This window comes from Magnolia sinica, chromosome 3 (genome assembly GCF_029962835.1).
Source record: "Magnolia sinica isolate HGM2019 chromosome 3, MsV1, whole genome shotgun sequence".
Classification (NCBI taxonomy): Eukaryota; Viridiplantae; Streptophyta; class Magnoliopsida; order Magnoliales; family Magnoliaceae; genus Magnolia; species Magnolia sinica.
The window spans coordinates 105,981,601-106,053,689 of NC_080575.1; the positions used below are offsets into that span (position 1 = coordinate 105,981,601).

At 39.7% G+C, this 72,089-nt stretch overlaps 4 protein-coding genes, 1 long non-coding RNA gene and 1 other non-coding gene across 7 annotated transcripts; 5 read left to right on the forward strand and 1 right to left on the reverse strand.

Annotated features, from left to right (window-relative positions):
* The first annotated feature begins 11,686 nt into the window (after window positions 1–11,686).
* On the forward strand, window positions 11,687–15,864 carry LOC131239034 (MDIS1-interacting receptor like kinase 2-like). The gene is made up of 2 exons (XM_058236595.1): window positions 11,687–14,063; window positions 15,417–15,864. Exon 1 carries the CDS (start codon window positions 11,687–11,689, stop codon window positions 13,343–13,345), a length of 1,659 nt encoding a protein of 552 aa, XP_058092578.1. The 3' UTR covers window positions 13,346–14,063; window positions 15,417–15,864.
* Window positions 13,500–15,775, forward strand: LOC131239035 (MDIS1-interacting receptor like kinase 2-like). The gene is made up of 3 exons (XM_058236596.1): window positions 13,500–13,575; window positions 13,770–14,063; window positions 15,417–15,775. Exons 1-3 carry the CDS (start codon window positions 13,500–13,502, stop codon window positions 15,773–15,775), a joined length of 729 nt encoding a protein of 242 aa, XP_058092579.1.
* Window positions 15,865–16,831: 967 nt separating the features above from the next.
* On the forward strand, window positions 16,832–18,120 carry LOC131240567 (uncharacterized). Of its 2 annotated transcripts, none has more exons than XR_009168810.1 (3): window positions 16,832–17,150; window positions 17,257–17,395; window positions 17,561–18,120. It is a non-coding gene; the product is annotated as an uncharacterized LOC131240567 (long non-coding RNA). The 2 variants fall into 2 exon arrangements; XR_009168809.1 differs by having other exon boundaries at window positions 16,842–17,150; window positions 17,257–17,391; window positions 17,697–18,120.
* Window positions 18,121–21,754: 3,634 nt separating this feature from the next.
* LOC131240564 (probable leucine-rich repeat receptor-like protein kinase At1g35710) lies at window positions 21,755–34,185 on the forward strand. The gene is made up of 2 exons (XM_058238853.1): window positions 21,755–22,625; window positions 32,663–34,185. The coding sequence occupies exon 2, from the start codon at window positions 32,698–32,700 to the stop codon at window positions 34,183–34,185; it is 1,488 nt and encodes a 495-aa protein (XP_058094836.1). The 5' UTR covers window positions 21,755–22,625; window positions 32,663–32,697.
* A 167-nt stretch (window positions 34,186–34,352) lies between these two features.
* On the forward strand, window positions 34,353–38,697 carry LOC131239036 (MDIS1-interacting receptor like kinase 2-like). Its single transcript, XM_058236597.1, has 3 exons — window positions 34,353–34,637; window positions 34,960–35,815; window positions 37,192–38,697. The coding sequence occupies exons 1-3, from the start codon at window positions 34,353–34,355 to the stop codon at window positions 37,560–37,562; spliced, it is 1,512 nt and encodes a 503-aa protein (XP_058092580.1). The 3' UTR covers window positions 37,563–38,697.
* A 15,122-nt stretch (window positions 38,698–53,819) lies between these two features.
* On the reverse strand, window positions 53,820–53,926 carry LOC131241633 (small nucleolar RNA R71). The gene has a single exon (XR_009169193.1). It is a non-coding gene; the product is annotated as a small nucleolar RNA R71 (small nucleolar RNA).
* Window positions 53,927–72,089: the final 18,163 nt, after the last annotated feature.

Below are 72,089 nucleotides of genomic sequence, written 5' to 3' on the forward strand. Positions count from 1 at the left end.
TTGTTACGTCAGTAGGCAATCATGCGTCCATTACTATCCACCGACTTATACGGTGTGTTTGATTTTATATTCGTTATAACTTTTTCACGCGTTTCAAATTTCAAATGCATTTTCGTCCGCAAAATCAGTTCAAAAAATCTGACTTACATTTATGGATTCCATTGTAATGTGCATGACATATCCACACCGTCCATCTATTTTATCAGAAGATTTTAAGGCCTAAGTCTAAAATGGAGACAAATGCAATGCTCAAGTGCCCATACCACACAGGAAACAATGGCATTAAATGTCTACCATTGAAAGTTATTTTGTTTATTAGGCCTACATTAATATTTATTTGTCATCTAATCTATTCACGAAGTCATAAAAACATTGATAAGAGATAAACACAAATATCAGCTTCATTCAAAACATTTGAAGGCTATATAATTTTTTACAGGGCAGGCATCCAATTTCTACTGTTTCCTGTGGTGTGGTCCACTGGAGCTTTGGATCTACCTCATTTCTAGGTTCACGGCCTGAATGAGGCTGACACATAGGATGAAAGGTGCCCATACATCATATACATCACAGTGGGCCCTGTATTCATTTTGCAGTCACTACTGTTTTAACAGTCAACGTCAACGCAAGAAACAATGCACTAATTACAGATGATTCGAAGTAATTATTGCATAAGACAGATGCAATAATCACGGATGAACAGCTAAAAGTTAAGCAGTCAACGTCACCGCAAGAAAGGATGCACAAATTACGGATGATTCGAAATAATTATTGCATTGCAGGATGAAAATATATCATGTGACCTAATGCACTAATTACGGATGATTCGAAGTAATTATTTAATTGCGAGATGAAAAAATATCGTGTGACGTGACAAGTGGTACTGGACTGGGTGATGGGCTTTGTCCAGTCTGCGTGCTTCTAACAGTCTAGTAATCTAACAACTTTTAAATATGTTTTGTATAGCTGGCAGTTATACAAAATTAGGTAGTAGACGCACACTACCTCTGGCAGTGTAGTGACGTGGTGAGAAGACCGGTGGGTTGTTGTTAGAGATGAACATGGACCGTCTTTTTAAGTTTTCAGTAGGCACGAGGCATGGACTGAGCCCCAGCTTGGAGAGCGAGCGGCCCTGCCAACTACCTCTTGCTATATTTCTACACACTACTGCTGAGGGGAACTAGATAGGTTGCACCGTACATTAACAATACTTGTCCTATCGATGTGGGTTAGGTTTTGCCAGGGTAACGTGTTAGTGGGTGTTGCCTGCCCACCTTGACATATTTGTTGTAGATCCACACGGTCCATTGGTTTTTCGACATTTTTTGACATGATCTTGAAAATGAAATAGATCAAAATTTCAAGTGGACCACGTCACAAGAAATAGTGGTTATTGAACTCCCACAGTTAAAGACGCCCAAAGCCTAGTGTAACTATTTACTAATAAAAGGAGATAGACTTTTCTATAACAATAAAATTTGCCCCAAAACTATCCGGTCCCGAGGCCACTCCTTGAATTATCGATCCTCCAAACAAAATTAGAAACTTGACTGTAAAAGTAAAACCCAAAACACATCTAATTTCGGGCTCACTTGTTAGAATCTTGCAACGGATGCCCCATATAAGTGTCATGCTAATTGAAAAGATGGTATGTCACCAAAAGTTGTAGTGATCTATTCAACATGGAGTATTGAAGATGAGTGTCATTGTCCAGTGGGCTTGAGTTCTGCCACTGTTACTGAAAGTGCTTTCTTCTTTCCCTTAATCATTTCTAGTAAAGTCACAAAGACTTTTTATCCGTTTCCCATAGAAGGGAGTAAAATGTTGAAGTAATATCTCATACCCTAAGCCCTAGCTACACGGCTTAGATGAAGATTCCTAGCCTGATTTTGGCATCGGAGGTATTAGATGAAGATTCCTAGCCTGATTTTAGCATCGGAGGGTTACCTGCTCTAGCTAGGGTCTCCTTTGTCCTTCTCTTATGTAGGCTTACAGGGCTTGGCGCGAGTGTTTGGAGCTCAGCAAGAGCGAGCCAGATTTTTGCATCAACACATACCATGATCCATTTCAATTCCGTACTACAGGAAGCTTAATTTTAAACTAAATTTTAACCTACTTTGGGAATCAAAGTGTAAATTTGAGTGAGATGGAACCCAAGTGGAGTGGACCAATTTGAAAATTGTAAGAAGCAATAAAGCATCATTTTTCCTCTTTGTTTTTGGATTACAAGTAATGGGCAATAATCCACTAAATCAACGTTTGAATTGTAAAATTCTCACAATTTTGAAAATTTACCAATAATTTTTTATAGATATATATATATATATATATATATCATTTCCGCCAACAAGCTAATATGGTACGGCACAGGCCCGAAAAGAATTCCTATTGGCATTAGGTATTAAAAGATTGAATTGTCATGCATTATTATTCTACATTGAATGGCAACTCGATGGACGATGTGGATCTCCTTCATGCGAAGTCAATACTTTAAAACAATCATATCTTGCAAAAAGGGATGAGTTTTTTGATATATTATATATAATTTTGGGGAGGAGAACTACTTAACCCAACCAACCCCGCTACACCGCATTGCCCACGCCGGATTTACGAGATTCCATCAGTTGGTCAAAAATCTCATTTAATTTCATTTTTACTATAAATAATAAGTTTTAATTGGAGTATAACTTTTGATCCTCTAAGTGTTCAGGCTAATACATATCAAATGGTGTTCAAGCTGAACACGGGTCGTAGAGCCAGACAGCCAAATTACACTTGGCGACTGTTGGTACGAGCCGTGTACCGCCCCAAGAAAAACCAAAAAAATTTCTAAAATTCTGGTAGGCCATGGGTCTCATTGGGCTTGTGGTCCATCGTGGATATCAGGCTCAGGTGGTGCCCAAAAATGGGCGAATCGTGCCGTTTAGTCAGCACTTGAAAAATGTGAGTTATTAGGCCTAAAGAAGGAAGATCTGAAAATTTAATTAATTGGCCCTATTCCTTGAGTTAGAAAATCTGGGCATTTTAGCCATCAGATCTCTTCTAAATTTACACCAAAGGCTAGGAACATTTTCCTACCCTCACCCACGAAATCTGACTGTTGATCGAAAGTTGGTAACCGTTGATCACAAATCGGACCGCTGTGGCAAAACCCGTGTCCGTTTGCCATCAAATTCCACCTGGCCCTTCATAAGGCGTGTGCACCGCGATGCACCAAATTAGAGAGTTCAAAAGAGAAGAGAAGACGGCCGAGTCTCGGTCAGTTAAGTCAGTGAGGGGTTGAGTCTAGAGATCCATCTGGACATTTCATCAGATAGGAGAAGAAAGATAGAAAAAGGAGAGAAATGTGTGTGTGTGAGAGAGAGAGAGAGAGAGAGAGAGAGAGAGAGAGAGAGGGAGAGGAGTGAAAGTGGTGCTTGGGGACTGAAATTTCCCGCACCCACGTCCCTATATTGCCAAGAATTCCGGCCCAATCGCCATAGAATCGAGTTACGCCTAATCTAAGGTGAGAATCAAACTTCAATCCACTCTTTCTTAGGGCCTGTTTGATTTTCCAGATGCAGGGTAAATACCCCATTATTACAATTTCACCTATTTGAAAATGTCGGGGTATTCCTGCTTTGAAAAACGGTCCAAAATGACTGCATACATTTATGGGCCCCACCGTCATGTATATGACATATCAACATTGTACATCCATTTTACCCTAACATTTTGAGGCATGAGCCAAAAAATGAGAAAAATACAACATTCAAGTGTCCCACACCAAAGTAAACAGTGGCCCCAAGAAGTTTATAACGGTAAGTGTTTGATTACATTTTTACTGTGGTGTGGTCCATTTGGACTTTGAATTTGCCTCATTTTTTGGCTTATGTCCTGAATTCAGTTAGCATGATGGATGGACAGTGTGGATAATCCACATACATCATGGTGGGCCCCCCTAATATTTGGCAGCCTCCTCAATTTTTGTGTTGAAAAAAGCAAGAGTCAAATCAACATAGGTAACAATGAAGGTAATTACCAAGGAAATAATTATTGCCAATTTCCACTGCATTTACATTTACCCAAGTAAATCAAACATGCCCTTAGCGATCAGCCACATGCATGCATCTTACTGCCGCTTTCTTACAACGCATGGCCCTGACACGTCAAGTTTACGGACCCGGCGACGTTAGGACGCTTGCGAAGGCTTCCGGTCAACAATAGGTACGGATCATTACTCGTAGATGCCCGCTCTTCGTGCCTAGCGTAGTTTTTAGTAAATGTGTTTGATGAAACTTCCCTGCATGTTGTTGAAATTGAATTGGTTGAGCTGATTTGTGAAATTTAGGGTTTTCTCCAAATGGAAAAGGGGTTTAGGTCCAAACAATCCCAAATATATGAAATGTTATGTTGCAGGTTGAATTAAGGTGTATGCACTTAGTTTATCGAATAAATGCTGAATTTGCTAATTGATTTCGGTTGTATGTGAAACATGCTAGGCATAGGAGTAGTGCATTGTAGTTGAATTGCTGAATCTCTGAATTAATTGCGCTAAATTTCTGATGTATTGCTGAATTTCCTGTTTTATGTTGCCATATGTGAATTCGTGTTGACACGCCTAGGTACATGGCCGCCTCTTTGGTAGAAATCGATGAAATATGTGAACATGACTTTCTCATTTCGTGGAAATTATTGGGTTGTTGTCTATGTACTTGGAATGTTAAACTTTATTCCACATTGGTAGAGTTACTCTGGAAGTACTGAACTTATACTACCTATTTATGAAATTGTCATTTCATGGATTGGTCGATTAACCGTAATTATTTTGGGAAACTCTTTTGTTGGTTCAGCCCGCGAGCAAATCTAGCCCGATCAATTAAGCAGTAAATTGACGGCTGTAGTTGGACTACACGAGACACCGTTCTCAGGCCGTTCGGTTTAATGTGCGACTTATGGGGGCATATTGGCTCACAATTGGCCATCCTTATATGTTAACCATGATTGCATGCCCATGTAGGAATCCGAGATACCCCAAGACCTTTGCGCCTACTGTTAATTATAAGATTCGGCCCATAAGACTCATGAGTCGGGGACAGTGGTATGGGATACTGTGCTCATGCTATCGGCCTACGTTGGGGTGACAAGCCTCCCTGTAGTGACCAATGAGCACCAAGACTCGTGAGCCGAGGAGGGTGGTATGAGACACTATGCCCGTGCTGTCGGCCTATGCTGGGGTGTCAACCTCCCCATAGTGACCGCAAGTAGGACTTGGAAGTCCTAATTGATTTCGTATGAGCCTAGAGCTATGAGATTGATGAACCCATGAGAGCTAAAGACCGCGAGAGCCATACGGCCACGGCCCTGAGCCGCATGATCAGGTTAGGGCAATGTTTCTACTGAGGGTATTCCGGTTTCTCCAACCTGCTGGATGAATGAACGTAATTAATTAACTCGGCTAACATGTTCATAACATTGCATTACTTATTTTGGTAATTTGGCAGTTGAGGTCGCACTGAGGGAGTGTTGGTCATTGCAATCGTTAGATGTTGTTGCTCGAAGGAGTGTTGATGGTAAGAGGCTGCATCATTTCACAAACCATGTATTTCATTAACAATAGTATTTAGGAATTTATGATGTATGTTAATTTCTAAATCTATTCTATGCATGATTATTTGTGCGATCTATTGCTAATGGTACCACTGAGTTAGCTACTCACTCTCACTCTGAGACAGTGTTCTAAAATACCAACCTGAATTTGGCATCAATGCAGGAACCTTGGAGCGAGATGTGTTAGAAGATGTCGGTCTGGACGACCACGAGGAACGGACGTATTTCCAAACGTTTAACAGACTCTACTAGCTCGATGGATGATCTCGGGTCTGGACCAGGGCCCAACCCTTTCCATGGAGTGATGAGAGGGTGTGACTAGGTCCCTAATGGATATTTTATTTCTTTAGATTATGGGGTTTACGTTGGTTTATGACTTTATTAGTAGCACTTGGATTTATGGATGGTTTATACTTAAATCTTTGATGACCAGTTGCTTTATGTTTGATTTAATCCTCTTTGATTTCATGATACCCACATTTACATGCATATGAAACCCTACACGTGACACTCAAAAATTCGAGAGTTGAGTTCCTACTCGGCCCTCGAATTTTAGGGTGTTACAACGAGCTATTTTAGCAACGCCGGGTTGTGCATGCCAAATTTGTGAAATACCATCAGATCGACTGTTGAAATCCTGTTTTAATTTCGTTTCTTACTATTTATAGTAAGTTTTAGTTTGAGTAACTCTTCATCTGTTGGGCTTTAGAGTTGCACCCAACATGAAAAGTACTTAGAATAATTAAGGGAACATCATGATTCGGCCAAGTAAGACACTATTTTTGGGCGAAAACCATGCACACTAGTAGAGATTATGACTGCCTATAAATAGTAAGTTTACTATTTATAATAAATTGCGATTTCTAGGAGTTTCAGTTATAGTATGATTCCAAAACTTCTCCCTATGGTTCGTTGCCTTATTTAAAGAGTTGTAAACTCGTTTTTCATCATCAATAAAATTATCTTGAATATTTTAGAATTATTTCTATTTTCTTTTCCTCATGGATTCAAGGTGTCTTTGTGAGAAATCTATAGAAGTTCCGTGAATTTGAAACAATTATCCCCCTGAGGAAGATGGTGCTCAACTTCACGTCCTTCCAACCAGCCTATTCCCTCAAGTGGGGCTGTGTAGCATGTAGCCTTTTGTTTCAAATTTAGGTACGAGGGGTTTATGATAGGCAGGCGTGGGATGTTCTCTGTGCTGGCCCTGATTTTTAGGGTGTCCATGTCCAAAGGGACACCCTGATGGACAGGCTGAATGCCATATACATATGGCAGTTGGCCCCACGTGCAACTTTTCTAGAATAAGCTCCTGGCACAACAAGGACTTGAAGAGGAACTGCCCCCCAACTTCCAAGGCAGATTGCAAGGAATAAGAATGAGACTAAGTGCAGTCACGGATACACCCACCACTTGGATGTGTGACCTCTAATCAAAAGGTTGGATGGCAAATAAATATTACAGGGAGCCTTAGGAAGTTTTTAATGGTGGCCGTTCAATCACAATTGTCATCCGTAGTGTGGTTTACCAGAGTTTCGGATCTACCTTATTTTTAGGCCCATACCCTAGAACCAGCTGGCAAAATACATAGATGGTGTGCAAAAAACACATATATCATAGTGGGCTTACAGAGCTTTTCTAGCAGCAGACAGTACCACACAACCTGAGTTAGCACAGGATGGTTTGTGGGCCCATATGTTGAATTGGTTTGCTTTTGCTTGTCGGGTCTGGTCCAAGTTATTATTTTACAAGAGCAGGTCACTCAAAACCATCCGGGTTGAATGGTATGGCTTTAGAACGAGAAAACATGGACAATTTAGTCGGTTCTAGCCTAAAAGGATGTATTATATGGCCCCAATTGTGATAATGGGCGGCTCCCGTCCTATATCACTGGTTTGAACCTTAAGCTCAGTGTTGCAACCTTGCATTCTTGATCACCTCTATAATGAAATAAAAAAAATAAAAAAATAAATACACATTTTCAACTGGTGGAAGAGGGTGGGATTTGTTTCTGGTCAAGTTGGCCTGGGTCTGACTTATCTACCAAGCAGGCTAACAATTCAAACTCTTACCCATGTTGTAGCTCATGACCCATGATCCAATCCTCACCTATTTACTAATTAGTCTTAGAACTTAAGCATGCTTCCCACTCATAAACAGAGTATTACGCCCAAGTGCCACTCTTTGATTCAATTACTTAAAGTAGCCCGTTAGTGACTTTTCCTTTTTAGGACTGAACCATTCCTAGAAGTGGTTTTAGATGGATAGGTGAGAAGCCATAGGTTGGCCCATCAATACTATATATGACATTAGAAGCATTTGGACAGTTCTGCTCCTATAATTAGTTTCAGGGGTTTCAATATACAAAGGATATAAGAAAACTTTTTAATTAAAGGTAGGGGCATTTTAGAAACTTAAAAATATGTTAAAATCTAGACCAAATCCATCCATTCTCGGGCCCCATTACTTGGAAATTTGCAAAACCCAACAAAAAAAACGAGACCTGACTTTAGAAGTTATTAAATTGATTGTCCATCCGATCCTGGATAGGAAAAAGGTGCAGTACATATTGATTACAACAGGAGAGATCCTATCACTCGTTTGGACTAAACATGGTGTGGGTTCCACCAGGGAGAGGATGAGAGAGATGTGAAAGAGAGGAAGAGAGTATGAAAATGACTTAAAGCTCAGAATTCTACTTCAGGTTTTTAAAAATGATGAAAAGAAGTCATGATGCATGCATAATACCTTATGATTTTAATCCTAATGTGTGTTCCAAATGGTTAAGCATAATGCATCATTTTTAAAATTTAGAATTAGGTACATAACAAGCTATCTAAGTGGGCATAGAATTCTTGAAATGGAGACGGGATATACCCCTACCCACTAGGGTGGTCAGACAGCAACTTGATGGTTTATTATTTTCTATTGTTAACATCAAAAAGTAAACTTATCTTGGATGGAACAAAATTACTAAATGTATGGAAGAAGTAAAAGTAAAGTGGAGAAAATTATGGGTCTGCTAATCAGATAAGCCATTATCAGTACCATCAGGCAATTGATGGTTTGGCTCAACATTATGTGTGGTCCATGTTGAGAAATTAACATTGGAAGAATGAAAACTAGCTATTTAGGTGCAACATGCATGTATTGCCTAACCTGCAATGGAAATGTATATTTATAGCTAGGATAAATTACTTGCTAATTAAGTCAGACAGGGCTGGGCTAAGCAGGATGGATCAGGGTCATATGACTTGAGCCCAAGCTGGATTGACTTGTCTGGGTCAGTTGCACTGGGTCGACCCGGACTGAGTCGAGTCTGATCCAGATGAGCTGCCGTCAGCACAGAAAATACAGAAAATATGGGTGACTCGGCTTGACCAGCCAATTCACTCCCAAGTCAACTGAGTTGCGACTTGACTTAGAATCAAGCAAGTCAGCCAGAGTTGTCCCTTTAAACCATGATTGCAATATGTGGTTTCTGGCCTATGTTTCAGAAATCCCACGTATTTAGAAAATCATGTGCATCACTTTTCTTCAATTTGATGCAGTGAGTGTTAACTCTCTTTGTTTGAAACAATCCCTTGGATCGGATGTCTAAGATCATGTGATGGGTATTTATTTATTTTTTTTTTTTGAACCATAAAGAGCACGAAAAATTAGATAGACGGTTCTGATTGATTCTTCATCTAACAGCATGTACTGTGGAGAGATGAATCTACTGTATTCCCATGTCACTAGCTCTACCGTGTCAGCTTGCTAGCATAAGATAGCATTCGCATTCCCCACTCGTCTTTTTTGATAGACAGCTGATATCATCCATGTTAGTGAACATAGACATTATATGTGTGCCATAAATGTGGGATCGTGGAAATCTTGTTACAAACTGCATGCGGATGGACTAAAGCCCAGAATGGAAGTCTCGATCATGGCACATGCAGTCTATATGTATGTGTGTATCCGAAATGTGCATGTTATCCACTTTTACAATCTCAATTATGATCTGATTCCCAGACCCGTTCTCATTAAATCATTGGCTGTATTTCAATGTTATCTGCAACTTGCAGGGCTTAGATTTAGATGGTTATATTCGTTCAATGCCACCCATTAAATGTGGTGTCCACTTTGGTGTGCATCCACCATCCAATCCACTCACCTGACATTCCACACCAAGATTAATAATTGATTCTCCAAGAATTAAGGAATTCTGATAGTCATGTTGGCCAAACCATGTGAATTTAAAATTTTTAGGAATGATTTTACACTGTTCCATGTAGTGAAAAACCCTCTTCCCTATGGTGCGGCTGATGTAAGTCTTTGATTTTCCTATTGTGTGGATCTGATGCATGTTTGTCCCATAGTGATTAGTTAGCTAGCACATGTCATCCCTTCCATGTGCTTATGCAATTCATGCCATTGCAGTCCTAATTTCTCTCTTCCTTCCTCTCTCCGTGTCATTGCACGCCACATCTCCTAACCTGCTTAATAGTTTCAGGCTAAAAAAGAAGCACAACACAGTATGCATGACCTGAGGCCGAGTAGTGGCCATCCAGCCCATGGGCTGACAGAGTCAAAGAACATTGCCAGCTCTAATTCAATGGTCTCTTTCAATGTAGGCCATGCAAAATAAAATTTTCTAATAGACTAGGATTGACAAACCCATACAAACCAGCTTAAAATCTAGACCAAATACATTCATTGATGGCCCCACTACTTGAAAATTTGCAAAACCTAACAAAATGGAGACTTGACTCCAAGTCACTAGAGTTGATTTTCTTAACCTTCCCGTCCTTGTTTGGTAATAAGAGAGGTGCAATGATTACAATTGAGGAGATCTAATCACTGGTTTGGACTGCACATGGTGTGGGGTCCGATGAGCCAGATGGGAGATGAGAGAAATGTGATATAGGGAGATAGTGCATGAAAATGACTTAACCTTACAATCCAGGTGAGCAGGCAACCTGCATTTCTCGTTCTACTTACGGGTTGAGGTTGTGTAGGGGATCTGGTAAAATTGAGATTGAGGAGTGGGCCGTTGCCATCCTACGGACCAGAATCCTCTCCAATGCCTGTGGTAGACAGAGCATGGAACTACCAAGCTCTGTGAGTCAACAGTGACATGTTTGTGACATTTACTCCATTCATCAATTGTGCCACCTCATGTTACAACCTGAGGCAACCGATTAGTAGCCAGTAGCGGCGTCATGGTGGGACCAAGAGAGCACCGACCAGTAGCCAGTAGCGGCGTCAGTAGCCAATCCGCGTCCTTGGCATGCAATACGCATCCATGCAGAGGTGAGAAAGGTTCAACTAGGGCTGTCAATGGGCCGCGTAAACATGATGGGCGTTTGGGCTTGTCCCATTTGGGTCGGGCTTGGGGTAGTGTATTCGGCCCGACGGTCAAGTCGGGCTTAAATTAAGAGCCCAATTATAAATCACATCGGTCTCGGGCTTAGCTCTCCACATCCCATAAACGTGGCCCGGCCCAAAAAATCTTTTCTAAACCTACTTTTCTCCCTTTTCTTTCATTCTCTCCTTCTCTCTCTACACATGAGACACACCAAAATACCATTTATCTGCAGAGATATTCAGGGTTTGGCCTCGGGCGGACTCAGGACGGGCTTTAGGTAATTGTCCTGGGCCGGACTCGAGCTAGACTATTTCAGCCCGCATGGGCCCAAGCTAGATTTGGGCTTAGGTTCATAATTACACGCCAGGTTTGGACAGAGCTCGGCCCGGACCTAATCCGGCCCATTGAAAACCCTAGGTCCAACGGATCTAATTTCAGCTATTATTCCTTATCTAGGTTAGGTTCCACAAATTGGAGCGTTTAGATCGTGTGCGCACGCATTTATACGGGAATTCATATTTTTCAGCGCATGCATCAGTTTAACTCTTTTCTTTTTTCTTTTCTTTTCTTTTCTTTCCCTTTTTCGTAAGAGTAAGACAAGCTGTTCTTGTCCAGAGTAGCATCAACGTCCTATAAATACCCATCGATCGTAAGTCAGTAACAGACCATAAGCAACAACAGCCATGGCCATACAGAAATCTCTCTCTCTTGCTTTTCTTCTTTTATTATTAGAATTTCTTTCTTCCAATGCCTTTACAACAGCAGCAGCATCCACACTTGGAGAAGCAGAGGCTCTCATGGAATGGAAAGCCAGCCTCTTGTCACCACAAGCTCTCCATTCATGGTCACTTCCATCTGCTAATGCTAGTGCCAACACAATCTCTCCATGCAAATGGTATGGGATCTCCTGCAGGCCTTGGAAGCGTAATAGAGATAAGCTTACCCAGTGCAGGCTTACAAGGTAAGCTTCATAACTTGAGTTTCTCGTCATTTCCAAACCTCCTCCGTCTCAATCTCAGTGACAACACACTCACTGGAACCATCCCAGCTGATATCGGCACTCTTTTCAGACTCGTCTCCCTCAATATCTCCATGAATAATCTCTCTGGAGTTCTACCTCTTTCAATGGCTAACCTTTCTCACCTTTCAGAGCTTGACATCTGGTCTAATGAAATAACTGGGCCTATTCCTCCATCTTTAGGTAACTTGACCAGGCTGACAGTCCTCTACCTCTCTAACAATCAAATTTCTGGTTCAATTCCTGCACAATTAGGAAATCTCAAGAATTTGGTTGAGTTGTCATTGCAGAATAATAGTCTGACAGGTCCAATCACTCCTGCTTTAGGTAATTTGAGAAACCTTACACTTTTGTACCTCTACAGCAATCAAATTTCTGGTTCAATTCCTCTAGAAATTGGGAATTTGGTAAATCTCAATAAGCTTGAGCTTGAGAGTAACCTTCTAACAGGTTCTATCCCTTCCACTTTAGGAAACTTGACCAAGCTTAAACTCTTCAATGCATTTGACAACCATTTAACTGGTGAGATCCCAAAAAGCTTCAGAAATTGCACTAGTTTAACCAGAGTTCGACTCGAAGGAAATCAGCTCGTTGCAAATGTATCAGAAGCCTTTGGTGTATACCCACATCTCTATTTCATGGATGTCAGCAACAACATGTTGTTTGGTGAGCTCTCACCGAACTGGGGAGAATGCAAAAACTTGACGAGGCTACAGTTATCTGGGAACATGATCACTGGTAGAATTCCTCGGGAGATTGGGCAGCTGAAGCAGCTACGAGTACTTGGTCTTTCTTCGAACCATCTAGAAGGAGAGATTCCAAAGGAATTTGAGAGGCTAACTTCTTTGTTCAACTTGAGTTTAAATGATAACCAACTTTCTGGTCAGGTACCAAAAGAGATTGGAAAACTCTCCAATTTGGAGGTTCTTGACTTGTCAATGAATCGCCTAAGTGGTCCAATACCACCTCAATTAGGGGATTGCTCCAAACTCCGATATCTGAAATTGAGCGAAAATGATTTCAATGGAAGCATTCCATTTCAAATTGGTAACCTGGTATACTTACAGGATTTACTAGATCTCAGTCATAACTTGCTCAATGGAGAGATATCACCACAACTTGTGAAATTGCATGTGCTGGAAAAGTTAAACCTCTCCCACAACATGTTGTCGGGCTCCATTCCACCTTCTTTTGAAGCAATGTTCAGCTTGCAATCTATTGATTTTTCATACAATGCTTTGGAAGGTCCTCTTCCCAACAGCAAAAACTTTCAAAAGGCTCCTGCAATTGCATTCATAAAAAACAAAGGTTTATGTGGTGAAGTGCAAGGTTTGAGACCCTGCACCGCCCCTTCAATAAGGCATGGTGATGCAAGGAAAGGTCGCTAAGTTGTCATCTTCATTGTTCTTCCTCTCTTGGCAGCCTTGTTTCTTTTATTTATAGTCGTCGGCGTTTCTTCCATTTATTCCCAAAGACGAAGAAATAAAGAGAAGGTGGTTCTTGAAAGGAGCAGCAGAAATCCATTTTCAATATGGAATTATGATGGGATTGATGTATTTGAACAGATCGTGGAAGCGACAGAGGGTTTCGACGACAAATGCCTCATCGGAATTGGAGGGTATGGAAAAGTTTACAAAGCAAATCTACCATCAGGCCAAGTTGTAGCTGTGAAGAAACTTCACCCACTTGAAGGTGGGGATCAATCCGATCAAAGAAGTTTTAGAAATGAGATTTGAGCATTAACAGAAATCCGTCACCGCAACATTGTGAAACTTTATGGTTTTTGTTCTCATGCTCAATTCTCATTTCTAGTCTATGAGTACATGGAAAGGGGAAGCTTGGCTAGCATCCTAAGCAATGACAGAGGAGCTGTAGAGTTGGACTGGACTCTAAGGGTGAATGTTATTAAAGGTGTGGCCCATGCATTATCTTACATGCACCATGATTGCACCCAACCAATTGTCCATCGAGACCTATCAAGCAACAACATTCTGCTGAATTCGGAACTTGAGGCCTGTGTCTCTGACTTTGGCGCTGCAAGATTGTTGATACCTGATTCGTCCAATTGGACTACGCTTGCCGGCACTTACGGATACATCGCTCCAGGTTAGCTGTTAATTCATTCTCCACACTTTAAAAGTTTTATTAGCAACTGGTCTTTATGTTTTCTTAAGCTTTCCCTTTTATTTTATTTTATTTTTTGTTGGCAATTACATACTAAGGATTGTGCATAAGTTAACATGCTGTTGTCAAATATTGCAATCTAGGGCAACTGGAAGATTCCTTAATCCAACAGTTGTAAGAGGCCTTGTAAAGAAACATACATGGGTTTGTATTTTTACAATGCCCAAAGTCAAAACTAATATAATAATGCAAATGAAGATAAACCTAAGAATGTATTTTCTTTGCTACACTTGTGGTCGATCATTTTACATTATGCATGATAGAGATAATGTGGTTGCATGGTAAGACTAACCATAGTTCAAGTTACCCAACTAACTTATGCATATTTTATCAGCTATTAAATTTGTGATGCTGACCATTTTTCTTAACTGTACATTTGTTGGCCACCAATTAGATGGATAGAATCCTCCAATAACTATAATTTTTGGAACCTATTCCATCTACAATATGGGCCATGCTTTTAGATGGTCTGGATATATTTACATGGATATTCCAAGTGCATAATAGATGTGTTGTCACTGTTTGAGAAATGATTGAAAAACTCGTTGCTTCTGGCCCATACGAGTAAATGCGAAAATGATGCGCAAGGAAATAAATGTGGAAGTGATGCATACGGAAATATGGCATGCTTCAATGCTCGGCCAAGAGATCCCAGAGGATGGTTGGGTTTCCTCCATTGCACAAGGGTTCGACAGCTCTATGGTCCAAACCGTTGATGTGATGTCCCACATAGTGAATGCCCCACACACAAAAAAAGTAGTTACAAGATCGAAAATCCTTGAAACAATGCCCATAGTACCCAATCCTAGCCGATGAAATGTGCAAATACAATGATACCTACATACACATCAATGACTTGGTTTACACGTGCCAACTTCTCATGCGTTTAGGATTCCCAAGGCACACATAAAGGTAATCCCAAACATGCAGATGACCCAACACAATGATTAATCTGGTTCTTTTATTGAGCAGGCCACTACCATGTGAAAACAATGGATAGTTTTAGAAAAAATTGCCAAAAGTACACAATATATACGAAACAATGGATCATCCAAAACTTTGGCCAATTCTCTGCACCTCTCAGATGTGCTGAGTATGTCTTATTTGGCATATGCGCAGTTTATAGAGATGTCTTGAGGTTAACAAGCACAAAAACTTGGAAGATATGAAATCTAGATTAAGAAATAGAGGTAGGTTTGATATATAATTAAGAGTTTAGCTATTAACGTTTAAGAATGAGAAATGATCATGACTTAACCATCTTCCTTGTTGCAGAGCTTGCATATACAATGAGGGTAACTGAAAAATGCGACGTATATAGCTTTGGCATTGTGGCACTTGAAGCGATGATGGGGAGGCATCCTGGGGAGCTCATCTCCTCTCTGACACCACCAAGTAGACAAGATACACTGCTAAAGTATATGTTGGACCAACGTCTCCCAGACCCCATAGCTGTGGTTGCACACGAAGTCATATTTGTGGTGTCCATGGCACTTTCATGCATTCGGCCGGATCCAAACTCTCGGCCAACCATGCACCACGTGGCTCAAGAGTTGTCTATTGGTGGGTCTTCCTTTTCTCTAGGGCCATTCCACACACTTACATTACATCAACTCATGGATCTTAAGGTATAGTTGGGTGGATGAAAATCATCAAGGTTGAAGGTGTGTAGTGGCAAGAACATTATTAGTGTGTTTATTGTATGAAAATCATCGTATGTGGAGAAGGTATTTTTTTTGCTATGATATGTATGTAATTTTAGAATGTGGAATTGGTGTTTATCTAAAATCTAGATTTTCAATTGAAGCTTCTCTTTCTTTGTGGTTCCCACTTGAATGTTTGTATATCGTTTTTATTGTATCAATAAAGTTACAGGTGGTGTGCTCCTACCTTTCTCCTAAAAAATAGTAGATTTCTAAGACTGTTGATCAAAACCCAAATGTTATAAAGGTATGTTGAAAGAATAAAAATGTTTCATTGTATGTGTGATGGTTATCTTCTAACTGAATGTCTTCTAAACCAAAGAATTTACCTTTTAGGAGATGTTATACCTTTTTGAAATAATAGTTTTCTACTAATGTATTATTAGGAAAAGAATGGGTATATTTATTAGCGAGAGAAGGTACCAATTGTGGTTTTGTTAATTGAAAAGGAAAAGAAGAAAAGAGAGAAAAAAGAGCAACGACTTCACACTCTGGCAATGTGACTCAAGATAATTATACTATACCTCAAGTCAAAGTGTCTACTAAATCTACTCCATGAATAATTGGTAGGATTTGAGAGCTGATGCGGCCTGCTTTCTTCACCCATTATGTAAAGTAATAAGGACACATGAGTCACTCAGGAATAACATAATTTCACAACAAAGCTGGACCACATTCCTAATATTTAAATTAAGGTGACCTGCATAAGCTCCATGAGCCCATTTCTACTTTGAATCCAGCTTGAAAATACTAGCTTGGCCCATGGGCAAAGCTTGGGCCTTTCAGTTTTTGGTTTGGGCCTGGGCTCAAGTCATTTTAGACTCACCTAATTTCATTTGCTCCTATAAGTATCTCATTCTAGTCATCCCCTAGACAACAACCCATTCTCCATGAATGCATACAGCTAGTTTCGCTTCTTTGGACATCTATTTCATTGTGTATGTGTTCACCACTTGATCAACAAATAGATTAAAAACATTTAAATGCAAAATAGTGATTTTATCAAATTTGGGCTGGGCAGGATCGAGTTCGGGCCTAACCAATTTCGGGCTCAGATTTTGGTTACTCTGCTGGGTTGGTATGGGCCATGGGTCATAAGTATAGGCCCGGCCCAAACCTGGCCAAGACAAACCAAGTTTGAGTCGAAAGTGGGCTTGGCCCGAAGCCCAATAGAGCTTTGGACACCAAAATATAAACGGCCAAAGAGAGCATCAGAGTGGTTGGGTTGGAGAAAGGTTGCAGGTTTCTCATCTCCCATTCCAAAGGGGCGACCGAGAAGAACACAGTTTCATCGAAGCCTAATATGGTAATTTCGCTAATCTCTAACTCTAATCTCATCATCTTCCATTTCCTCATGTAAGGAAAAAGAAAAGAAAGAAAGAAAATAACGAATTTCCATTTTAATTTATAAGGGGAAAGGGATGGGAGCTTTGGGAAGAGAAGGAAGAAGACACATACTCTTTGCGTGCGGTGCGGGCTCCGTAGCTTTCATCTTCAGAAGAGCCGATGCGCTTCTTGCGCTTATCCCGCTAGCCGTATTCGCAAGTGTACGTAATCTATCCTACTCGCTTTTTTAATATTTCTCCAATTTTGGAAGCTCAATTCGGTTTTTATGCATTAGTTGGGTTTGGATACTCTGCTTAATCATTCTTTGATGATTAATTTTTTTTTTTTTTCATGCGTTTTCGTGCTATCTCTACACTCGATGTGGATTAGAGATTTGTGAGCTATAAATAGACGGTTAAGAAGTGAATTACAACAACGGTTCACATTCTGACTAAGGCAAGTTCCAAGCCTAATAGTGGGGGATCATCTAATCGAGGAGTTTTTATTTTTATTTTTTATTTTTAAGGGGTGCATGGTCCATTGACTGTGGGCTGCAACACACCAATGGTCTATAGATCGCTGAACAATTGGGACAATCTTTTTAGAAATGAAAGTTTCTGTATACTGTGGAAAGATTTGTGTCTGTATTTCACGTTATGCTTCTAGTTTTTATTTTTTATTTTTCCTTTTCTTTTCATGTGTTTGAATGGAAGGATGACTACTAAAATGGGGATATGAATTAACCTGAAATCATCAGGAAATTGAAACCCTAGTTTCCTCTTTTCTCCATTGTTTCTTTTGGATTCCAATTTTACAAGGATTCCATGTTTTGTCACCTCATGTTATCTTCTTTGCCTTAGAAGTCATCAACGTCTCTTTTTTGGGAGAGATGAATCTGCAAAGTTTTTCAAGGAAAATCTGAGAAATGGAAATCAGTTTGCAAAACTATCTTTTTTTTTTTTGGCAAATGGAGAAAAAGCGGGTTTCCACGAAAAGCAATTTCATTTCCAAGGTTAAAATGTTCCCAATAACCCCCTAAGTTATGTGTTTTTTTTTTTTTTTTTGATGTCTCCTATTATGCCACTTTCTTATGGGAGAAGTTAAACCTGTGTGCAGCACACTAATTTCCTTATCAGGTGTAATAACACTAATTGGAGAGGTCATACCAGTCCTTGATCTGGACTGTTCATCTCATGGACCCACCATGGATGGATCATATCCTAAAATTTGCTAGACGAGATGAATCTATTGTTAGACAGGAAACGTGTCTTGTTTCCATGTATAGATAATTGATTCTGATTTTATCTTTTTCATTGTATAGTTGATTCTTGTTTTATCTTTTTCCTTATATAGATGTTGTATATCTCTATATATTCAACCTCTTAAGGTTGTCTGAAATACAGAAAACCAAAGGAGAATCATTTTCTCTTTGCTTTCATCTATACCTTTCCAATTGAACTATTTCGTAAGGAGTGCTGTCCATTTCCACCATTTTTTTTTTCTACCACTCATTTGTAGGTGGGCAGTTGGACAGCTAAGATTGTCCAACCAGTAATATTTTTGTTACGTTGCCAATCCATTTGGGACCACCTGCATCCAGGTTTTTTGGTAGCTAACAGCCTAACAGATAATAGTAGAGAATGATTTGATGATGATAATGTGAAGAAGAGATGAGAATATTGAGAGAGAAGAAGAAGAAGAAGGAGAGTTTGGGAGAGATGTTGTGTTAGGCTTGCTTTCCCTAACACATAATATTTTATTATAATAAAGCATATAGTACACCGCAGGAGAAGAGGGAAGTGTGCACATGCACTTACACTAAATGGACTAAAAGGGGCCACTAACCACATACACAATACATAGCATTCTTCTGATACCATGTTGAACAACCATTTACTCTAAAAGCTTAAGCTCTTAGAGTGTGGTGTATCAATGTATATCAAGGGACTTTATCACTTCCCCCCTCATTTGTAACTAGATGCATCATCTTTCATTTCGCTACTCAAATCATGGGTTTAGGGCCTGCAAGATGTTGCAAATTCTATGAACTTTCAGTTGTCGCTTTCGTCTTTTTGTTAGCATTACATACTTTTTATATACCTGATGCATTTACAAGTTATAACTGATGCTGCTGTTAAACATCAATCTGATGTTCACGTGTTGCCTGGTTATTAACTTCCTAATAGATGTTTTGACTCCCTGACCTATTCTGGCCTAGGAATCTGCTATAGATAAAATTATTTAGTAACAACTAGCAATATTATCCTTCTAGCATGTTTGGCTTACAATTGTAGGTTGTGTTTCAGCTTTGACTGGTGAACTTGCATGTTCTTAATAAAATGGTTGACTTGTGTTTTTAGTGAACTGACCCGTTTCACCGAGGAGTTTCAGTCCCAGCCAAAACCCATCCTGTTTCAGTGATGAGTTCTGATCCCAACGAATCCGACAGTCTGGTCCATTCCAGGTAAGTAAACACCGGTCATTGCTGAGGCTAATCAAACTGGGAGCTCCTCATTGATCAAGTTAGTTTAATGTGATATTTTTTCTTCCTCTTATGGTTTCTGGATGAATTTGATTATTTTTCACTTTAGCCATACAATGATGTAAATGAATCAGCTAGTTAGAACATTGGATCAGTGAGATAATTGATCATCTGAATCAACTTTCCATGAAACTACCTTCCAAAATTGATAATAATATTAATAAAACTAAACTAAACTAAACGAGGTTTGAAACTTGAGTCAGGCCTGCTGCTACCATAAATATCCTGAAATGACAGCTTTGTAACTATTTCAGTTAGGATTAGCATCCCAAATTTGCCAATCTTCACCATCCTGAGAGATGTTCTGAACACAAAATCCTGACCCTTGGCCACTTAAAATGGAGGGTATTAAGAATATAATTTAGTTGCCTTGGATAATTGAAAAGCCCGATCAGTCGTTGCGCATCTATGTCAATCCTCTTATGTGCCTTGGATAAATTAAGAAAAGAAGAAGAAGAAGAAGAAGAAGAAGAAGAAGCAGTAGCAGCAGAACCCTGGAAAGTCCTTTCAGAAGGCCTCGCAGAGGCATTCATAAGAAACAAAGGCTTATGTGGTGAAGTGCAAGGTTTGAGACCCTACAATGCTCCTTCAACAGGCGATGGTGATGCAAGAAAAGTCCCTCAAGTTGTCATCTTCATTGTTCTTCCTCTCTTGGTGGTCTTATTTTTTTTTATTTATAATCATCAACTTTTCTTCCATTTATTATCAAATAAGAAGAAAAATAAAAAGAGGGGTTCTTGAAAGGAGTAGTAGAAATCCATTTTCAATGTGGAATTATGATGGGATTACTATGTTTGAAGACATCGTGGAAGCGATGGAGGGTTTTGACGACAAATACTGCAATGGAACTGGAGGGTATGGAAAAGTTTACAAAGCAAATCTACCGTCGGGCCAGGAAGTAGCTGTGAAGAAACTTCATCCCTTCAAAGGTGCAGATCAAATTGATAAAATAAGTTTTACAAATGAGATTCGAGCATTAACAGAAATCTGCCATCGCAACATTGTGAAGCTTTATGGTTTTTTTTTTCCCATGCTTAATTCTCATTTCTAGTTTATGATTACATGGAAAGGGAAAGCTTAGCTAACATCCTAAGCAACGATGAATTAGCTGCACAGTTGGACTGGAATATAAGGGTGAAGGTTATTAAAGGTGTCGCCCATGCATTATCTTACATGTACCATGATTGCACTCGGCCAATTGTCCATCGAGACCTATGATGCAATAACGTTCAGTTGAATTCAGAATTTGAGGCCTGTGTCCCTGACTTTGGCACTGCCAGATTGTTGATACCCGATTCATCTAATTGGAGCACGCTTGCAGGCAGTTATGGATACATCGCTCCAGGTTAGTTGCTAATTCATTCTCCATGCTTTAATAGTTTTGTTAGCAGCTGGTCTTTTATTTTTCGTAAGATTTTCTATTTTTTGTTGGAAAATACATAGTAAAGTTTGTGCATGAGTTATCATTTTGTTGTCAAATGTGGCACTCTAGGCAAACTGGAAGGTTCCTTAATCCAACAGTCGTAAGAGGCCTTGCAAAGAAACATAAAAGGGATTGTATTGTTGAAATCCCCAACTTTGTTTAACTAAAAAATTGTAAAGCATCTGTGAGTACTTAAAACTAATATATAAACCATGCAAATGAAGATACTGTTAAGAATGTTTTTCCTTTGCTGCACTTGATGTCCATCATTTTTTACATTATGCATGATGGAAGTAATGTGGCTGCATGGTAAGACTGACCAGGATTCATGTTACCCAACCAACTTAACCATATGTTATCAGCTATTAAATTTGTGGCGCTCTCCATTTTCCATAGCTGTCCATTTGTTGGCCACCAATTGGATGTATAGAATCCTCCAATAAGTGTAATTTTGGGATATGCTCGGGCCATATTTTCAGATGGTCTGGATAGATTTACATGGATACCAAGTATAGATGTATGAGTCATCACTATTTAATAAATGATTGAAAAAGTTCATTGCTTCTAGCCCATACGAGCAAATGTGAAATGATGCATAAGGGCTGGGTAACTCCGTTGCACAAGGGTTAGACGTCTCTATGATCCAAACTGTTGATGTGACGCCGCACACAGTGAATGCCCCACACAAACAAAAGAAGTTCCAAGATTGGAAATTCTTGAAACATGCCCATATCACCCAATCCTTGCCAATGAAATGTGTAGATACAACGATACCCATAGATGCATCGATACACTCTAGATTACACACGCCAACTTCTCATGTGTTTGGGATATATGAGGCATACATATAGGTAGGCCTAACCATGCAAATGACCCAACACAATGATTAATCTGGTCCTCTCATCAGGCAGGCCACCAACACATGAAAACAATGGATAGTTTTGGGAAAAAAATGCCAATTGTACACACTCAATGTATGCATGTGGCATGCCTTCTAGGTAGACCATCCTAACTTACTCGCAAGATCATCTAAGAGTTTAGCACATCTTATGCAACCCCCAGATGTGCCACGCACATGGCAATTGGCGTATGCACAATTTGTAGAGATGCCTTGGGGTTAACAAGCAAAATAACCTAGAAGATATGAAACCTAGATTAAGAAACCCCTGTGAGTTTGATATATGCTTAAGACTTTAGCTATTGATGATTAACAAAGAGAAAGAACATGACTAAACTCTCTTCCTTTTTGCAGAGCTTGCATATACGATGAGTGTGACTGAAAGATGCGACGTATATAGCTTGGGTGTCATGGTACTTGAAGTGATGATGGAAAGGCATCCTGGGGAGCTCATCTCCTCTTTGTCATCATCACCATCACCTCTACAAAGATCACACACATCCACAATTTATGCGGAGTGGCAGAGAGAGGGACTAGTTTGGGGTTAGTGGCCCTATACGAAACACATCAACCATTCAAACCCCAAACAGCGGTACAACCCATGGATCCGTGACCTGATCCTCACCAGTTTATTAATTGGGTTTAGAATTTAACATGTAGCCCCACTTGATAACAAATCATTAGGCCCAAGCACCACTCCTTCAACCCATTTACTTAAGGGCTTGTATTTCAAGCCCATTAATAACTTTGTAATATTTGGGAATTGGTACTTTTTGTTAACACTTACATGCATCCTAGAAACGGTTTGATATAGGAATGAGTCAGCCATAGCCTGATTTATTTACCTCAATAGCCTTTGTTTTCAGGCTGAAACCAAAGCATAGCCCAATAAGTACACCTGAGCCCAAGTTAGAAGCAAGCTCGGTGTTAGTTGGCTAATGGGTTGACTAGAGTTACAGGCCCATTGCCAGCCTAATTTATTGTTCTACTTAAGACTGGGCTGTGCAAAATAAATACTTAAGACTTTGACATGACAAGCTCAAACAAAACAGTAAAAATTGTGGGCTCATATAAAGTCCCAGGCCCAACTACTTAGAATTTGGCAACATTAATGAAAAAAGCGAACTTGACTCTAAAATCCCTGTCCAAACTCCAGATCCTATCAAGAGACTTGACTATAAAGTAGAAAATGCGCCCATGCCAATCCAGTCCCAAGGCCCATTGCTTGGAGCCCATTGCTTGGAACTCGTTGTTCTCAACAAAAGATGGGACTTGACTCTAATAGTAGAATCTGAGCCAAAGCTCATATGGTCCTAGGGCTCACTTTTTGAAATCTCAGTGCTCCCCGCAAAAGAGGAGATCCTAGAATCTCTCACTCTCACATTGATTGTCGTGCTACCCTAGTCTTGATCATACATTGGGCCACTTTAATGTTTGTGAGAAATTGACTGATACATCTATTTTTCCAGCTCATTTAGGTCGTGGGCCTAAAAATGTGGCAGATCAAAAACTGAAAGTGGGCTGAGGATGCCCCAAGATGTTTCAATGGTGAGAATTCCATCCCACCGTTTCTTATTGTGGGCCCACTGGAGATTGGTATCGTCCTCATTTTTAAGCCATGCATGAAATGAGCTTCCAAAATAGACGGACTTGGCAGCTTTGTCAAAAACATTGTGCGACTCTTACGGCTGTTTCATCGGCCCGGACATTTAATTCCCATACTTTCACAGTCGTTTTGCCTACTTGAACTTTAGATCGGCCTCATTTTTGGATCCATGCCTTAAACGAGGTGGAAAATAGATGGATAGATTTGTCACCAACCTCATTGTACGGTCAAGCAACCCCCACCCTCTATGCTTAAATGTCCACCGGACTCTGGCTCGACCATTGATTGACCTTGCCATCCTAACTCAAACTGTACTTGGGGCCTACCTTAATGTTCGTGAGAAGTCCATTCCGTCCATCCATTTTCCAGTCAATCTGGGGGAATGGACCCAAAAATGAGGCAGATCTGAAGTTCAAAACGGCCCCAAGATGTTTCAAGGGTGGACGTTCAATTTCACTATTTCCTGTCATGTGGGCTCACTTGAGCTTCGGTCTGCCTCATTTTTGGGCCATTCACTAAGAAAACAGATGGACTGAATAGATTTGTCATGATCCTCAACATGAATGTTTCAACAGTAGATATTCAATCTCCACTCTTTCCTGTAGGTTGGCTCAAGCTCATGTGGATGACATCCACCCCGTCAATCATGAATGTTTCAACAGTAGATATTCAATCTCCACTCTTTCCTGTAGGTTGGCTCAAGCTCATGTGGATGACATCCACCCCGTCAATCAGGTGTGCTGCTCTTTATTTGGACTCGGGCCAAAAATCAGGCTGATTCAACCGTCGGTAGACACCATGGGAAATAGCTGAGATAAGAAGTCTCATTATTATAATACTCCAAGTTATATGTGATGTCCACTTTTGTGCGTATGGACCATCCAATCCACTCATCTGACGTTTCGTACCAAGATTATTAAATTCTCTTAATACTCATGTTGGCCAAACCATGTGAATTTAAAGTTTTCAGGAATGATTTCACTGAATCTACAGGACTTACGGTGAGAATGTGACGGCCCAACTGATGGATGGGGCGGATATGATGCATGATTGTCCCACATAATGATTAGTTAGCTAGTGCAAGTCATCCCTTCCATGTGCTGACAGGGTCAAAGACTATTGCTGGCTCTAATTTCATATGCGTGGGCTATGCAAAATAAAACCTTGTGGTATACTAGGCTTGAAAAGCCCAAACAAACCAGCTTGCAATTAAAATCAAACCCATAAATTCATGCCCCACTCACCCAACAAAATGGACACTTGACTCTAAAAGTCACTCCATGAGCCCATTTCTACTCTGAATCCAGCTTTAAAATACTAGCTTGGCCCATGGGCAAAGCTTGGGCCTTTCAGATTTTGGTTTGGGCCTGGGCTCAAGTCATTTTCGACTCACCTAATTTCATTTGCTCCTATAAATATACCATTCTAGTCATCCGTTAGACAGCAACCCATTCTCCGGGAATGCGCACCACTGGTTTCACTTCTCTGGACATCTATTTCATTGTATATGTGTGCCCCACTTGATCAAAGGATATATTAACAACATGTAAGTGGAAAATAGTGATTTTACCAAATTTGGGCTGGGCAGGATCGAGTTCGGGCCTAGCTAGTTTTTCGAGCTCAGGTTTGAGTTACTCTGTTGGGGCTGGTGCTGGCCATGGGTAAACCAACACCAAATCAAAAGAATTAAACAGCAAATGAGTTCCCATATTACGAAATCAGTAATAGAAAAAATGATATTAACATTGTGCGAAAACTTTTTGCTGTAGTCATGATAGAAAACTTGATGGGATGGTTTCAACATCAAGCACTAAGACATTTATGGAAGTGAAGTATCAATTTTACTATAAATTTCAACTCAAACTGAAGAAATAGTTAGGCACCTCACATATCATTGTTTCCTGCCAAGTTTCAGTTTTTTGAGTGGATGTACGTTTGGTGTGGTGTTTAAGTCAAACAAGCAACATTAAGCGTGCCACTATTAACATAGTACAAAGCTGTACTATTCTATTGCAAAAAGAAAAAAGAAAAAAAAAAGAAAAAGAAAAGAAAGGGTGAGTCTACCAGTCAGGGTGGTTGTATATATCAATTCATAAAGATAAAAGGAAATTGAGAAAGATTTATAGAGAGAGAAAATCAGAGCAAAAAGAAAAAGAAAAAGGATTAAATGATCTCAAATGCCATTAACAAACAAAACAGGAAATTACAAATGTCATGGACTTAAAAAGCTAATTGCAAATAACTGAAGTACCGCAGGGAAGCATTGCTCAAAAAATCCCAAACCAACGAATCCAATCACAGGTGAAATGCCAAGAGGACTGAAAAACCTGTGAAGAGAACGAGAACTACAAAGAACTAGGAAGACTATTCAGAACATGAACAAATAAACCTCAGTGAATGAGGTGCTGCTACAGAGTACCGTGAAAATTCGATCAAGCATTCAAATGCATCCGAAAGCAGAATTTCTCTAGGAAGAAAAAAGAGGCCTGCACAAAAATGATGGCCTGCTTGTTTCAGCTCTTAGATAAAATGAGCAGAATAACAATTTTGGACCAGTTTGACAGAAAAGGGAATAATCCCCCGAATGCACAATTACAAAGAAGAAACATGGTCCTTTGTCGACTAGAGTCACCTCAAAACATTCATGTTGAAATGTTGAGGTTGCAGTTACGCAAATGTATCATCAAAACTACTAATACATGCTCTCGTTTCAGTTGATGGGCGTGGACAGAGAAGTTGCCAGTTCCCTTCTTTTAAATGTACATGGTCCTAGAAGCTAAAACATTAAAACATAAGGTGAAGAAAACAAAGTGGAATAAAATAACAACATGTTTCAGAAGCCTATAAATGTGTAAAGGTTGAGTAATACCTTTCCTTGGGAACTATAATCTACCTCAGAAGAATTTGCAAAAACAGTTTTGAGGTGAAGAGAAACACACGTTTCCTGATCAATGATATGGTAATCTGACCACTTTCTTGCATATGATGTTTGTAGTAGAGATTTGTGGTGAAATCAATGTGGATCGTATTTGCAAAAACCTCGCTCTTGCAGTTTCAATTGGCGAAATACCCTTCCTTCATCCTAGAATCACATGCTCATTAATGAAATGGTCCACAATAATTTGCAAAAACCTTGCTCTTGCAGTTTCAATTGGCGAAATACCATGGACCCCATTTGTACAGAAATCCATCATCTTACAAATTTCAGCCCGTGCATTGTACAAACAGTTTGGACTGCTGAACCATGGACCCCATTTGTACAGAAAACCCATCACTGTGCAAAATTCAGCCCCTGCATTGTATAATATCTCGTGTGAAATTACTTTCTGCCTATGTTAGCATGTAAAAAGTATTTCGATATTCACCTTGCTTCTTTCGATGATAATCCCGGCTTCTGTATTAAAGTTGGCTAGGAATCTAACATTCTGCACAAAGTGAATTCAGAGTAAGATCATGCCATACAAAATATTTTTCATGCACCATGTTAGGAAGATACAACACATGGAAATCAAAAGAAGAAAGAACAGAGAGCATGAAACTTCTGCATATCAGTGAACTATCAGTTCTGTTGTAAATTATTGTTTGAACTGATTGAGTGTTTGTGGTAGTGCTAAAACAAGACCTAAAATTCTCACTTTTCTGCTAGAACCTATGGTTTCTTTACTTTGAAGCCGTCTTACCTCCAATTGGATGAGCCAACCATTTGCCTCTGATCCATACCCTCTATGCTGGTGGTAGTGTTCCATGCAAACAGATTGCATGTATTGGAAAATACAAAAGAGAACTCCAAACACTAGAATTTGCCACCATTTAACATGTTCTAATGAATGCAATATTCAAATTTGTATTGGAAAAATACAAAAGAGAACTCCAAACACTAGAATTTGCCACCATTTAACATGTTCTAATGAATGCAATATTCAAATTCAACAACTCACCAGAATCCAGATTCTTTGCTGTTGAAATGCATATTAGTTTTCTCCCTTCTTCGAAAGGCCATTGGCATTCAGATATTGGCTTAGACATTTGGCATTTGTAGTCCAATTAAGCCGAGGTTCACCCAACAAACAACCTTGCACAACATATAAACCAAATCAAGATGCATTGGAAAAAAAAATAAAGACGAACCAAAAGTTAAGCTTATTTGATTAACTATCAGATTTGTGGAAATTTATTGGAATGGCTAAAAAATGAAAAATATCCAATGGTTTCAACAAACAAGCATCAACGAATCAGGGGCTTGGACTGCTCAACTAATCTGATTTTCGGACTGTAACTTAGCAACAGTGGTTTCCACAATTTGCTTGGTTTAATTTGAATTATGAATGCCACAAGCAATTTCTGAGTGTCTGCATATCTCAAATCACCGTATTTTAGGACGGGATTTCCTGCAAAACGCTTTCGCAGGAAGTTCCTACTCTGGGATGCAAGTTGGGGTCCATCGTAATGTTTATTAGAAATCCAACCCGTCCATCAGTTTTTCAAACTCATTTTAGGATATGTGACTAAAATTCAGGAGGATCCAAAACTCAACTAGGCTATACAAGATGAAACAGTGGGAAGAGGAATTCCTACCATCAAAACCTTCTTAAGCTCCGCCTTGATGTTCGTATACCATCCAAACCGTTTACAAGGTCATTTTTACTGGGATGAAGTGAAAACACTGAAAACTTTGACCGATACAAAACTTTTGTGGCCATATAAATATTTCCACAGTGAAAACTAAATACCCACTTTTTCATCTCTTGTGGTCGATTTGAGTTTTGGATCTACCTTAGTGTTTCTCACATGTCCTAAAATGATATAAAAAAATAGATGGACGGATTGGATTTCTCATAAACATCACAGTGGCCCCACCTAGAATCCTTGCGCAGTATCTTCATGTTAAAGCCTTTCGCAGGAGATCCGCGTCCCGTATTTTAGGCTCTTTTATTTTTTTTAAAAAAACAAGAAAGTCCAATTGGCGGGGATTTTATGCTTGGGTGGACCTCACTAAGGTTTTTACGTGAAATCTACCTTGACAATTAAGTGTGTTACCCTAAGTTTATGGACCAAAAAACAGCCCTGTCCAATGTTTAGGTGGATTACAAGATTGGAAACCATGTACAAGGCAATACTTACCCTCCAAACTGTTTCCTTTCATGTGACCCACCTGAATAATGAATGGGACCTAAGTTTTGGAGTGAATTTTATATAATCATTGTGGTGGACCCTGTAAATATCAAGGGTGGACATATCTCTCCTAACTGTTTCCATTGGTGTGACCCACCTAAATCATGGGTCATCATGCGTTTTTAACTATGGCGGTAACATAAAATTATATATCTATTGGTCATAGTGGATTCTACCTATCATATTTTGGTAGGCCCATAAAAAAATTGGGTGGGCCTACCTCTCTCAGTTGTTCAAAGCCTTTTGACAAATAGAAAACAACAAAAGAAAACCCTTGATTTTTTATGGGGCCCACTGTGATGTGTACGCTCAAATTTACTCTGACCATTTGATGTGTAATCCTACATTAGGCAAAGGCCAAAAAGTAAGCCAAGCTATGATTTAGGAGGGCCACACCAGAGGAAACAATTGCAAGAGAGATGTCCACCCTTGATTCTTACAAGGTCCACTTCCTATTATTATATAAAATATACTCTAACAGCCATACCAATATTTAGGCACAGGTGCAAAAATCAAGTCCATCCTTGATACAGGTGAGCAACACTAAGGGAAATTGTGGGTGAGCATTATACCTGTTTGGGAGCGTGGATTTGGAACCCCTGGATTTGAAATTCTCTTATTCTGTTTGGCACCTTGATTGGGAATCAAACTTTAATCCAAAAGTAGTTATGCATGGTACATTCACATGGGCTTGAATTTAATTACTAAATCAGCTTTAATATACCTAATTAGTGAACTATGTAATGGTTAACACAATGGTTGCAATAAGCCTGCTGAAATATATACTTTGCCTGAAAGTGATGAAATTATAGGTCTTGGATGGGCCACAACTACAAAATCATGTCCAAGTGACTAACCAACCATTATTAACCGTTGATTTACATGGACAATGTTTGGATAGTGTTGATCATCATACTAAGTAATTACAGTGATACAATTGATAATCTAATTATTCTGGGACATCATTAGTAAGTCATGTGAATAATAGTCATGTTACAAATGCAACTCTTGAATGGATTTTAGAGGTAAGCCAAGCTCTCATTGTGGATTTGAAACCCCCTCCCGCTGTTACTTTAGGTGGGTGCCAAATAACCAGGGGATTTGAAATACCCTCAAATCCCCCCAAATCCATGGTGCCAAACAACCTCTAATGAAGCTTTTTAGGCCATTGCTTAACATGGTGTGGTAGACCTTTATGGTTCAAGTGGATTTCAAATCAACACTAAGGTGGAGCCTACCCAAACTGCAACCAGATTTGCAAAAATCACATGAGAATATATTCTTAAGACAGTTACCCGCTGTGATGTGTGTACGGAAATGCCTTTGCAGGCGTATCATTGTTTTAAGGGATCCGTGTGTATGTAAGATTCACTCCAACCATTAAATGTGTAAACCTACATCATGCCTGTGGCTAAGAACTCAATATGACCTATGATTTTGGTAGGCTATACCAAGGAAAACAATTGGGAGAAATGTACACACTTGATATTTACAGGGCCCACCTTGATGATTATATAAAATCCACTCCACCTATTACATACCCCACCAGAATTTATGCCTAAGGCGCATATATCATACTCATTCATTATTCAGGTGGGCAAAGGTAAACAGTTTGAAGGGTGAGTATTGTATTGTACACTATTTCTAATAACGTGGTGTACCTAGAACACACGAATGGGGCTGATTTTTTGGGGCCTTGAGCCTAATGTGGAATTATACGGATGCAGATTGCGTCCTACCTCGCCCGTCTCTAGCCACGAATGGGCGGTTTTGTGGGCAGGCCCACCATGATGTATCTGTTTATCCATGCCGTCCATCCTTTTCTCATAACGTTTTAAGGTGTGAGTACAAAAAATCAGGCAAACGTGTCACAGGATGAATTTCAAATAAACACGAAGTGGGGCCCAACCTAGCCGGCAACACTTTTGCCTATGCGTGAAATAACATTTCCGTCCTCTTTAAACTTTCCCTGCTCTGATGTAAGATGTTGAAGAAATTTCAAATTGCAATTTTTAAACTCCAACGGCTGGCTAACCCAACAGGCTTGTGGGCTTTTAAGTCCAAGCCCAGCCTGATTTAGAAAAGGCCTGAAATTTAAGTCGTAGCCCCGTCAATCCAGTCCAAGCCCCGTCCACACTGATATTAGTGAGAAATCCACTCCGTCCATCCTATTCCCCGAATCGTGTTGGAACATGCTCCAAAAAAGGAGGCATATCCAAAACTCAAGTAGGCTGTCACGGATAAAAGCATATAGGGAAAAGCCTAGCGTTGAAACCTTAATGGGGTTATATTCCATTCATACCGTTCATGAGGTCCTCCCTACAGGGATGAACTGAAAAATACAAAACTATTAGCCTGACTCAAAACTTGTAGCCCCAGGAATGTTTCCATGGTGAACATTCAATCCTCGCTTTTCCAGTCATGCAGTCCACTTGAGTTTTGGATCTGTCTCATGTTTGGGCTCATACCCTAACTTGATCTTTATAAAAAAATGGATGGATGGTGGGCCCATGATCTTTTCTTGACATCCATGCCATCCATCATGTCTGCCCCCATCACGTTTATGGCGCTGAAAACTCAACTCAACCCAAAACTCAGGTAGGCCACACCCTGTAAACCCCTGCCTAAAACCAATAAAATCACATTGTGTGGCCCCCTTAGTTTGGAATGACCTAAAGTTTCATGACAACATCCATCCTTGTGGGGCTCATCTTATGAATGGATTGGATGACATGTACGAAACACAGGTGCCTCGTACAAAATCTGAAAGTATTTAGAAATGGGTGTCCCCATCACAACTGTTCCCTATGGTGTGTGGCCCACCTATGTTCTGGATCGGTCTGATTTTTTTATAAATGCCGGCTGAACACGAAGGACCTTATGTTGTGGATATGGACCCACAAATGAAAGTTGGTCCAACACAATTTATAATAGGATACGTTTATATTCTATAATAGCAAGTAGAAAAGCCGGCCTGGAAAGGAAGACCAAATCTACATTTCGACTTCTGCTGAACTTTTCAAGCATTCATACAAAATAGCTTGTGCTCGATTCGGCCTTTCGTTTTGTCGTTCGAAGAAGAACTGAGGATGATTTGACTGACTCAAGGTGGGCCCCATAATCTTTTCTTGACATCCGTGCCATCCACCACGTCTGCCCCCATCACCTTCTTGGCGCTGAAAACTCACCTCAACCCAAAACTCAGGCAGGCCACACCTGTAAACTCCTGCCTAAAACCAATAAAATCACATTGTGAGGCTCGCCTAAGTTTGGAATGACCTAAAGTTTCATGACAACATCCATCCTTGTGGGGCTCATCTTATGAATGGATTGGATGATAATACAAAATACAGGAGCCTCGTACAAAATCTGAAGGTATTTAGAAGTGGGTGTCCCCATCACAACTGTTCCTCGTAGTGTGTGGCCCACCTATGGTCTGGATAGGTCTGATTTTTTATAGATGCTGACTGAACACGAAGGACCTTATATTGTGGATATGGACCCACAAATGAAAGTTGGTCCAACACAAATTATAATAGGATATGCTTATTCTATAGTAGTTAGAAGAAAAGCCGGCCTGGAAAGGAAGACCAAATCTACCTATTCTCGACTTCTGCTGAACTTTTCAAGCATTCATACAGAATAGCTTGTGCTCGATTCGGCCTTTGTTTTATCATTGGAGAAGAACTATGGATGATTTGACTGACTCGAAAACAGTATCAAACCTTCGACTATAAATAAAACATATCCATTTTTTTTCACAACATAAGCTATAACAGCAATGGCCATTGAAACATCTTTCTCCCTCTCTCTTCTGCTTATATTGGCAGCCTTTCTTTCTTCCAATGCAGTTACAACATCCACCTTCAGAGAAGCAGTGGCTCTAATGAAATGGAAAGATAGCCTCCTGCAATCACAAGCTCTCCATTCATGGTTGCTTCCTTCCACTGATGCTAGAACCATAACAATCTCTCCATGCAAATGGATTGGGATCTCATGCAACGGTCTCGGAAGTGTAACAGAGATAAGCTTACCTAATGCGGGCTTGCAAGGTAAGCTAGATAACTTGAGCTTCCCCTCATTTCCAAACCTCCTCCATCTTAATCTCAGTGGCAACTTCCTCACTGGAACCATCCCAGCTCATATCAGCTCTCTTTCAAAACTTGCTTCCCTTGATCTCTCCATGAATTATATTTCTGGCATTTTACCTCTTTCACTAGCTAACCTCTCTCACATTACTGTGATTGACATCTCATCTAATGAAATAAGAGGCGAACTAGCTCCAAGTTTCTTCACTAACTGGACCAAACTCATCTCCCTTCAGTTCCCGATCAATCGACTCACTGGGAAAATTCCATCTCAAATCAGCCTGTGTAAACATCTCCAGATCCTCTACCTCTTTGGCAATCAAATTTCTGGTTCAATCCCCACACAATTAGGGAATCTGAAGAATTTGGTTGAGTTGGCATTGTACAATAACAATCTGACAGGTCCAATCCCTCCTGCTTTAGGTAATTTGAGAAACCTTACACTTTTGTACCTCTACAACAATCAAATTTCTGGTTCAATTCCTGCACAATTAGGAAATCTCAAGAATTTGGTTGGGTTGATGTTGTACAATAACAATCTGACAGGTCCAATCCCTCCTGCTTTAGGTAATTTGAGAAACCTTACACTTTTGTACCTCTACAGCAATCAAATTTCTGGTTCAATTCCTGCACAATTAGGAAATCTCAAGAATTTGGTTAGGTTGGAGTTGTCACATAACAATCTAACAGGTCCAATCCCTCCTTCTTTAGGTAATTTGAGAAACCTTACACTTTTGTACCTCTACAGCAATCAAATTTCTGGTTCAATTCCTGCACAATTAGGAAATCTCAAGAATTTGGTTGACTTGGAGTTGTCACATAACAATCTGACAGGTCCAATCCCTCCTGCTTTAGGTAATTTGAGAAACCTTACACTTTTGTACCTCTACAGCAATCAAATTTCTGGTTCAATTCCTGCACAATTAGGAAATCTCAAGAATTTGGTAGAGTTGTTGTTGTGGAATAATAGTCTGACAGGTCCAATCCCTCCTGCTTTAGGTAATTTGAGAAACCTTACACTTTTGTACCTCTTCAGCAATCAAATTTCTGGTTCAATTCCACCAGAAGTTGGGAATTTAATGAATCTGAACAATCTTGATCTGTCAGACAACCTTCTAACAGGTTCTATTCCTTCCACTTTAGGGAACTTGACAAAGCTGATGATCCTCTCCCTCCAGATAAATCAAATTTCTGGTTCAATTCCTCCAGAAATTGGGAATTTAATGAATCTCAATGTGCTGAAGATGTCCATAAACCTTCTAACAGGTTCTACCCTTCCACTTTAGGAAACTTGACCAAGATTGAACACTCCAGTGCAATTGACAACCATTTAACTGGTGAGATCCCTAAAAGCTTCAGAAATTGCACTAGGTTAACTAGAGTTCGACTCGATGGAAACCAGCTCATTGCAAATGTATCTGAAGTCTTTGGTGTATACTCACATCTCACATACATGGATGTCAGCTACAATAGGTTGTTTGGGGAACTATCACCCAATTGGGGAGAATGCCAAAATTTGACAGGGCTACAGTTATCTGGGAACAGGATCACAGGTAGAATTCCTCCTGAGATTGGACAGTTGAAGCAGCTACAAGTACTTGGTCTTTCTTCTAACCATCTCGAAGGAGAGATTCCAAAGGAATTTGGGAGGCTATCTTCTTTGTTCAACTTGAGTTTAAATGATAACAAACTTTCTGGTCAGGTACCACAGGAGATTGGAAAACTATCCAATTTGGAGGTTCTTGACTTATCCATGAATCACCTAAGTGGTCCAATACCACCTCAATTAGGGGATTGCTCCAAACTCCGGTACATGAAATTGAGTGAAAATGATTTGAATGGAAGCATTCCATTTCAGATCGGTAACCTAGTATACTTAAAGGGTTTACTAGATCTCAGTCATAACTCACTCAATGGAGAGATATCATCACAACTTGGGAAATTGCATGTGCTGGAAAAGTTAAACCTCTCCCACAACATGCTGTCAGGCTCCATTCCACCTTCTTTTGAAGAGATGTCCAACTTGCAATCCATTGATTTTTCATACAATGCTCTGGAAGGTCCTCTTCCCAACAACAAAATCTTTCAGAAGACTTGCGGTGGCATTCATAAAAAACAAAGGATTATGTGATGAAGTGCAAGGTTTGAGACCTTGCAATGCTCCTTCAACAAGGCATGGTGATGCAAGGAAAGGCCGCAAAGTTGTTATCTTTATCATTCTTCCTCTCTTGGTGGCCTCGTTTCTTTTATTTGTAATCCTTGGCATTTCTTGTATTTATTATCAAAGAAGAAAAATAGAGAAAGGGGTTGTTGAAAGGAGCAGTGGAAATCCATTTTCAATATGGAATTATGATGGAATTGCTGTATTTGAAGACATTGTGGAAGCTACAGAGGGTTTTGATGACAAATACTGCATAGGAACTGGAGGGTATGGGAAAGTTTACAAAGAAAATCTACCAACAGGCCAAATAGTAGCTGTGAAGAAACTTCACTTACTTGAAGGTGGGGATCAATTTGATCAAAGAAGTTTTAGAAATGAGATACGAGCATTAATAGAAATCCGCCATCGCAACATTGTAAAGCTTTATGGTTTTTGTTCCCATGCTCGATACTGGTTTCTAGTCTACCAGTACATGGAAAAGGGAAGCTTGGCTGGCATCTTAGGCAACAACGAAGGAGCTGCACAGTTGGATTGGACTACAAGGTTGAAGGTTATTAAAGGTGTGGCCCATGCTTTATCTTACATGCACCATGATTGCACCCCACCCATTGTCCATCGAGACCTATCAAGCAACAACATTTTGCTGAATTCGGAACTTGAGGCTTGTGTCTCTGACTTTGGCACATCAAGATTATTGATACCCGATTCATCCAATTGGACTATGCTTGCAGGCACTTATGGATACACTGCTCCAGGTGAGCTAACAATTCATTCTCCACTCTTTAAAAGTTCTGTTAGAAATTCGTCTTTATTTTTCTTAAGCTTTCCTATTTTTTGTTGGCAATTACATACTAAAGTCTTGTGCATAAGTTATCATACTATTGTCAATTGTTGCAATCTAGGGCAACTGTAAGAGGCCTTGTAAAGAAACATACATGGGTTTGTACTTTTACAATCCTCAATGTCATTTGACTAAAAAATTGGAAAGCATATGTAAATATCTAGAACTAATATAACAATGCAAATGAAGATAAATGTAAGAATGTTTTCTCTTCGCTGCACTTGTGATTCATCATTTTTACATTGTGCATGGTGGAGATAATCTAGCTGCATGGTAAGTCTAACCATGATTCAAGTTAGCCAACTAAATTAACCATATGTTATTAGCAATTAAATTTGTAGTGCTGACCATTTTTCTTAATTGTATATTTGTTGGCCAATAGTTGGATGGATAGAATCCTCCAATAATTCTAATTTTCGGGATCTACTCCATCTACACTATGGGTCATGTTTCCGATGGTCTGGATTGATTTACATGGATACCAAGTGTGGATGAATGAGTTATCACTATTTAAGAAATGATTGAAAACAGCTCATTACTTCTAGCCCATACGAGTAAATGTGAAAAATGATGCATAAAGAAATAAATGTGAAAATGTTGCAACGCTCGGCCAAGAGATCCCAGAGGATGATTGGGTTTCCTCTGTTGTACAAGGGTTTGACAGCTTTATAGCTTTATGATCCAAACTGTTGATGGAACGTCCCACACAGTTAATGCCTCACGCAACAAAAGAAGTTACAAAATTGGAAAATCCTTGAAACAATGCCCATATCAACCAATCCTTGCCAATGAAATGTGTAGCTACAACGAAACTTATAAACACATCAATGCACTCTGGTTTACACATGTGCCAACTTCTCATACGTTTGGGACATCCCAGGCACACATAAAGGTAGGCCTAACCATGCAGATGACCCAACACAATGATTAATCTGGTTCTTTTATTGGGCAGGCCACCACCGTTTGAAAACTATGGATAATTTTGGAAAAAAAATGCCAACAGTACACAATGCATACATGTGGCATGGTTGGTGAGTGGACCATCCTAGCTTTCTAGCAACATCATCCAAAAGTTTGCCCCATCTTCTGCACCTCCCTGATGTGCTACATACGTCTCAGTTCGCATATGCACAGATTATAGAGATGTCTTGAGGTTAATAAGCACGAAAACCTAAAAGATATGAAACCTAGATTAAGAAACCCAGGAAAGTTTGATATATGATTAAGAGTTCAGCTATTAATGATTAACAAAGAGAAAAGATCATGACTGAACTATCTATTTTCTTGCAGAGCTTGCATATACAATGAGAGTGACTGAAAAATGCGACGTATATAGCTTTGGTGTTGTAGCACTTGAAGTGATGATGGGAAGGCATCCCGGGGAGCTCATCGCCACTTTGTTATCACCAAGTAGACAAGATTCACTGCTAAAGGATATGTTGGATCAACGTCTCCAAGACCCAATGGCTGAGGTTGCACAGGAAGTCATATTTGCAGTGTCCATGGCACTTTCATGCATTCAACCGGATCCAAACCCTCGGCCAACCATGCACCACGTGGCTCAAGAGCTATCTGTTGATGGGCCTTCCTTCTCTCTGGGGTCATTCCAAGCACTTACATTACGTCAACTGATGGATGTCAAGGTTCAGTTGGATGGATGAAAATCATCGAATGTAGAGAAGGTGTTATTCTTGTTATGATATGCACGTAATTCGGTGTGTGGAATCAATATTTATCTATAACGTATATTTCCAGGTGAGGCCCGTGTCTTTTTTTGTGGCTCCCATCCGAATGTTTGTACATTGTTTTTATTGTATTAACAAAGTTACAGGTGGTGTGCTCCCACCTTTCTCTAAAAATAAATAAAATAAAATAAAAATGTAGATTTCTAGGATTGGTGATCAAAATCCAAATGTAATAAAAGTGTTGGGGGACTACGGAAGCACACAGAGATGAATCTAAGGAAGTAATCCGATCGCATGAAGCAAACACGAAAAGAACACAGATTTTAACGTGAAAAAACCCTTTCGGGAAAAAACCATGGCACAAAGCGACATATATCACTATGAAAGTAGGCTGCATTTGTATATTGAAAATAGGCTTCTATTTTGGTGATTATCCTCTTAACTATCCATTTTCCTCGTACAAGTGCAGTCCACTTGGTTAACAGATGGGACTTAACTTGTGCGGCAACTAGGGTTGTTCAAGATTAGCCCCATCCATCTAATATCTTAGTGGAAAGTAACTTAAGTTGGTTTTCGAGGCTTTCTAAGCTATTCTTTCTCGCATTGGTAGGTAGAGTACGATTGGAAGGACATTTTATCCGACGCTTGGAGCTTTAATGCAATGTTCTCCCATAATCTTCAAGAAGACTGATCAGGCAATAGATGTTCCGGTCAATATTGGTATTTGTGAGATCCCAAAAGGATTCCAAAATTGCACTAGCATAGAGTAAGTGTGGCATAACAAAAATAATCTCAATGGATATATTTTAGAATCCATTGGGGTATATCCATATCAAACATTCATTGATGTCAGTGACAACGGATCGTTTGGTAAACTCTCAGCCAATTGGTGAGAATGCCGAAATTTGATGATGATACAATTCTCCAAGAACATGATCATCGGTAGAATACCTCCCGAGATTGGGCAGTTGATGCGGCTAGGAGTGCTTGGTCTTTCTTTCTTTTTTTTTTTTTCTTTTTTCTTTTTAATGTGGGAGCACACCACCTATTACTTTGTTGATTTTGCATAAGTTGCATAGAAATTCAGGCAGGCTCCACAAAAAGCAAACAGGCTTCACAGAAATTCAACTTGAGTTTAAATGATAACTACCTTTCTAGTCAGCTATCATAAGAGATTGGAAAACTATCCAACTTGGAGGTTCTTGATTTGTTAACAAATCACCTAAGTGGTCCATTACCACCTCGAAATTTTTTGAATGGAAGCAATCCTTTTCAAATCAGTAACTTAGCATAACGATAGGGCTTACCTTACTAGATCTGAGTCAAAACTTCCTCAATGGAGAGAGATCACCACAACTCAGAAAATTGCTTAGGCTGGAAAAGATAAACCTCTCCCACAACATGTTGCCCAATTCCATGCCAATTCCATTCCGCCTTCCTTTTCAGGGATTTTTGGCTTGCAATCCGTTAATTTTTCATAGAATTCTTGGAAGGTCTTCTTCGCAATAGCAAAACCTTTCAAAAGGGTCTTTTAGGGGTATTCCAAAAAAAAAAAAAAAAAAACAAAGGCTTATCTGATGAATTGCAAGGTTTGTGACTCTGCAATGCCTATTCAGGAAGTCACATGGTGATGCACGGAAAGGCCACTAAGTTGTAATCTTCGTTATTCTTCTCTTCTCAGTTTTGTTTCTTTTAGTTGTATCATTGGCATTTCAACCATTTATTACCGAAGAAGAAGTATAAAGAAAGGGGTTCTTGAAAGGAGAAATTGAAATCCATTTTCAATATGGAATTATGATGGTATTGCCATGTTTGAAGACATCATGGAAGCGACAAAGGGGTTTGATGACAAATACTCGGAGAAGGAGGGAAGGGGAAAGTCTATAAAGCAAATCTACCAATGGGCCAGGTAATAGCTATGAAGGAACTTCACCCACTCAAAGGTGGGGATTGATCTGATTAAAGAAGTTTTAGAAATGAGATGTAAGCATCAACAGAAATCTGCCCTCACAACGTTGTGGACTGAATTATAAGGGTGAAGGTTACCAAAGGTCTGGCCGATGCTTTATCTGACATGCCATTGCATCCTGCACCAATTGTCCATCGAGACCCATGACATTCTATGAATTTGGAACTTGAGGCTAGTGTCACTAATCCCTGACACCAGATTCATCTAATTATGCTTGCAGGCACTTACTGATATATGTCACTAGGTTAGTTGCTAATACATCCTCAACACTGTAGTATTTTTAACAGCTTATATTGCTCTCTGTTTTCTTCCTAGTTTCCAATTTTTCTCTGGGCAATGGTGCACTATATTGTTTTGACAGGAGTTAGCTGGAATGTGAGAAAATTTTCGTTTTAAGAAAAAATCCTAATCACCTCGAAGATTCCCTAACCAAGTAGTTGTAAGAGGCCTCGTTATACCACACATTTCATTGCATCATGAATTATTCCACTGCCTTTATTTGATCAAGTAATCGAAAAACATCCCCAATAGGGATAGCGGCATGGTTGGGTACACTACTTAGAGAGGTGGTATCATGCAATGCTCGGTTTAAAGAGTTTTTAGTCAGGCTAACAATGAACCCGGATGGCCCGCTTCAGGGCTGGCTTTGGGTGGTCCACTAGGCACAAGGTTCAGGTCTAGCCTTTAAAAGTTAACCCGTTTAATAATTGGGTTGGGCTAAGGCTCTGTTCAACCAGGCCCAACGCTTTTAAACTTTCAAGAGAATTTATGTCATATATCATACATGATAGGGTGCATTATACGAATAGCCCAAATCTTGTACAAAAGGGGGTAGTTTGGATCAGGCTCGGGCTGAGGTCATGCACAATCACCATCGCCTGGCTGGTATCCTGCATAAAAATCATGGGCTGGGCTTGGGTCAGTTTGCTTGGGCCTATCATAAGACCAAGTTGCACTCGGGTCTAAGTTCTACTTTGCGCTGCTCCACTCATGAAGTGTCTTACTTACAATATAGGTTGCTAGTCATGTTATTATAACAGTCAATTTTCTCATATCTATGGTCCGCCTCCTAATTTAAGGGTCTGATCTTTGGGCCAATGGTTCTTCATACTGGACCTTACAAATCACATATATTACAATGTCAAGAATCATCTATACAATCTCTTGTTGTGCAAATTGACTCTCACTCTTTAGTACATTACCTCAAATTTCAGTTATAGTTTTGAACCATAAGTTCAATGTTGCAAGCAATTGGATCCACAATTTATGCAAAGTGGTGGAGGGAGGGACTGGTTTGTGGTTAGTGGCCCGCTACGAATCATACCAACCATTCAAACCCTGAACAGAGGTACAACCCATGGACCTATGACCCGATCCTCACCCGTTTACCAATTGGGCTTAGAATTTAACATGCGGTCCCACTTGTCAACAAATTATTAGGCCCAAGTACCACTCCTTCAACCCATTTACTTAAGGGCTCATATTTCAAGCTCATTATTAACTTTGTAATATTTAGGAATTGAAACTTTTTGTTAATACTTACGTGGTCCTAGAAACGGCCATAGCCTGGTTCATTTACTTTAACAGCCTTTGTTTTCAGGTTGAAACCAATGCATAGCCCATTAAGAACACCTGAGCCCAAGTTAGAAGAAAGCTCGGCTAGTTGGCTAAATGGTCAACCAGAGTCACAGGCCCACTGCCAGCCTAAATTATTGCTCCACTTAAGCTTGACCTTTTCAAAATAAAATCCTAGATTTTGACATGCCAAGCTCAAACAAAACAGTAAAAGTTGTAGGCCCATATCCGGTCCCAAGGCCATACTACTTAGAATCTGGCAGCACTAACAAAAAAAAGGAGACTTAATTGTAAAATCTACATCCAAACCCATCTGTTGAGGCCCCACTCCCTAAAATCTTGATCATATCAACATAGAGGAGACTTGACTCTAAAAGTAAAGGCATCCCATCCCTAGCCCCACTCTTTCAATTCTCAATGCTCTTAACAAAAGAGGAGACTTAATATAGGCCCATGCTAATCTAGTACTAAGGCCCATTGCTTGGAATCTCAATGTTCCTAACAAAAGAGGAGACTTGACTTTAATAGTAGAAACCGAGCTAAAACTCATCTAGTCCTGGGGCCCACTCCTTGGAATCTCTATGCTCAAAGTTAAAGAGGATACTTTGACTCTAAAAGTAAAATCTGAGCTTAGAGTTATGTAGTTGTAGGATCCACTCTTTGAAAAATTGATGCTTCCAATAAATAAAAAGTACGAAAAAAAAAAGAAAAAAAGAAAAGGAAAAAGAAAAAGAGATGACATTGGTTTCAGTAATGATTCCTCTAGTTATGCTAAAAAAGCTCTACGTGCCCCCACCATGAGCCTAGAGTCGATTTTATTAATATTTAAATGTATGACCCTTTACAATCTGTAAAGTAACAATTAACTAATTTTTTTTAAAAAAATGATAAATACCTAATACGTTTATTAGAACATATCATTGAGGTAGATGGTCTGCAAGATGTGGTCGGATTGGTATGATCAACTGTAACATCCCGACTTTTTAAGACCCGAGTACACGACCCGTTTCCTAAAAACCCGAGTGTTAACATTAAAGGACGGTCAAATTCAAGTATATATTTTTGATAGCATTCAGAGTAAGCAGATGAGCGTAGAATGGATAAATCGAACATAAAGAAAAATTTGCATTATCATTTAAATATACAAGAGTTGCCTATAATGACTTATACAAACCAATGTCTCCAAAACTCACAAATATAAGAATTTTATGGTATGAGCCCAAAATTGAGGTAGATCCAAATCTCAGGTGGACCACACCAAAGAAAACAGTGGTGATTTAATAACTACAATTTAATTCCAACCACTAAAAATTTTTGGGGGCCTATTATAATGTTTCTGCCATCCGGCCTATTGATTAGGTCACATAGACCTAGCCGAAGGGGAAAACACAAATATCAATTTGATCCAAAACCTTTGGATTGAAGGTAGGGCTATCTTAGAAACTAAAAAATGTGGCTACTAATCGAGGCTTAGATTACATCCGCAAAAGCCAACCAACAGCTTATCTTTTACACGCACAAGTCTTTCCGAGTTTCTCTCTGATTTCCAAAATGCAGTTTCTGATATGGATACCAAGCATTACATTTGTTTGATGAAGAAGAATACCTTCATGTGGATGAGATCTACCCTGTCAATCAGGTGTGCCGCTCTTTATTTGGACCAGTGCTGACAAATTAAGCTGATTTAAAAGTAAAGTGGTACACACCATGAGAAACAGTTGAAATGAGAAGTCTCACCATTAAAAGAGTCCAAGTTATATGAGGTGCCCCCGTGGTGTGTATATACCATCCAATCCATTCACCTCACATTTCACACTAGGACTAATTGATTTGCCAAAAATTAGGACATTCTACTCATGTTGGCCAAACAATATAAATTTAAAGTTGTTAGGAATGATTTTACACCATTCCCTATGGTGTTGCTATTGTAAGTTCTAGATTTCACTGAATTTCTAGGATTCGTGGTGAAAATTTGACAGCCCAACTGATGGGCAGGGTGGATCAGATGCATGTTTATCCAACATAGTGATTGGTTAGCCATCAAAATTCATCCCCTCCATGTGACCATGCAATTTAGGCAATCGTAGACCCGAATTCTCTCATCCTGCCTCTCTCCACGTGGTTGTGCACCACATCTCCAAGTTAACAGTTTCAGGCTATAAATGAACCACAACATAATAAGCTTACCTATGCCCGACTACTGGCCATCTGGCCCATGAGCTTAACAGACTCAGACCATTGCCAGCTCTAATTTAATGGTCCACTTAAGCCTCAACTGTGCAAAATAAAACCTTGTAATAAACTAGGCTTGATAAAGCCCAAACAAACCAGTTTAAATCCAGACCAAACCCATCCATTCACGGGCCCCACTTCTTGGAAATTTGCAAACTAGACAAAAATGAAGACTTTGACTCTGAAAGTCGCTAGAATTACTTGTTCTAATAATGTAACCGTGGATAGGAAAAGGAAGTGGTGCATATTGGTTACAATCCTGGATTTCACTGAACTTCAAGGATTCATAGTGAAAATTTGACAGCCCAACTGATTGACAGGGTGGATCAGATGAATGTTTATATTACATAGTGATTGGTTAGCAAGCAAAATTCATCCCCTCCATGTGACTATGCAATTCAGGCTATTATAGACCCGAATTCTTTCCTCCTCCCTCTCACCATGTGATTGTGCACCACATCTCCAAGTTAACAGTTCCATGCTATAAATGAACCACAACACAATGAGCAAACCTATGCCCGACTACTGGCCATCTGGCCCATGAGCTCAACAGACTCAGACCATTGCTAACTCTAATTTAATGGTCCACTTAAGCCTGAAATGTGCAAAATTAAACCTTGTAATAGATTAGGCCTGACAAGCCCAAACAAATCAGCTTAAATCCAGACCAAACCCATCTATTCACGGGCCTCACTTCTTGAAAATTTGCAAAACCTGACAAAAATGAAGACTTTGACACTAAAAGTCGCTAGAATTGTTTGTTCTAATAATGCAACCGTGGATAGGAAAAAGAAGTGGTGCATATTGATTACAATCCTGAATTTCATTGAATTTTCAAGATTCATAATGAAAATTTGACAGCCCAATTGATGGACAGGTTGGATCTAGATGCATGTTTATCCTACATAGTGATTAGTTAGTTAGCAAAATTCATCCCCTCCATGTGACTATGTAATTCAGTCTATTATAGACCTAAATTCTTTCCTCCTCCTCTCCTTGTGATTGTGTACCACATCTTCAAGTTAACAGTTTCAGGCTATAAATGAACCACAACATAATAAGTATACCTATGCCTGACTATTAGCCATCTGGCCCATGAGCTTAATTGACTCAAACCATTGCCAACTCTAATTTAATTGTCTACTTAAGCCTTAGCTGTGCAAAATAAAACCTTATAATAGACTAGGCTTGACAAGCGCAAACAAATCAGTTTAAATCCAGACCAAACCCATCCATTCTAAGGGCCCCACTTATTAGAAATTTGCAAAACCCAACAAAAATGGAGACGTTAATTCTAAAGAATTGTTTGTTTTAATAATGCAACCGTGGATAGGAAAAAGAAAGGTGCGTATTAGTTACAATAGAGGAGATCCAATCATTGAACTAGACTGGACTACACATGATGGGAGATGAGAGAGATGGGAGATGGGAGATGGGAGAGATGAGGAAGAGGGAGAGTATATGAAAATGACTTAAAACTTATAATTCTAATTAGTTTTCTAAAAATTAAGAAAATAAATCATTATGCATGCATGACACCATAAGATTATAATACCTGTTAGTGTTCTGAACGCATTTTATTAACATAATGCATCATGCTATAATGAATCATTTTTATAATTTATGGTTAGGTAGATGATTAGCAATCCAAACGGGCCCTAGAAGTGAGATTATTGGTTTTTCCAGTCAAGTCTGCTTTGGACGTTTATCCAGCTCAATGGAGAAACAAAAGTTTATACCTCTTTCATTGCACGACTTCACTCGTGTCTGTTTTACTTTAGGATTGTAATTTGAGTACTACGCGCATAGAAACGGTGGGGGATTAGATAGTGAGAGGTTGAGTAGCGAGCCTTGCTATACTGGGGTAATGTCACCAAGTTCTATGAGACTCATCATGATGTATGTGTTGTATCCACACCATCCATCCATTTGGGGATATCATTTTAGGAAAGGAGACAAAGAATGAGTCAGATCCAAATCTGGAGTGAACCCCACCACAGAAAAGAGTGGGAAGAATGACGCCCACCGTTGAAACCTTCCTAATGTCTAATATGATGTTTATCTGAGATCCAACGTGTTCATAAGTAAAGAAAGACATGAAAGAAGGTAAAACACAAATTTCAGCTTGATTGAAAACTTTTGTGGCCCTTAGAAATTTTTAATGGTGGATGGCACTCTCTCCACTGTTTTCTGTTGTGGAGTCCACTCGAGCTTTGGATATGACTCGTTATTTGGGCCATACCCTAAATTTATATCACCAAATGGATGGACGGTGCGGATACAACACATACATCATGGTGGGTCCCACATAACTTGGTGACGTCACTTCAGCAGGGATTCTTGCTAATCGACGTGTCAGTAGCTAATCCGCTCCCATAGAAACAAGACATGTATGCGAGACTGGAGCTGCTCGTCGGATTGTCCTTGCAAGTTGCAATGCGTGGTTTCCATGTCATGAAAGACTCGCCTATCTGATAATTAGGTGGGTCACACCTGTTGAAAGTAAATGAATGATTGTTAGAAAATGACGAATGGTTCAAATCATGTGCCCTCCATGATGAACATATTTGCATGATTTTAGATGCATGGTACTCACACGGTGATGACCCGTGATAAGTGGTAATATTTTACATAGGTGACCTATTTCTACGCACATGTGGGGGGCAGCTTCAAAGTTCAGGCGAGCAGCTGCAACTTGCATTTCTCATTTTACTTGGAGGTTTTGGGCAGGGGATCCGGTAAAATTGAGACTGAGGAATGAGCCATTGCCATAAAAGGGATCAGAATCCTCTGCAACACTTGTTGCAGGCAGAGCATGCAACAATTGAGCACTGTGGGTCCACAGTGACATGTCTGTGATATTGACTCCATTCATCAGTTGTGCCACGTCAGGCAAACCATTATGCGAATATAAACTAAGATGAGCCACAACACAGGTAACAATGGGTTATAGTCAGGCGATATAATTATTCATCGATGGTCCATAAAATCTCCACCAATCATCCAGGTAGCAAATTAGATCAATGTAGGTTTCGGTTTGTGAGCCATCTAAGCTAGGATCCATCGATCAACTGGACTGGTTTAAGTTACCTCTGTTCCATGGACAGTAGGTTGAATTTGGGCTCAAACCTATTGTCTAGATGTCTACAATGTGCACAGAAAACAGGGATCTTTAGCAACGGGACAGCCTACTTGATTGATCGTGTGAGTTCCAGATTATACGGATTTGTCTCTGGATAGTTTTGAACAAGTTCGGTCAATCGGCCTTGACTGTTTGAGTGTTTGACTATTTTCAAATAATACTTGTAAACTCTTTGGATCCTTTTGATCAAGTTCAAGCAATCGACTATTTTCGGCTAATACTTGTAAACTCTATGAACCCTTTTGAGTATTTTTGAGTGATCGAACATGTGCCTGTCGATCGATGCTTAGGTTGACGGCGCACACAATTTTGCATAATTGTGTGGATTATTTCCTATTCCGAGTATAACACTATAAATATGGGTGTAATGCGGGATTGTGGTATGATTAAGATAGCTTAAATGTTTTAACTAGGATTTTGAAGGGAGGCTAGAGTTTTTTTAAGGGTTTTGCATTTATAAGTAGATTATCTCTTGTAATATCATTTCATAGTTAATTTTGTTGTCGCTTTTTATCATAAAATTTTTTTCATGAGGATTTTATATGTAAAATTCCTGTGTTCCTATGCAAGCTTTATTGCATTTATCTTTCACTTATTTGATTTGAATTCAACATTTGCTTCCATGGTCCCCCAACAAAGCCCAATTTGTTTTTCCTCCTATATCCTATGTAGCTTGTAATTGGCTTGAGGGCCATTGAATGGTAATATAATGTCTATTAGGAAACCACACAACTTTCTTTTCTATGTGCAAATCAATGAGATTAACAATACATGAGATTACGGATGATAATCAATTCCAACACAAGCAAGCAAATCATCGAATATGTAAAGTGCAAGAGACAAATTTTAATCGTGAAAAATCCTCTAATGTGAAGGAAAAAATTATGGGACTGAGTTCGGTGCATAGCCATAGTGTTAGAGATAATAAAAGTACCATCATCAAGAGAACAACTCTTTTAAATGCCCTAATAGATTACCCAAAAGGTGAATTTCCAGCAACAATAAAAGAAAGAATTTTCTCGCCAACTAAAGATGGCACAAAATTCCAACACAACCTTTGAAAAAGACAGTCCAAGAACCAGTGTTGTGCATATACTCTCACAAACCCGAAGATAAAAACTGTTTCTTATAGTCAACAAGAAATTTGAAAAAAGAAGACATCTTGCTCATCTTTCTCCACCAACAATTCTCCTATTTATCACTAAGAATGAAAACCAAAATATAGCAACAAGTCTCTCTAGATAGGAAAAAAAAAATTATTTTTCTCACCTTTTACTTGCTTAAATTTTTTTTTTTTAAAAAAACCGAAAACAAATATACCCCCACACACAGGTGGTTAGAAGAAAGACTACTTAAGGCCATACATGTGGGCCCCACTTCCACACGTGGAAGGAACCTCAACAATATCTTATACATCTTTTAAGAAATGATCGAGAAAAAAGGAACTCAAAACCACTACAGCATATCCAATGGTATGGCAAGTTGGCTACTAATATTGGATAATGCTACGGTTATATTGACACATTTCCTCTACATCCACTATTGAAGCAGAATAGGGGAGGGTATGTGGTTAGCTTATGGTCATTGGCCTAGTACAAAACAAATGGACCATTCAAACCCAACCCAACTCACAACCCATGGACCCCTGACCCAAAAGTCATTCATTTACTAATTGGGTTTACAATTTTAACATATGATCCCACCCATCAACAAATTAATTGGTTCGAGCAACACTCCTTCAATCCATTTCCTTAAGGGCTTTGATTTCAAGCCCACTAGTAACATTTGGGAAATTTGGGAAATGAAACCTTTTGCTAAAACTTAGGTGCATACTAGAAACAGTTTGAAACAGGAGTGAGTCATATCCTAACTCATTTACTTTATCAGCCACATGCAACTTAGTAAGTATACCTGAGCTTGACTTAGAAGCTGACCCAACCAGGTGGCCCATGGGATGACCAAATTGAGTTGCAGGCCGATTGCCTTTCCTAATTTAGTGATCTACTAAAGCCCAAACCATGTAAAATGAAACTTCAAATAGACTTTCTTGTGAAAAGTACAAATGAATCAATAAATACATGGGCCCCACTCATTGGAATATAGTAGTACCCAATAAAATGGAGACTTGGAGACTTGGAGACTTAACGCTAAGAGTAGAATCATATCTGGCCCAAAACTATCCAGTCCCAGGACCACTCATTGAATTGTTGATGCTCCGTGAAAAATTAGAGACTTGACTCTAAAAAGTAGAATCTAAAATGTACATATCTAGTTTGGGGCCCACTCATTGAAATACAACAGTGCCAAACAAAATGGAGACTTACTCTAAAAATAGAATCTGGGCCAAAACTATCTGGTCCCAAGACCACTCCTTAAATTGTCGATACTCCAAACAAAATTATAGACTTGACTCTAAAAGTAACATCTAAAATGTATCTAGTTTGGGGCCCACTCATTGGAATACAACAGTACTAAACAAATTGGAAACTTAATTAACTCTAAGAGTAGAATCTGGGCCAAAACTATCCAGTCCCGAGGCCACTCCTTGAATTGTCGATGCTCCAAACAAAATTATAGACTTGACTCTAAAACTAAAATCTAAAATGTATCTAGTTTGGGGCCCACTCATTGGAATACAACATTACCGAACAAATTGGAGACTTAACTCCGAGTATAATGTCACGCCCCAAACCCAGAAATCGGATTCACAAGAATCCCGATTGCCGAATCCGATGCTAACAGCCTCCGTGGTACCCCATTCTCGGCTCCTAGCGTCCATACACCAGATTTCAATCCTGGGGTCCTACAAGGAAGTTTTTTTTTTTTTTTTTTTTGTACATTTAACTCGTAATAAGCATAACCATAAGATTACCCAATTCATAAAGGCAACATCATCATCACATATCTACTAATATAATCATTTGAGTACAATGCTGAAAGGGAAATACATAAATCGAAAATTAAGCACCAGAAGACTGCTGCACGCTCCAAGCTCAACACTGCTGCAACCTAACATCACCTGCACGCATCTATTGTGCATAGGCTTATAGAAAGCTTAGAGGGTGGTGTAAGTGTGTGCACAAGGTAAGTGCTAAGTATTCAATATCAGAGTAATCAGATTAAGCGGAAGTACTGACAAGTCCATGGATCCTACAATATCAGGGTACATAATACAAATCAACTATGCAAATAAAGAGTCAAAGTGAGCCAAATATTAGATGCCGAGGATACAATGCCATAAATCACACAATATTGAAAGTACTGGTAACCCATAAATTGTATAATGTCGAAATAAGCAGAAATACTGACAAGAGCATGAATTATCATAGTAAACAGAATATTGACAAGATCATAAATTATATAATAATATAGTAAGCGAAAATATGGACAAGTCCATGAGTCAATTATTGTCAGAATATACAATGTAGAACAACTATGTAAATGGGGAATCATAGATAGTCAAATATCAGATGCAATACAACATACATTCCTGATGAGTAACATAAATAGCGTCAGCCGTACGTAGGGCATATAAATGCAGAGACACAATAACCCAAAATGTCGTATGCCGCAGATGTTATGCAATATGCAGTGCGAATGGAATGACCATACTGGAGTGTGAAGTCGGGATGATAGTATGTAGTATCGCAGGCTATAGGGTCCATCACAAGGGACTTCTATCCAAACTAGTCCCATACCTAAATTTGGATAGTCGGACTCAATGTGGTAAACTCCTGATCTCAGGTTAGTCGCGCACCCCAACCGAAATCCTGGCCATTGCGAAGGCACACGTAACAAATAGTTGCGCACCACCAACTTGAGTGGATAGTGAATGACTGAATGCATGAATGAGTATGCAACTCCTGCTCACTAAATCCATATATCAGTACAATTCATCTCTGGGATCATCACCGGGGTTTAGTACACTCTAAATGACACTATTTCTCTCCTAGCAGTACAGTCCAAGTGAGCGTAAGAAACCTCACTAACCGCCTGGCTAATTGTTGAGGGTCAAATATTACATATTAGACCATAGTTATTGTCTGGATTTACAAACATGATACTGTTTAATGTCATATTTTAATCATGTTTGTGATGCAGAGTGTAGTTACGAGCATGGACTGAAAAGGAAGCTTAAAGTATGCATTTAATGCTCTGATGACACTAAAGGCAAGGGACAGACTCCAGGGGACCAAGATCGACGGAATTACACGTTAGGGATCCGCGAAAATCGAGAAACTGAAGCTCAAGCGGCCTGAACGTTATCCAGAATGCAAGATCATAGGGTTCTCACCATTTTTTCAGCTTGAAACTTTATACATGGCTCGAGGACCAAAAGCTAACCGTACATGTCAAATTTTAGCCATTGGATCCTTCTAGAAGTGGCCTAACGGACAGATCAGCCCATAAATCAGTGATTTGGGGCCCGCCTGGTATCTGGAAACGCGTCAATTTTGGCTTCAACTCCTTTAATGAGGTAGCAAAACAGATGGACGGAGCAGATTTCTCTCGAACATCACTATGGACCCCACGTGTGTATTGCATGTACACAGGTACATGAGCACGAGAGGTACGCTATACTAGGGATCCGGTCAAAACTCAGTTTGACCGAGTCTCCTGCTCAAAATAGGAAACCACAGGAACGTGAAACAGAGTCTCGGTTGGACTCTTATGGGCCACCACCATGCGTCGAAGGTCCGATCCGGACCGTCTATCAGAATTCTACAGGTCCACTAGCCTTGACCTAGGTGGAATTTTTCTAGGAAGCAGCGTGTAGCGGATTTCGACTGTCGAAACTCAGGATGGACGGCGGAATACAATATCCAGTGGGCCACACAAGAACCTGCCAAAACCACTCGTTCCTGACTGGATTTTCACGAGGATTTCAATGGACGATGTGGATTTCTCATAAAACATCACTATGGGGCCTATGGATCACGTCAGCAGGCCTGCGTAAGCCTTACGCGCGTCCGGGAAATCCGGAGATTCGGGGGAGTTGTGGGCCACGATCATCAATATTTTTGAAGATCTGAACCGTACATAAGGGAGAGAAGGTGGCCATAACACCTTCCAAGAAGTCATTTTTGAGAAATATATATGATCAGCCTTCCAAACATAGGACGAGCGTAAGGGTTTTCGCGGCATAAAAACAGGGTGTGCGTTCGGGACTCTCCCTGCGCAAGAAAAGAGTGCGAAAGCTTCACCGTCTTCACAGCCGCTGACTTCCCTCAGCTATAAAAGAAAGAGAGAGAACGGGAAGGAGGAATCGTTTTTTGGGGGTGGAATTTTACAGGATCTTGGCTGCTGGAACGTGAGAGAGAGAAAGAGACAATAGTGTAGTTTCTTCTTTTCCTTTATATTTCTTTTGCTCTTTATTTGCTTTGTTAAAAGGATCAGCCCATTCATGTGTGGCTAAACCTCTTAGCTAGGGCTAAGAGGTGAAGCCTGTAGCGAGATGGGAGATACTATTTCATGCTTTTAATTTATGAACTGAATGTGATTTTGGTTGATTATTAAAGGAATGCTTCCTTATTCTTTAATGGTCTATTGTGACTGAAATTACAATGGGTTTGCAATGGCTTTGAATATTTCTTTTTTTCTTTTGATGTTTATGACGTCAGGAAGCCTTGTTGTTCACCATCGTCTCCTGGGCATGGTTGGATGATGGTACCCTTCCTAACTTTCATGCATTGTTGATTGGTTGGTAATTAGTTTAATCCTATTGTTTGCTTTGTCTCCTGAGCATGGTTAGATGATGGAATCCATTCTAATTCATATACCTTTCATCTCTTGAAAACCAGATCAAGTAAGTTCAGTTCAATGTCTATGATTCTTGATGCAGGCATAAGATCTACCTGATCTCTACAAGTGGATCCTCTGAACCCCTAGTTTCCTTCCTCTGAATTACTTAAGTTTTAGATTAGTATTCCACAATTATTCCTTAAATTATATTTGATTTAGACTACATCTTAGTCTAGTTCTAGTTCTACTTAGTTTCAGATAACGTACAGGTATCAGTCCCTTGGAATTCGACCTCGGTCTCACCAAGTTTATTACTACATCACAACCCTATACTTAGGGAGTGAACAAGTTTTTGGCGCCGTTGCCGGGAACTGACGGTTACGTTTTTCTGAAATTAATTAGTTTCAGAATTAGGTTAGGATTAGGATTTTACTAACTTTAGGTTAAAGGTTATTATTTTATTTTATTTTTAGAAATTAACCTGTTTTCCTGATTTTGTAGGACCCTGTCATGAGTTTCTAAATTGGTAATTCCTTCCTAATTTCTCTACTTTTTCGACTCTTAAAATTAGGGTTTAAATTTTAGAAATTTTCTAATTCTAGTATCCTCCTATTTGTAGGAAATAATTTATTTTTAGAAGCTTTCCTCTTTTGTTTTTTAGAAACTAGGTTAGTTATTTCCCTTTTTAGAAATTAACTTTTTATTTTTATTTTTAGTAACTTTCTAATTTTAACTCTTTTATAATCTAATTCTGTTTCTTAATTTTCCACTTATAGAATTTTTATTTAGAAACTAACTTTCCTGATTCTATAAGCTTTTAAGTTTGAAATTTCTAATTCGGTAAGCTTTCTCTCTACTTTCTAGTTTAGACTTTTCTTCTTTTAGAAACTGACTTGTTTGTTTTCATTTGCAGGTCTTTAACTTAGGGACTTCAAGTTGGTAATTTCTTTCCAACTCTCTCTTTCTTTCTAGATTTTCTTTTCGTTCGAATTTAATTGAGGACTACGAGTGTTTCATGCCCAAGTGGGCACGCGACAACACTCGACGTCTCTTGACTGAAGGAGGATTGGTTGAGGGGTTGACTATTCATTGCAGGACTAGACACCACTCGAAATTTCCTGAGTTAATTGAAGTTATGGCTGAAGACCAACCTCCTCGACTTCCACCCAGGGTGGAGGATACCCAAGATGAGAATGAGGTGCATTAGGCACCCCCGCCTCGTACTTTACGAGATTATCTACAACCGGCGGGAGTGAGTACGCCCTCATGCATGATTTTTCCTGAAAACACAGGACAAATGGACATCAAGCCAGGAGTTATCCAACTCCTTCCCAAATTCCATGGATTTGAATCAGAAAGTCCATATTTACATTTGAAAGAGTTCGATGAGATTATAGTTACATTATATTTTCCTAATGTATCTGAGAATACAATCAAGCTGAAACTCTTTCCTTTTTCCTTAAAAGATAAGGCTAAGACGTGGTTACATTCACTGCGTCCTAAATCCATTGGCACATGAAACGACATGCAGAGAGAATTTATAAAAAAATTCTTCCCACATCATAAAATAATTACCCTCAGAAAAGCAATCATGAACTTTGCCTAAAAGGAAGATGAAACATTCTTCCAATGTTGGGAAAGGTTCAAAGATTTGGTCAGTTCATGCCCACAACACGGATTTGAAACGTGGCGCATTACAAATTTCTTCTACAAGGGACTGACATCTTCCATGCGCCAAATGGTCGAGACAATGTGTAATGGAGAGTTCATTAATAAAGATGTCGACGAGGTATGAGACTACCTCGACAGTCTAGCTAAAAAAACACAATCTTGGGACTATTACCCAAAATCAAACACCACGTCTAGGCCGACTCAATTAAAGGAGAAAGGTGGATTATATCTCTTGAAAGAAGAGGATGATCTCAAGTGTAAAGTGACTACGCTCATAAGGAAAGTTGAGGCCATGGAAGGAAATAAGGATAAGGTTAATGAAATTGTTTGCGGCATCTGTGATTGCAACATTCATACAACTGAAAATTGTCCTACAATACCCGCCTTTCGAGGAGTGTTGAATAAACAAGCTAATGTCGTAAACAACTATCAAAGACCTTTTACTGGACCTAACTCCAATACGTACAATCCTGGTTGGAAAAATCATCCAAACTTTAGTTGGAAGAATGGACAAACGGCTACCCCTCAAGGTTTCTTCAATCAAAATCCAAATCAAGTGAAACCTCAAGAGGAACCGATTCAAAATTCCATACAAGAGCTGGCTCAGGCAATGCGGGGAATTACAGATTTTATGCAAAAGATAGATTCTCGTATGACGGTTATAGAAAAGGGGATGCTTCCTGTACAACCTCTCCCCAACCCTAAACCACAGTACGAGATTAGTGATCCCAGCTCTTCAAATCAGATGGGGCACGCTAAATCCATCACCACTCTTAGGAGTGAAAAGTTCATTGATAAAACTCTTTTGGTTAGGCCCGAAAAGCTTCAAGAACCAGAAGAAGACAACAATGATGGATCTAGTGATGCCCCATAAAAATTAGAACCGGAACTTCTAGAGAAGCCAGTTGCTCCGTTCCCCAACGGTTGGTTGCACCAAAACGTCTTTCTAATTCTCAGGATATTCTGGAGGTGTTAAAACAAGTGAAAGTTAATATTCCTCTACTTGATGTCATGAAACAGATTCCTTCATATGCCAAATTTTTGAAAGACTTATGCACGACCAAAAGACAACAAATTATTCAAAAGAAAATCTTCTTGACCGAGAAAGTGAGTGCCATCCTGAAGCAAGACGTGCTGCAGAAATTCAAGGATCCCGGTAGCCCAACCATATCATGTGTAATCGGGAACCATCGAATTGATCACGCACTTCTTGACTTAGGAGCGAGCGTAAATCTAATTCCCTACTCGGTATACAAACAGTTAGATTTGGGTGAGATAAAACCCACCCTGACCACACTACAACTTGCTGATCGCTCTGTTCGTGTACCAAGAGGAATAATTGAGGATGTGTTAGTCCAGGTCGATAGATTTTACTACCCTGTAGATTTTATCATCCTGGACACCGAACCCATCATTAACATGAGCACTCAGATTCCCGTCATTCTTGGTCGCCCATTCCTTGCCACGTCAAATGCAATTATCAATTGCAGGAATGGTGTCATGACTATGTCTTTTGAAAATTTGACATTGAAGTCAAACATCTTTTTCAATAACGGTAGCAACTCAGAGGATGATGACGATTTCCACGACATTAACATGATTGACTCTTTCGTGGAAGATACGACACCTCTGACCTTATCCTCCGACCATCTACAGACATGCCTGGCCCACTCCCATGATTTTGATGATGATATGATTAGGGAGACGTGCGCCTTGCTTGATACTGCACTGGTACTTGAAGTTAACCGGTGGAGGCCACAATTTGAAGAATTGCTACAAACCGATGTAGTGCCTCTACCATCTAACCTCAAGCCACCGAAGCTTGACCTAAAACCTTTGCCCTCTGATTTGAAATATGCCTACTTAGGTCAAGATGAGACATACCCTGTGGTGATCTCTGCCCACCTGGAGAAAGAACAGGAGAGTACGCTAATATCTACTCTCATTGAGCATAAAGGAGCCCTGGGATGGATGATAGCGGACCTTAAAGGAATCGATCCCTTGATTTGTACTCACCGCATATATCTTGAGTATAATGCAAAAACCGCTCGGTAACCACAACGTAGATTAAATCCAAACATGAAGGAAGTGGTTAAGGCCGAGGTTCTTAAACTATTGGACATGGGTATCATATACCCTATATCTGATAGTCAATGGGTGAGTCCAACTCAAGTGGTCCCTAAGAAGTCCGGAATCACCATCGTAGCTAATGCTAATAATGAACTCGTGCCAACTAGAGTCACTACTGGTTGGAGAATGTGCATTAACTACAGGAAGTTGAATACCGTCACGAGGAAAGACCACTTTCCTTTACCATTTATTAATCAGATCCTGGAAAGGTTAGCTGGTCATTCCTATTACTGTTTCCTTAACGGGTATTCGGGCTACAACCAGATAGAGATAGCCCCTAAAGACCAGGAAAAGACCACATTTACATGCCCCTACGGCACCTTTGCCTACCGAAGGATGCCATTCGGATTATGTAATGCCCCTGCCACCTTTCAGCGATGTATGCTTAATATCTTTTCTGATATTGTGGGGCAATATCTGGAGGTCTTCATGGACGATTTCTCTGTTTGCGGTCCATCTTTCAGCAAGTGCTTGGAAAGTCTTAAATATGTGCTGAAAAGGTGTGAAGAAAAGAACTTGGTACTTAATTGGGAGAAGTGACATTTCATGGTTCATAAGGGAATTATTCTTCGACATATTATCTCGTCCAAAGGAATTGAGGTGGATAAGGCAAAAATCGATCTTATCTCTAACCTACCTCCGCCCAAGAACATCAGAGATGTGCGATCCTTCTTAGGACACGCAGGATTTTATAGACGATTCATAAAGGACTTTAGTCTCCTCTCTCGTCCCTTATGTAATCTTTTGCAAAAGGATGCACTATACGAGTAGACTGAGCAATGCCAGGAAGCTTTCACTAAGCTTAAGGGCATGTTAACCACTGCACCCATCATGCAGCCACCCGATTGGAGCCTTCCTTTTGAGCTTATGTGCGACGCTTCTGATTATGCTCTTGGGGCGGTTCTAGGCCAGAGAAAAGATAAGAGGCCCTACGTCATTCATTACGTAAGTAGAACTTTAAATTCTGCCCAAGTGAACTACTCGACTACGGAAAAGGAACTCCTAGCTGTAGTATTCGCTTTGGATAAATTTAGGTCCTACTTGATCGGATCCAAGATCATTATCTACACAGATCATGCGGCACTTAAGTATCTTCTTTCTAAGAATGATTCTAAGCCCCACCTGATACGATGGATCCTTTTACTCCAAGAATTTAATTTGGAAATTAAAGATAAAAAGGGAGTAGAGAACGTAGTGGCCGATCAACTGTCTCGCCTTAATACCTCTGATTCCCTTGAGGCGACTCATATCAATGATATTTCCCTGATGAACAACTATTCAGAGTCTCCCATTCACCTTGGTTCGCTGATATTGCTAATTATCTTGCCACAGGTTCCATACCGACACATTGGACTGCGCAAGATAAGAAGAAACTTTTCACCAAGGTGCGCAACTTTTTCTGGGACGATCCATATTTATTTAAATATTGCCCAGACCAAATCTTGAGGAGATGTGTGCCAGACGATGAGCACCAGAGTGTCATCTCCTTCTGTCACTCACAGGCCTGTGGTGGTCACTTTTCTGCTAAAAAGACCACGGCCAAGATTTTACAGTGTGGCTTTTATTGGCCCACTATGTTCAGGGACACTCATGAGTTTTGCAAGGCTTATGAGCGTTGTCAGAAATTGGGAGCATTGTCCCGTCGAAATATGATGCCTTTGAATCTCATTCTTATCATAGAAGCATTTGACTGCTGGGGCATTGATTTCATGGGACCATTCCCCCAATCATTTAGAAATTTGTATATTTTGCTTGCCGTAGATTATGTCACTAATTGGGTCGAAGCAATTCCGTGCCGAAATAATGACCATCGCACGGTCATTAAATTCTTAAAAGAGAACATCCTTTCGCGATTCGGGACGCCTCGAGCCATCATTAGTGATGGGGGCTCACACTTTTGTAATAGACCATTCGAGAGCTTAATGAAGAAATACGATATCTCTCATAAGGTGAGCACCCTATACCATCCACAGACAAGTGGACAAGCTGAAATTTCCAATAGGGAGATCAAACATATCCTAGAGAAAACGGTTAACCTTGATTATAAGGATTGGTCAATCTGATTGACCGATGCCTTATGGGCATACCGTACTGCTTTTAAAACCCCTATTGGAATGTCTCTCTTTAGACTTGTCTATGGGAAAGCTTGTCACTTGCCTGTGGAGTTGGAACATAAAGCGTACTGGGAGATCAAAAATCTAAATTTCAATCTGGACAATGCTGGCCCGCTACGTAAACTTCAATTAAATGAATTTGAAGAAATCTGGAACGATACGTATGAGAACTCGAGAATTTACAAAGACAGAATGAAGGCATTTCATGACCAACGTATTTTACGGAAATCATTCACACCTGGTCAGAAAGTCCTTTTGTATAATTCTCGATTACATCTCTTTTTAGTAAGCTTCGATCTCGTTGGACCGGCCCTTACATTGTGGTTACTGTGTATCCTCATGGGGTCGTTGAGATAAGAGATCATGACAATGGCAAGGAGTTTAAAGTAAATGGACATCGCTTAAAGCCATTTGTCGAGAAATTCGATTCAGAGGACATGTCCATACCTCTGACTGATCTTATTTACCAGGATTGACCTCCTGGTCTGATGGAGGTATAGGTAGGTTTCCTGTTTTCCTAGGACTAGGGTAGTTGCTTTATTTGTCTGGCTAAAGACGGTAAACTTAGCGCTCCTAGGAGGCAACCCAACTCTTCATTTCATTTCATTTTTATCATTAATTAGTTCAATGTTTGTGGGTAACATTACTGCAAACCCTCATGAGACTACAACTCGTCCACTAGGGGCAACCTAGGGGTTTAAAGGCTTGTTGCATACGCTAAATGCAATTAAGAGCACCTATGAAAGTGGTATAGGTAGGATTTTTTTTGTTATTTTTGTGTTGCCTTCTCTCTCGTACTGACCGACGCCCATGCTGCGATCTCTTAGAAAGTGTCTCTCGATTCATCATCCAGGTACTATCTTCCCATCACTTCATATTTACTTTTCGTTGTCCCAAGTGCATTGTATGCTCATATCATTTACATTGAGGACAATGTAGATTTTAGGTTGGGGGTGGGAGATCAGGTGACCTAATCAGCGTTTTCTTAGTCTTGAACAAAAATTTGTGAAAATTTTTAAATTTTTCTAGATTTTTTTTTTTTTTTTGAATTCGAAGTGATTTTGACATCCATCTGTGACTTAGAATGTGATGTTGGTAATTTATGACTCTGGGATTCAGTTATCTATTAGAGTTCACAATTAAGTTCGAATTGTTACTCGATAATTAGAAGTTTCAAACATTGATTGAGTCATGATTTCACAGGACACATCTCGCTTACACATTAAGATTTCAGTTCGGCATTGAAGGGATAACTTGGTGATTATTAAGCATGAAAGGAACCAACCTGAGAAATTGAAAGGATTGGGCAAATGGTCTTCACCATAGGTTTGCTCCCTATAGGTAAGGACTTGATTCCCCAAGGTTGACATTCAAAAATTCTTTGGCGACTGGTCTTTACCATAGGTTTGCTCCCTATAAGTAAGGACTTGATTCCCCTCCTTGGCGTTACTTGTAATAGAAAAATCAAAAGCGGAAAGAAAGAAAAAGAATGATCTGTAAGGCACGTTTTAATTTAGGTTCTGGGTGTCTTGAATGCTCTTGTTAGTAACCAATGACATCATGAAATAGAGGAGTGAACCTTAATGATAAGCCGATATTTCACATTACACTCATGAAACTCAATGCTTAGAATTGTTCTAATTAATGGATTAATATTTTTAACTTGATTATAAAGATTACCGTGAGCTTGATTCCAAGAGAAAGTACTACTCACCATTCATGAATTTTAGAATTCTCGCATTTCGACTATTTTTCACAAGTCACTCGGGTTTACAGGATTTGTCTTGTATTTTTAAAATTATTTTTCGCATACTTTGCTCGGGACTAGCAAAATGCTGGTTGGGGGTTATATTGAGGGTCAAATATTACATATTAGACCATAGTTATTGTCTAGATTTACGAACATGATACTGTTTAATGCCCTGTTTTAATCATGTTTGTGATGCAGGGTGTAGTTACGAGCATGGACTGAAAAGGAAGCTTAAAGTATGCATTTAATGCTCTGATGACACTAAAGGTAAGGGACGGACTCCAGGGGACCAAGATCGACGGAATTACACGCCAGGGATCCGCGAAAATCGAGAAACTGAAGCTCAAGCGGCCTGAAAGTCAGCCATAATGCAAGATCACAGGGTTCTCACCATCTATTCAGCTTGAAACTTTATACATGGCTCGAGGACCAAAAACTAACCGTACATGTCAAATTTCAGCCATTGGATCCTTCTAGAAGTGGCCCAACGGACAGATCAGCCCATAAATCAGTGATTTAGGGCCCGCCTGGTACCTGGAAATGCGTTAATTTTGGCTTCAACTCCTTAAATGAGGTAGCAAAACAGATGGATGGAGCAGATTTCTCTCGAACATCACTATGGACCTCACGTGTGTATTGCATGTACACAGGTACATAAGCACGAGAGGTACGCTATACTAGGGATCCGGTCAAAACTCAGTTTGACCGAGTCTCCTGCTCAAAATAGGAAACCACAGGAACATGAAACAGTGTCTCGGTTGGACTCTTATGGGCCACCACCATGCGTCGAAGGTCCGATCCGGACCGTCTATCAGAATTCTACAGGTCCACTAGCCTTAACCTAGGTGGAATTTTTCTAGGAAGTAGCGTGTAGTAGATTTCGACCGTCGAAACTCAGGATGGACGGCGGAATACAATATCCATTAGGCCACACAAGAACCTGCCAAAACCACTTGTTCCTGACTGGATTTTCACGAGGATTTCAATGGACGGTGTGGATTTCTCATAAAACATCACTATGGGGCCTACGGATCACGTCAGCAGGTCTGCGTAAGCCTTACGCGCGTCCGGGAAATCCAGAGATTCGGGGGAGTTGTGGGCCACGATCATCAATATTTTCGAAGATCTGAACCGTACATAAGGGAGAGAAGGTGGCCATAACACCTTCCAAGAAGTCATTTTTGAGAAATATATATGATCAGCCTTCCAAACATAGGACGAGCGTAAGGGTTTTCGCAGCACAAAAACAGGGTGCGCGTCCGGGACTCTCCCTGCGCAAGAAAAGAGTGCGGAAGCTTCACTGTCTTTACAGCCGCTAACTTCCCTCAGCTATAAAAGAAAGAGAGAGAACGGGAAGGAGGAATCATTTTTTGGGGGTGGAATTTTGCAGGATCTTGGCTGCTGGAACGTGAGAGAGAGAAAGAGACAATAGTGTAGTTTCTTCTTTTCCTTTATATTTCTTTTGCTCTTTATTTGCTTTGTTAACAGGATCAGCCCATTCATGTGTGGCTAAACCTCTTAGCTAGGGCTAAGAGGTGAAGCCTGTAGCAAGATGGGAGATACTATTTCATGCTTTTAATTTATGAATTGAATGTGATTTTGGTTGATTATTAAAGGAATACTTCCTTAGTCTTTAATGGTCTGTTGTGACTGAAATTACAATGGGTTTGCAATGACTTTGAATATTTCTTTTTTCCTTTTGATGTTTATGACGTCAGGAAGCCCTGTTGTTCACCATCGTCTCCTAGGCATGGTTGGATGATGGTACCCTTCCTAACTTTCATGCACTGTTGATTGGTTGGTAATTAGTTTAATCCTGTTGTTTGCTTTGTCTCCTGGGCATAGTTAGATGATGGAATCCATTCTAATTCATATACCTTTCATCTCTTGAAAACCAGATCAAGTAAGTTCAGTTCAATGTCCATGATTCTTGATGCAGGCATAAGATCTTCCTGATCTCTACAAGTGGATCCTCTGAACCCCTAGTTTCCTTCTTCTGAATTACTTCAAGTTTTAGATTACTATTCCACAATTATTCCTTAAATTATATTTGATTTAGACTACATCTTAGTCTAGTTCTAGTTCTACTTAGTTTCAGATAACGTACAGGTATCAGTCCCTTGGGATTCGACCTCGGTCTCACCAAGTTCATTACTACATTACAACCCTATACTTGGGGAGTAAACACTAATAGTCTGCCAATACCTATCCGGAACGTCGATAGCGGACCCATTTATGAGCTGGTCAAACTCAGCCTAGTAATGCCCCCTACCCTTGGGCGGGTAAGGCCACACCCCCTCCCAACCGACCACGACACAGTGGGAGACGCGGCCTCCTGGTATTCGGCACTCAGGTGCTCATGTATCCACTCGGTCTCGACGTTGGGGCGTCTCCTGGCCTCGGAGGTTTAGGAATTTTTACCCAGGGACATCTATGGCGCCTGTATGCTAGAACCAAATATTTTTGGTGTCCCATCTGACCATCCACGATATGCCTGTGGAGGCTACGGCCCTGGTGTCGCTAGAGCGTATAGTAATCATAATGCGAGATGCATGAGTCATACGATCCAGTCATGCATCAATCCTGCACATACTGTGTGCTCATGTGAGATAACCTCCGCCTATCAGGGAGTCTCATAATAACATGCTCAATGACATATGCAATGATCAACCACATCTCATAACAAACATGCAAATGATGCATATGAGCATGTATCATGATGCTAAGCTGTCACATACTCATAATCTGTATTAACAACCGGCATCGACAATCGGCCTCGACAATGTGGACATTTAACCAACATTGCCCCCAAGGAATGGCTCACATAGAGCTAAACATATAATGGGCCCATGGCCTCATACAAAGGCCTAATAATCAACATGAGGGGCCTTACTTAAGGCCACATATACACAACGGGTGGGCCCTGCCCATGGGCCTCAAATACATGACATGTGGGCCCTACACATGGGTCTCATATGCATCAAATGGGCCACGTATCTGGGCCTCGAATACATCAAATGGGCCATGCATCATCGGCCTATTACATATCATAATGGGCCTTGCCCATAGGCCACGAATACATCACAATGGGCCTCAATACATCATATAGGTCTCAACAATCGGCCTTAGCAATCAAAATTGGCCTCGACAATCGAAATTGGCCTATACAATCGGCTTCGACAAATCGAAATCGGCCTCGATACTCGAGCACGATAATCGGGATCGATCGATAATCAAAATCGACAAATTAATCACGTCAATCGGAATCGGTAATCGGCCACGACAATTGGGATCGATCGATAATCGGAATCGGCAAATCGGTCACGTTAATCCGAATTGGCATTCGGTCACGACAATCGGGATCGATCGATAATCGGAATCGGCAAATCGGTCACGTCAATCGAAATCGGCAATCGGTCAAGACAATCGGGATCGATCAATAATCAAAATCAGTAAATCGGTCACGTCAATCGAAATCGGCGATCGGTCATGACAATCGAAATTGGTCGATAATCAGAATCAACAAATCGGTCACGTTAATCGGAATCGGCAATCGGTCATGATAATCGACCTTGATCAATAATCGACCTTGATGAGGATGGGCCTAACAAGGCCTAAGGAAAGGTCACAATGTGGACATTAAACCATCATTGCCTATTAATGTGGTCATTTTACTAACATTGCTCCCAAGGAGTGGCCCACATAGGGCCGAACATATTGTAGGCCCATGGCCACACACAAGGGCCATATATATTACAATGGGCCGCATATACCACATTGAGCCTCATCATATGGGCCTTAAATACAAGGCAGGTGGCCCTGCACATGGTCCTCAATTATACATCATCATGGGCCTCATGGATGGGCCATAAATACAGCAAGGTAAGGCCTCATGGATGGCCATAGATACATCAAGGCGGGCCTCATCACATGGGCCGCACTAACGGGCCACACCATCTATAAGTGGGCCGCATCAATGGGCTACCAATCCATCTGGGTGAGCCCCATGGATGGGCTATAAATACATCAAGGTAGGGCCCACCATATTCCCCATCCAATCTGGTCATAAGGTCACAAAGACATGGATTAAGAGGGAAAACAACTTTCATATAGATCCCAAAAGTTCTGTAACCCCAAAAAAAAGGGTTTCAGTGGTAGGCGTTCAATCTCTACTGTTTCCTATAGTGGTCCACCTCATGGACAACGTGATATAGAATAAACACATCAATGGTGGGTCCCACACAATATAATGATGATTAACACCGTCCAAACATAGTTTTTTGTAGATCAGTACTGTCCAAACACATTCCAAGTAAATCAGCATCGTCCAGCCATTATCTAGGACCGTCCAGCCCCATCTGGATGGCATGGATGGAATAAATACGTTAGGGTGGTCCACCAAGGGGCGGACGGTTTGGATCTAACACAAACCATACGTGGGACCCATAGAACTTGCTGACGTCAGTCTAGCAGTGGGTCCCACCATCGGGATGGCTTGGATATACATTTACATCACGTGGGACCCACAGAACTTGTTGACGTCAGTCAGCAAATGGGTCCCACCATCAAAATGGATGGACGGCAGGATGAAGCACATATCGTGGTGGGGCATTGGGCTGAGCATGGCACCGTCCAGATGGACGGTGCAAATAAAACACATACACCCTGGTGATGTGCAGGGGGTGCGGCCCACCAGAGATCTTGATCATCTACAGTCCCTGGCCCGTGACCAGGGACGGATGGAGTGGGTGGGACATCTGCTTCATGTGTGTCCACGTGGTGTGGCCCACATAAGATATATATATATATATATATATATATATATATATATATATATATATATATATATATATATAATATTTATATTATCATTTATATTATATAATTATATGCTTCTTTTTTATTATTATTATTATTATTATTATAACAGCAACCAGCGTCCAGACAGATGGACGCTGGATCGAATTCATGCATTGATGAGGCCCACCGTCTAAGACATGGATTGCATGGATAAATACCCCCAGGTGGGTCCCATACAGACGGACGGCCTGAATTCAACACGTTATCAGGTGGGTCCACTTGTGGGGCCCACCATAATGTTTCTATGCCATCCAACCCGTTCACAAGGTCACGCATACCTGGATGAAGAGTAAAAACAAATTTCATATTGATTCCGAAACTTCTGTGGTGACCCAAAGGGGTTCCAAGGGCAAACGTTCAATCAACACTGCTTCCTATGATGCGGGCCATCTGAGTGTCAGATTGACCTGAGCTTTGGAGGGGGTCCACTGCAAGAAGGGGCCCATCACATGAACGGCATGGATGAAGAATACACATCATGGTGGGGCCCACGGATGGGACCGTGGGTCCCTGGTTGTCCGCCCGCCAGCGCAGGATGCCTGCGCGTCCTCTCTCTCTCAGCAGCAGCAGCTTTGCTGTTGTGTTTATTATTATTATTATTTTTTGAAAATCTAGAATTCCTGAAGTTTTTCCTACGCGGGGCCCACTTCAAGTGAATCGAACTCAGTCATTGCGTCCCATGGCTCAAGACAAGCCAAACAAGTCCAATATTGAGTATTTTTCAGTGTATAAAAACATCGGAGTGAATTTTAACGGTGAAGGCCACTGTTTTCTATGTTTTAGCCTGCTAGAAAATCAGATTGGATTCATTTTTCGGCTAAACGCCTAAAATGAGCTGTAGGATGGAGTAAACGGCGTGGATTAAATTGATGCATCAAGGTGGGGCCTGTAGGAGTGACCCCCCCAAAAGCCTTAAGAACCCTTTCCTTCTTCTTCTTCTTTTTTTTTTTGCTGCTGTGAACTGCGTCCAACCTGGACGAACAACATTGATATACAATCCTTCAAGGAGGGTCCCACATGGACGTGGCCCACCTGATCAATTGATATTTGCATTTTCCCATCTCTCTAAGGTAGGGCCCACGTGGTTTGGACAGTTGGATAAGACATACATCAACGTGGGGTCCATCCTAGTGGGCCACACATCACATAAAAAAATGAGAAAGAAAGAGATAAGAACCCACCTCTAAATCGACTCCTTCCTCAATTCCTCGGGTCCTCAAGCCTTTTAGGATCTTTTTTAACGGTGGAGATGAGCTTCTAATGGCATGATTGAAGGGGATCTAAGGTGAATGTGGCTAGAAATGGGAGAGCTGCCATGGACGTTTTCACCTTCTCACTTGCTAGGGGGAGAAAATGAAGAAGAAGAAGAAGAAGAAGAAGAAGAAGAAGAAGAGAGAGAGAGAGAGAGAGAGAGAGAGAGAGAGAGAGCAATTAATTCATGTAAGGCCATAAATGTTAGGGTTGACTCATGGGGAAAATAAATGTTATAATTGCTTGTAAGCATTTATTACTTGGCATGGGATAACCTAGAAAATGGCGTCATTGTGACACGTGGGCCCCGCATATGTGTGGTCCACAGCTATTACAAAGCGCGAGCTACATCTCATGATCTAAGCATCACATTGATGCACGAGACGCGACATTAGAATCACAGCGTCGGCGCGGTCGCAATGGTATAGGTCTCGTGTTGAGCCGACTCAGATCAATAGGACGTGACTCAAGATTGCGTGCAAACGCCGATAATAGACCGCGGGTTGCCGAAATTTGATCGGGAGGACCGCGGAAGCCTATGGAATGGTACGGGCTAGGATACAGGTCTTACATATAATCTAGGCCAAAACTATCCAGTCCCAAGGTCACTCCTTGAATTATTGATGCTCCGAAAAAATTTATAGACTTGACTCTAAAACTAAAATATAAAATGTATCTAGTTTGGGGCCCATTCATTGGAATACAACAGTACCAAACAAATTGGAGACTTAATCTTAAGAGTAGAATCTGGGCCAAACCATCTAGTCTCGAGGTCACTCCTTGAATTGTCGATGCTCCAAACAAAATTATAGACTTGACTCTAAAACTAAAATCTAAAATGTATCTAGTTTAGGGCCCACTCATTGGAATACAACAGTACCAAACAAATTGGAGACATAACCCTAAGAGTAGAATCTGGGCCAAAACTATCTGGTCTTGAGGCCACTCTTTGAATTGTCGATGCTCTAAACAAAATTATACTTGACTCTAAAACTAAAATCTAAAATGTATCTAGTTTGGGGCCCACTCATTGGAATACAACATTACCAAACAAATTGGAGACTTAACTCTATGAGTAGAATCTGGGCCAAACTATCCAGCCCTGAGGCTACTCCTTGAATTGTCGATGCTCCAAACAAATTTATAAACTTGACTCTATAACTAAAATCTAAAATGTATTTAGTTTGGGACCTCTCATTGGAATACAGTAGTACCCAACAAAATGGAGACTTTTCTCTAAAAGTAAAATTTATTCCAAAACTATCCAGTCCCAGGGCCACTCCTTGATGTCAAATAACCATTTACTCCAAAAGCTTAAGCTGTCAAAGTGTGGTGTATCAATGTATATCAAGGGACTTTTATCACTCCAATACTTGAATTGTTGATGCTCTAAACAAAATTAGAGACTTACTCTAAAAGTAGAACCTAAAACCCATCTAATTTAGGGCCCACTTGTTGGAATCTTGTGACGTATGCCCCATATAAGTGTCATACTAATTGAAAAGATGGCATGTCACCAAAAGTTGTATTGATCCATTCTAGTGTGAAAAATGATCTGGATGGTAAGTAATTCAATGGTGCATTTGGATGCATTATGATATTGAACGTATGCCCACCTGATTAATGGATTGGATTATTCCTTGCTGCTAACTCTACCAAATGATTGGATCTTGCACACCTGTGCTGTGATTTGGCGCTACTAGAAAACTGAGCAGAGGCTACGGATAAAAGCCGTAGCTAAATGCCTAAGGCTACGATTATAGTCTATAGCATGACTGTAGCCATAGGTCTTAAAGCTATGGCTACGGATTATAAAAACAATAGATACGGATTAAATCCGTAGCAATACTTTTTGTAGCTCTAAAGTATATACAGCTACAGATTATATTTGTAGGTGAAAGTAGAGAGAGAACCGTAGCGATAGGCTAAAATTAGCAACAACTATAGTTTCCAGAAAAAGAGCTATGGTTAATAACCGTAGCTACTGCCTATTTTTTTTAAAAAAATAATTAAAAAAATATAATAATGGCATCTCTTACCATTGTAGTACATGCCCTGATAGATCAACTCATATAAGCTAATATAGATAAATACTTCATGGCTAAATCATTCATTCATTCAATCAAACACAATCATTCATTCATTCATTCAATCAAATAAAATCATTCATTTTAATCCATTCACAAAAGTACAATGCCAACATAATAGTTATATGTCTATTTAAAGTTCTCATTGACAACAAGATCTAATGCCTTCTCGTAGCCAAATAGCTTCTCAACAATCACAAGCAAGAACTCCATGGATGTGCCTCTACTGGTTATCAATTTGCCATCAACTAACACCCTATTCTCAACTTCGCTTTGATCCGAAAGCTTAGTACTGCATATGGCTGAAAATCAATTTATCATACAAATAATGTAGTCATATGAAGGAAAAACACAAATATCAGCTTGATCCAAAACTTTGGCGGCCCCAAGATCTAATAAGTACAATTACAAACTACTTTAATCAAACAGCAATAAAGAATAGCAAAAGTTACTAAAAATATATCCACATCAAATTCAAATAAGAGAGTAATCACTACAAGAAATCCCACTTTTAGCAACGAAAATTTTCGTCGCTAAAAGTCAAATTTTCGTAGCTAAAAAGTTTTAGCGACGAAAATTTTCGTCGCTAAATTCATCGCTAAAAGCCCGAGGTAGAAGGGTTTTATCAGGGAAAAATGCGAAAAATTCGAATCGTCGCTAAAGGCAAGCTTGTAACTATCTATCACTATGGATGATTCATCCTCCATTCATTAGCTGTCATTCTGAAATGTTTTTCATGCAATTTGTGTTATTCTGTTGGGAGATTTTAGCATTGAAACTTTGAGGATTTTCTACAGGGGAGCGGTTTACGGAGATAGTGGGCAGTCCATATTTTAGTATCTCAATTCACCTTATACTGTTTTTTTTTTTTTTTTCCTTCAGTTCCAAATCTCTTTTCTTCATGATGTCTAGTAGTAAATAACTATTGCATTCCTTCTTTCAGGTTAACAAACCAAATCTTCCACTTGCATCGCAATTTTCAGGCTTTTTGGAAACAACAGCTTGTATGATACATGACTGCCATCCCAAAAAAGCTATAAACTTCTTAATGTGTATGTTCATATGACTCATTTGTACTGAACTTATAGCTTTAATGTGTATTTGGATGCAATATTGAGTTGAATTCCAATCTCTATCTTTGATACCAATTAATTTCTTTTTGCTATTTTGTTTTGTAGGCATTAGGAAGGGATGAATGGGAGTTAGATGGTTGGATTATTTTTATTTATTTATTTGTCTTGTTTTGTAGGCTTTAGGAAGGGATGAATGAGAGTTTTGATGGCCCACTCTACAAGGTACTCTACATGTATGCTTGTAGCATATGTGCAACGTAGCAAAGACATTCTTGCATGCTTTTTCAATGTTATTTTTTTGAAATCTTCTTGACTTGGCATAAGATTGGATCATCTGAATATTAGCAAATCCATCTTGAAACTAAGTTGCCACTCTCACTTGAGAATTTTACATTTTTTGCTCTTAGAAACTTAAAAAAAAAAAATCCAAAAGATAACAAAAGTGAGTCTATCCAAAGACTAGTGCAGCCACAATGAAGTATGAAATTTTTATTTCAATGTGTTATGGTAGAAAGGGTTGGGGCTTAACTTGAACCAGGGAATTAGAATCTGGAAGCAAGCAACAAGTTGTATTGATTTTCATAACACTTACTGATCTTAAAAGGCACGTGCTAGCATTTATTTCATATATGGCATCTCTCATTGCTGATTTCTATTGGCATTATCTGATTTGAGCCCAACACCGACGCATGCTAATTACAGTTTATTTTTTGGTTTTAGTTGCTTCTTTTCACTGGATGATATTCCTGGCAAGCACTCTGTGGATATAGGATAAACATTTCTCAACTCATTTGATTGCACCAGTAATTTAGCAGTCGTTCATTTTTCCCATATCCAATTGGATATCCTTCTTTCTAGGACTCATCCATAAAGAAGGCTTACTGAATCTAGTTCCTTGTTATGTTCATTTCAGTTTACTGCAAGATCTAGAAATTCAGAACATTCTATCTGACCCCATCGTGTGTGCAATATCAAACTGCAGGTTTTTGCCCACAGAAGATAACCTGAGGAGAAGGGAAATGGACAGAGAAGTGCAAGCTATCAGTAGCTTTTGACGACTTTTCTAGTCGTGTAGCAAAAGCTAACGATTTAGCGGCGTCCAGCACAACTGTCAGTAAAGGTCCTGGCCGTCGGTAAAGCCTTTACCGACTAAGACTTTACCGGCTGTTAGCTAACCGCAGGCAAAGTATTTGCCGGCGGTTTGCTTGGTCTTTGCCGGCGGTTTTGACCGTCAGTAAAGGCCAGTTTTCTTGTAGTGACCTGTCTTGGCTTTGATACACATACTCATGGGCAGTATAGGTGCATGCTGGATGACTTGGATTAGTTGGACTTGGATGGTTAGTCATATTTACTTGTGTCTGTGCTTGTTGCTTGATTCAATTTGTTTTGTTTTCCAAGTTAGTGAACTTTATTTTCTGAATAGAAGTTATAAGTTGTTGAGTATCTTAGGTTTTATGATTTTACTTGTATATTCTTGTATTGATTGCTCAAGTATGATGATAAGTTGTTGAGAAATTTGTTTAGAAATTTTTTATAGTATATATGTTTGGGTTTAGATGGATGTGAATGTGAATATGATTAAATATATTATATAACAGGTGTATATCAGGAAGAATATGATGAATTATAATCTAACAGGTTCAAGAAATTTGAGATGGAATATTTTTTTTTTTAAAAAAGAGACTTTTACCTCCGAAATATTTCGTAGGTAAAAGTGTTTTTAGTGACGCATATTATCATCGTCATAAGCCATATCCAGGTTTTTAGCTACGAACATTTTTGTAGCTAAAAGTAATCTAATTATATTTCTAAAGCCATTAGCGACGAAAATATTCGTCGCTAAAAGTATGATATAAGTTTTTTAATCCATTCCAATTTTTGGAAAATAAGTTTGCAGCCTTTAGCGACGAAAATAATCGTCGCTACAAGTCTCATCCAGGAATTTTAGCTACGAAACTTTTCGTAGCTAAAAGTAATCCAAACGGTGTTGTATGTAGTTTTTGGCGACGAAAATTTTCGTCGTCAAAAGTAGTATCCCTGATTTTTACCTACGACACTTTTTGTAGCTAAAAGCATTCTTGTAAAATTCGTTTCTTACCTTTGGTGACGAAAATATTCGTTGCTGCAAGTCTCATCCAGGAGTTTTAGCTACGAAAATGTTCGTAGCTAAAAGTAATCCATATGCAGTCTTTGACGACGAACATTTTCGTCGCCAAAAGTAATATCCCTGATTTTTAGCTACAACACCCTTCGTAGCTAAAAGCATTCTTTGGCGACGAAAATATTCATCGCTAAAAGTCTCATCCAGTGTTTTTAGCTACGAAAATTTTCGTAGCTAAAAGTAATCCTTTCGAAATTTTGAAAAAATTGTTTATACCCTTTAGCGACGAAAATTTTCGTCGCTAAAAGTGACAATCACAATTTATTGCCGCGAAAATTTTCGTCGCTAAAGGTAAACTTTTAGTGACGAAAATTGTTTTCGTCGCTAAAAGTGACTTTTGGCGACGAAAATTTATTTCGTCGCTAAAAACCCTGTTTCTTGTAGTGAATAAACAAAGTTGAATAAAGAAGAAATTGATGAGAAAAGTTAAGAAGCAGCACTTTATGTTATTTGTTTATTTAAACAAAAAAAAGGATGAGACTTGAGACTTGTCTATATATATATATATATATATATATATATATATATATATATATATATATATATATATATATATATAGGCAAAAAAGCGCATTGAATTAATATGGTGACCTAAACAAAAAACAAAAAATCCAACATTTTTAGACCAAATGCATATAAAACCAAAATTAATCCCATCTAGAAAATGAAAAAATGTGAAAGCAACAAATTAAATGCTGCAAAGTTTACAAAATTACCACCAAACCCATCTCTAAGAAAAAAATCAT

Excerpts from the sequence above, each read along its gene's own strand:
- LOC131239034 (XM_058236595.1), top strand. The coding sequence starts at position 11,687 with ATGCCTTTACAACAGCAGCAGCATCCACACTTGGAGAAGCAGAGGCTC.
- LOC131239035 (XM_058236596.1), top strand. The coding sequence starts at position 13,500 with ATGGGATTGATGTATTTGAACAGATCGTGGAAGCGACAGAGGGTTTCG. Across the intron at positions 13,576-13,769 it reads TGCCTCATCGGAATTGGAGG|TCTATGAGTACATGGAAAGG; the intron begins GTATGGAAAAGT and ends TCTCATTTCTAG. Across the intron at positions 14,064-15,416 it reads TTACGGATACATCGCTCCAG|AGCTTGCATATACAATGAGG; the intron begins GTTAGCTGTTAA and ends TCCTTGTTGCAG.
- LOC131240564 (XM_058238853.1), top strand. The coding sequence starts at position 32,698 with ATGAAATGGAAAGATAGCCTCCTGCAATCACAAGCTCTCCATTCATGG.
- LOC131239036 (XM_058236597.1), top strand. The coding sequence starts at position 34,353 with ATGGATGTCAGCTACAATAGGTTGTTTGGGGAACTATCACCCAATTGG. Across the intron at positions 34,638-34,959 it reads GAAAACTATCCAATTTGGAG|GTCCTCTTCCCAACAACAAA; the intron begins GTTCTTGACTTA and ends ATGCTCTGGAAG. Across the intron at positions 35,816-37,191 it reads TTATGGATACACTGCTCCAG|AGCTTGCATATACAATGAGA; the intron begins GTGAGCTAACAA and ends ATTTTCTTGCAG.